At 39.8% G+C, this 69,537-nt stretch overlaps 7 protein-coding genes and 1 long non-coding RNA gene across 14 annotated transcripts in view; 5 read left to right on the top strand and 3 right to left on the bottom strand.

Moving 5' to 3' along the window:
* Positions 1–1,051: 1,051 nt before the first annotated feature.
* Positions 1,052–7,262, bottom strand: LOC115755641 (diacylglycerol kinase 5-like). Of its 5 annotated transcripts, none has more exons than XM_048274322.1 (13): positions 6,851–7,262; positions 5,732–5,947; positions 5,491–5,613; positions 5,211–5,339; positions 4,866–4,951; positions 4,531–4,654; positions 3,695–3,743; positions 3,129–3,211; positions 2,573–2,640; positions 2,352–2,426; positions 2,108–2,195; positions 1,866–1,982; positions 1,052–1,642 (listed from the first exon to the last, which is right to left on the bottom strand). In XM_048274322.1, the coding sequence occupies exons 2-13, from the start codon at positions 5,933–5,935 to the stop codon at positions 1,316–1,318; spliced, it is 1,473 nt and encodes a 490-aa protein (XP_048130279.1). In that variant the 5' UTR covers positions 5,936–5,947; positions 6,851–7,262; the 3' UTR covers positions 1,052–1,315. The 5 variants fall into 5 exon arrangements, with proteins under 5 accessions (XP_048130279.1, XP_030550974.2, XP_030550971.2 ...); XM_030695114.2 differs by having other exon boundaries at positions 5,732–5,936; positions 6,851–7,261; XM_030695111.2 differs by lacking the exon at positions 6,851–7,262 and adding an exon at positions 6,515–6,832 and having other exon boundaries at positions 5,732–5,936.
* An 18,036-nt stretch (positions 7,263–25,298) lies between these two features.
* Positions 25,299–53,452, top strand: LOC125313821. The gene is made up of 5 exons (XR_007197484.1): positions 25,299–25,311; positions 39,773–39,775; positions 44,188–44,210; positions 46,677–46,685; positions 53,336–53,452. It is a non-coding gene; the product is annotated as an uncharacterized LOC125313821 (long non-coding RNA).
* LOC115755647 (transcription factor MYB74) lies at positions 26,510–28,249 on the top strand. Its single transcript, XM_030695120.2, has 3 exons — positions 26,510–26,736; positions 26,833–26,962; positions 27,243–28,249. The coding sequence occupies exons 1-3, from the start codon at positions 26,604–26,606 to the stop codon at positions 28,087–28,089; spliced, it is 1,110 nt and encodes a 369-aa protein (XP_030550980.1). The 5' UTR covers positions 26,510–26,603; the 3' UTR covers positions 28,090–28,249.
* LOC115755662 (probable serine/threonine-protein kinase abkC) lies at positions 33,192–37,994 on the top strand. Of its 3 annotated transcripts, XR_007197446.1 has the most exons (6): positions 33,192–33,500; positions 34,091–35,390; positions 36,430–36,699; positions 36,957–37,112; positions 37,338–37,780; positions 37,862–37,994. XR_007197446.1 is itself a non-coding variant. In XM_030695141.2 (5 exons), exons 1-5 carry the CDS (start codon positions 33,493–33,495, stop codon positions 37,455–37,457), a joined length of 1,854 nt encoding a protein of 617 aa, XP_030551001.2. In that variant the 5' UTR covers positions 33,192–33,492; the 3' UTR covers positions 37,458–37,815. The 3 variants fall into 3 exon arrangements, 2 of the variants coding, with proteins under 2 accessions (XP_030551001.2, XP_048130265.1); XM_030695141.2 differs by lacking the exon at positions 37,862–37,994 and having other exon boundaries at positions 37,338–37,815; XM_048274308.1 differs by lacking the exon at positions 37,862–37,994 and having other exon boundaries at positions 33,192–33,885; positions 37,338–37,815.
* Positions 41,570–43,719, bottom strand: LOC115755666 (cytochrome b6-f complex iron-sulfur subunit, chloroplastic-like). The gene is made up of 5 exons (XM_030695149.2): positions 43,569–43,719; positions 43,154–43,401; positions 42,462–42,579; positions 41,868–42,050; positions 41,570–41,761 (listed from the first exon to the last, which is right to left on the bottom strand). The coding sequence occupies exons 1-5, from the start codon at positions 43,605–43,607 to the stop codon at positions 41,660–41,662; spliced, it is 690 nt and encodes a 229-aa protein (XP_030551009.2). The 5' UTR covers positions 43,608–43,719; the 3' UTR covers positions 41,570–41,659.
* On the bottom strand, positions 44,223–53,339 carry LOC115755661 (ubiquitin carboxyl-terminal hydrolase 14). Its single transcript, XM_030695140.2, has 20 exons — positions 53,124–53,339; positions 52,608–52,779; positions 51,593–51,705; positions 51,131–51,467; positions 50,183–50,277; positions 49,079–49,212; positions 48,913–48,969; positions 48,747–48,824; positions 48,335–48,389; positions 48,216–48,248; positions 47,795–47,875; positions 47,394–47,589; positions 47,257–47,314; positions 47,053–47,175; positions 46,470–46,558; positions 46,303–46,389; positions 45,847–46,017; positions 45,605–45,738; positions 45,309–45,441; positions 44,223–44,737 (listed from the first exon to the last, which is right to left on the bottom strand). Exons 1-20 carry the CDS (start codon positions 53,250–53,252, stop codon positions 44,559–44,561), a joined length of 2,454 nt encoding a protein of 817 aa, XP_030551000.2. The 5' UTR covers positions 53,253–53,339; the 3' UTR covers positions 44,223–44,558.
* Positions 53,453–60,595: 7,143 nt separating the features above from the next.
* Positions 60,596–62,336, top strand: LOC115755663 (uncharacterized protein At5g23160-like). The gene is made up of 2 exons (XM_030695142.2): positions 60,596–61,202; positions 61,732–62,336. Exons 1-2 carry the CDS (start codon positions 60,876–60,878, stop codon positions 62,323–62,325), a joined length of 921 nt encoding a protein of 306 aa, XP_030551002.2. The 5' UTR covers positions 60,596–60,875; the 3' UTR covers positions 62,326–62,336.
* Positions 62,337–69,212: 6,876 nt separating this feature from the next.
* LOC115755669 overlaps positions 69,213–69,537 on the top strand; it is a 1,832-nt gene continuing 1,507 nt past the window's right edge. The window contains exon 1 of the mRNA XM_048274357.1: positions 69,213–69,537. This exon is cut by the window's right edge and continues 396 nt beyond it. Coding sequence (XP_048130314.1) covers positions 69,280–69,537 — 258 coding nt within the window. The 5' untranslated portion in view covers positions 69,213–69,279.

Here is a 69,537-nt window from a genome sequence, read left to right as displayed (position 1 = left end):
AATGGTGCAAAACACCTCACAAGCTAATGGTCACTTAAAGTAAATTTCGTGCTGGCAACATCAATCAAACTGTAAGATGGTAACTCTGGATCGGCCGTCTTGCAATACAGGCATTGAGCGCATCAACTGATACCAAGTACCAAGTGAACTAGAAAATATAACCCACAGATTTGCTCACTTCTGCTAAATGTACAGGGTCCTGAATTGTATCCCTAGATTTCAAAGGTTAGCACGGGTTCGATGATTGATTTTGCACGGTGCGATGGTTGCAACAATACTGAGACCCCGCGTTGGATTTACGTCAACAATTCGTAAGCATCCGGATTGCAACTGGCGAGGCTGATACCTTGGCCTAGTTTTAGTAGAAATCTAGCAACCTAGAGTGTTACTAATATCCTGCATGTAACACAGTCAGAGATTTCTGGGGCTAATTTCAATTTGATTGCCTTACGCAAGTACGGCTGGTTGTTTTGGGAGCTGCGAACTCTGACTCGACCACTACTGTGAGTGTTTCCCACTCCTCCTGACTCGACCACTTCTCTGATTGCTTCCCACTCCTCCTCCGTAATTGGATTCGGTCAGGCAGTTACTTCTTTTGAATGAGTAAATTAAACTCCACTCGACATTTCTACAGGTTTATGCTCGTCGATGATGAAAAGAAGTTAGAACCAATTTTCGAACCGTTTAAACAAATCAGGGTCCAAGAAGTGTCGGAGACAGTTTGATAAGCAATAAAGAATTTCGAATTCCACTATACTTGTACTCCAAAATAACAAAACTGCATGCAGTCAGCCCCAAAGAAGAACACAGTCTGCATGCAATTACCAAAGTGAACTCACATATGAGGTTTGCCGGTAAGAATTAGATCATCAAATTGCCAAAATAGGCTGAATTGAAAGAATAACCGAGATTTTCCTTTCCCTTGTTCCAAGTGAAATCATGAGAGAATCTGCAGGGACTGGCGTTTGAGACGGCAGAAAGAACTCACCAAACTGAATAATTCAAGCAAGCACATCTGAACCCAGAAGCCACACACTCGTACTCGAAAGAGTGAAGTGAACAAGTGAGAACTAATCGGTCAAGTTGGCCAGAATCTAATTTCTAGCTGTGAGCTGTACACGAAGATATGGCCTTTACTCTAGAAACTACAGGTTAGCAAATTATCACGGTTTATCAACAATGAATCTCTCCCACTTGGGAATACCTACTAAGTGAAACCTCATAACTATAGAGAATCCTAAGACCAGTCAAATCATTGACAAGGGGAATTGATACTTGCAAATGGAGATCCCACCAAAGAACTTGAATTCCGTGCTTAACTGAGATGGGAGATTTCGATGCCATCTGGAATTTTGAAAGTGTCTGCAGCACCAAACTTCCTTCGCTCTTCCGAGTCTTCTTCACATTCTTCTTGACTGCTGTCGTCATCATTGTCCTGATATATCCTGGGGGAAGAGGGATCATGTATACTTTTGGACTGGCAAAGAGGCGTGGCTAGCATCATTACTTGGCTGGATGGGGAGATTTCAACGACGACAGTGTCGTCATCAACTGGTAGGGGTTGTTTCCAAGGTTCCCCATCCATTCTCATGAATGTGTGGTCTGCCGCACCCTTATGGAACTCGAAGCGAACTCTGTTTGTCTACAGCGAATTTAGAGAGCAATTGTATGAATATACATACAAGAACATGCAAACATATACAAGTGAGATGTAATGAGGCACACTTGAGAGCAGGCACCATTCTAAATTATCTTCATATCTATATTCCAATGCCATTTCAAAACGATGATGATCAATTTATGCATAACAAACTCCTCTGCGTACATGCAACATCAGTTTGAGAAAGATTTCATTGTAATTCTACCTGTGCAAGACGAGTACCGTGCCCTTTTGAAGAAAGCAATACAAGGCCATGCCAAGCATTTCTAAAACCGACAATCTCAAGAAGGCCGTCATCAACATATGGAGGAGTCAAGTCTCTCTGTAAGGCTCAAACAAACAAAAAGAGGTTCAATATATATTTGCGAAAGAAGGTTGGCAGACTGGCAAAACTGTTGGAACATAGCACATGAACAAGATGCTTTAGTAAGTAGGAATTGAACTTACATAAGCCGATTTTCTTGGGTTTGGATTTCCCCAGGGGTTGAGCCCGCCTGAAAAACTAGGCAAGTTGAGGCAAACGATAGACCTGATGCTGTACAGTAGACATCAGGAGTCAATTCGAGAAATCAGAAAAATGAGGTAGCATTCAGCAATACCCCGAAAAATGCAAGAACACTTACAAGCAACACAGACAACATGAACGACCACAGCTATTTTATGATAATTATACATGGTACTTGTAAATAACCTGCGAGGTACGTTGAGGTCCTCCCACTGGCCGTTTTTTCGCATTATTTTCACCTTTGTCAACTGTGCCATATTCCTGCATTGACATAAGTTTAGTAAAAAGACTTCCATTTATATGGGATGACTAAAAGGAAAGCAGAAAACTAACAGCCTGTAGGCAAGTAGATCGTAAAAGCATATCATTCTTTCCATGAGATCAGAGTGTGCTTCCAAGAGACTCACCGTGAAGAAGGATGACAAAGAGAAGGACAAAACCATCCTTGAGTACATCCAAGCTTCAAGTAAGTACTCTGAAACACAAGAAAAGGAAAGTCTGACAAAGTCTTACATATGCATTATGACCTTATAAGCTGAACTGAAAGAAGAGTTAAAACACTACTCAGGAACACTAAATAAAAACCGAAAAGTTTCTTAAGAACAATATTTAGAGGGAGTTTGATTTGGTCTTAGAACAAGTAGAGAAAGCAATCAGCAATATGTTTGCGTTGGTCTGAGTTGACGGATAGACCCAACTAGAACAATCTTCTAACGCATAATCAGTGAGACAACTCAACCTCACTTGCTGTCTATCAATGACTAATCAAGCAATACCTTTTTTTTTACCAAAATAAAAAGAAAAAAAGCTTGCCCACTATTCTCTCTATAAGGGACCATAGAATCGCCTGGCTGGGATGGTCAGTGTGATATCTCTCATTGCTTGACAAGACTATTGTGCATAATTGATAACTCTAGCAAGTTATCACACACATAAATAACTAAAATGAAGATATCAAATTACCTGATTAACAAGTTGGTTCTTAAACTTCTCAGGATGTAACTTCCTCTCTGAGTGAAATGCATATGATACTTGAGCATCCATTCCTGTACAGCACGAGAGCAATGCCAAATTAGTCCTGTGCGCTTGCAGGAACCCAAAGACTAAATTTGTTAGGCGACGGCATTTATCGATTCATCTCTCGAAATCTCTAAATAACAGATACATGAGATTTGAACCCATTACACCGGTGAATATTTACTATTCCATCTGTTTTTAATGATAGTTTTGGACATACAAACATATCTATTATTGTCTGCACAAGAGCATTGAATAAGCAGGTCAGATATGGTCATTGAATTAGTGATGTATGTGCTTCTAATGATAGTTCCGGATACATAAACAGATCAACTGAGTCTGGGCAAAAGCAATGAAAAGCAGGTCAAGGACGGTCATTGGATTTTTAAATTCTCAACACCATGATTAACTGGACTTCCACGAAACACTTTCGAGGTCTATGTTACTGCTAGCCTTCTGGTTCATCTGTTTCAGGGTAGATTGTTATTCAACGAGCTAATGGATTTCCTTACCCATGCCAAAGTAATTCCAAAAGCCCCCACGAAATGTGTGGCACCCCTCCTGCGATTTTACAGAAACAGACATGCAACAGTAGAAACGTTAACAAAATAGCTGACACATGCATATGGGCACAGACAGAAAAGGAACTGAAAAAGGAGAAACGGTAATTAGAAATGCATTGGACACCGAAAAACTGGAGGAGACAGAAAAGGAGCCAAGAATGGAGGAATGGTGATAAGAAGTGCCCTGGTTATTGAACCACAGAAGAGGAGACAGAAAAGGAACCAAGAAAGGATAAATTTTGATTTGAAGTGCGCCGAATATTGACCCACAGAAGAGGAGAAATGGTGATTAGAAGACGAGGATTTGTTGTTACAAACCCACCCTAGGGCTGATCAATCTCATATACCTTTTTTCTGTCGGACGGGATAATTTGCATGCCACTATAGAGTTTGAAGCCAAATTCAAAAATCAATATACTAGCAATTGCACAATCCCTTAACTGTTTCGCTCAAACAAACACCGTACGTGATAAAAAGCTCCTATCTTGGACAATACACAAACAACACTTGAGTGCCAACTCATCTCTAACACTACACTAACCATTTCAGTAAATAAATTATATAGAGGAAATCCCAGGAAGGTTATAGAAAGAAATGCCCGATCTGCATTCAAGTACTTGAGTACCAATTAAAGTAATTCGGGAGTTTTAAGCAAGCAACTGCGAAAGTTTGACTAAGAACTTATCATAGAATAAAGATGGCTAATTTGAGTCTCTACATAAAACAGAGATAAGACGACAAAAAATTGAGGAGAAATTTAATGTGCAAGGTATGGATAAACTTACCACGTTCAGTTTATCTGTATTCAAGACACGGTGAAATGGGTGCAAGGAATGCGGTAGTTCGAGAGGAGCAATAGGGTCACATGCACCTTCTTTTGGAGTTCTCATTCTCATGATTATGTGCCAGCTGACAAAGAATCAACATTATCTCTTAGCCATAAACTCCATCATGGGCATATTTTGACATTCAGAATAGCTGTTTAATCGAGTTGAGCAAGCCTTTAAAGTCAATGTCAATGTCAACGGAACTTTAAATTTAGTCCACATCCCCCCAGGCATGGAAACCTTTACACCTAATGACCTAATGAACAGAATTATCTCATAGAGGGAGTACTGACCTATCCATCTTCATTTCTTTTGCGGTCTTCACTTGATTCAAGAACAACAGGACAGATTGCCTATCTATCCCAGGATTTTTCTTTCCCTGTGAGATAAAAAGTACCTTACTCTTATGTCATATAAATTGATTTCCTTTCTTATTGCCAAATCATTTCATCTCCCAAGCATTTAAACATGAAAGACAGAGATAAAAAAGAATGTCCTCTGTATACTAAGTCAAATAGCCATTCATAGCCTTCACCACAAGGCAAGACTAATCATTGGCGCGACAACTAAAACAAATAACTGTTCTTATTTTTTTATTTTTAATGATTTATCTGTGAAAGAAGACTTAAAAGGCATACCCAGCCAAATGAAAATGGAAGATTATTCCCCGTTCCCAGCGGTACAGTGGCAACAGGCGGTGGTTTCTGTAGTTTGAGATCAGAGATAACCCCCAGAAGCCAGCTGGCTGTGCCATCTCCACCTGCAACCTGATGACATCATTTAACTGGGTAAGAAAAAGAGATAAAAAATTGTCCAAGGGCACGTGCAGATCATAGAGTAGCACAAGCTACATGCTCCTGCCTGTAACAACAACAAAATGAACTTCCGGCCTAATTCAAATCTAAGAACTGATCTTACAATTATTCTCAATTTTTTCTGAACTTCTCCGGCTAAAATATCTCCTTTACAGTTCAGCACTTCAAGAGTCGCATAAAGCTGATGCAACACCTTATCAGGAGCATTCTCTCCAAGGTCAAAAACCTGATAATTCAGATACACCAATGAAAGACAAAATATACCGTTAAGGGGTCAAGAATATTGTTCAAAGACTCAAGTGCCTTTTCTAGAACACTTTAGCAAAGGCCAGAAAGGAAATTGCCTGATTCTTATTAAGAAGAGAGCGGTATGTGATGAGAAGTTGTCCCCCCAGCTGACCACCACTCTTAGAGTTTATGAACGCAATCACTGGACATGAGGGTATATGGGAAGTGGTTTCGACCTTAGATCCAGGTACAAGTATGTAATCAGGTATATGGAAATCCTTCAAGACTTCCTCAGATTTATCATCCATGACAGCCTCCATGCTGCAAAAGAGCAATTCATAAGAAACACTGCATACAATGAATAACTAACCTAAGATATCAAATAGAACTCTGTCATTAATAAAGAAAATCTGAATGGGAAACGGCTCTTCCATCCCTGGGGTAAGGATCAACCGAAAGAAATAAAGAGAAGCAGTAAAAGAGGATAATGTTGGAAATCAAAACCAAAATAACAAATTACGTGGTAGTCGATGAATATCTCATTTCAAAAAACTTCTTTTTTTCTGGGAAAAGAATCACGTGCAATTTGCTCAATGAGTTGGCTTATCTTTCCGCTGAAATCAATTGTCCCCAGAATGAAGAGAATTATGATATTAGCAGCATGCATAAGGAAAAAAACTGTGTCTCGAATGAGCAACGAAGCACTCTCTTCTGAAGCATCAATCAATGCGCGTCAACTATGGGACGACTCTGGAAAGAGTCAGATTATAAGTTTTCCAGACAAAACAACGGCAACATCTGGCGAACTTGTCAGGGACAGAAATGAATTTCGAGTAACCTCGGGCTACCGATAGCACAGTGCAGACACATGCAGACTCATGACATCCATCCGTGCTTACACGGACGCGCTTGGAGATTCAGACAACCTCTTACGGATGAAATTCCGCACAGAACTCCTAATGTCACTCCCAGCACGACGTGATCCCGCCGGTGATTCACGCGGACGACTGGGCAAAGGAAGCGAAGCTCTGTCCCGATACTCCCCTTTCATCTCGCGCCGCATTTTAACCGCCAAAGAGGGAAAAAAAATAAAATTCAACAGCTCGAAACAAGCTGGAAACTATCAAATCGCTCGACCTAGCTCTCTCCAAATTTTTAACCACAGGAAGCAGCTTGATCAACCGAATGCGTCATCAGGTACGTTAAAGTCGCGTGGAAGAGGCGCGTTGCTTTACCTGAAAGCGAGACGAAAAAGGCAAAGGCAGATAGGTCGAGATAGAGCGATTCGAACGCCGGCAAGATTCCAAAAGCGAGCGAAGCGATATTGGAGAAGTGCGAAGCGATCCTTATATTCCCCGTCTGGAAAAGCACTCTCGTCTCGTCGAATCACGAGTTCACGCGGTTCTCTGACACAAAATGAGAAGAACAGAGAGACGGGACAAAGGGATGCAGCTTCCTTGCTTCCGCCTTTCACAACTCGTAATCAATGGCGGGGCTAGAGAGAGAGAGAGACATAGAGATAGAAATAGAACTGTAATTGGGATTCAACGGAATCAATCGCACGAAGTTTCGATGACGATGATTCGGTTACTTCTTGACACGACGTCGAGGGGGATGAAGGTCCCAGTACGGGGAGGAGCGTCGCAAGCTTTTCACGCGCCCAACCAAATTTCTCATTTCCCTCCCTAAGCAATGTGGGCAAGGATCAGGCGCGGTCAAGCCCACGGCAAAAAATGATTTGAATGACGAATGGGCTTGCCCCACGTGGGCGTCGCCGCGTTTTTGACCGTCGCCTTTCAGCGTGGAGTGGGCGGAATTTGATTCGGGGCTGCAAAAGGACGAACCGAAAGCATTTGTCGATTTTCTCGTGGGAAGGTTCGCCACAGGAGTCGGGCCCAAATGAATAATGATATAACATATTCCTTCAAAGTTAAGTCTGATGACGCCCCCACAAGAGAAAATATTACGTTTTTTGCAATCGGCTTTTGTTATATAAAAATATTGGGTATCGAGACACTTGTAAAGCAATAGAAAAAATGACACAAATTGTCTCTAAACTTTAGTCTAATATGCAATGTGATTCATAAACTTTTAATTTGAGCAATATGATTCGTCAATTTTAGTCCAATGTGCAATATAATCCCTTAACTTTCAATTTGTTCAATGTGATCTATGAACATTTGGAATATGTTCGACCTAATCTCCGAACTATAAGAAAATATCCAATGTAGTCCCTAAACTATCGTCCATGAACTTGAATTAATGAAATTACTACATTAAATGTTTTCCTATAATTCAGAGACTAAGTTGAACATGTTTGAAAAGTTTATGGACCATGGTCAAATTACAAATTCAGGAACCATATTGTACATTTAGCTAAAGTTCAAGAATCATATTGATCACATTAAAAGTTCAAGAATCACATTGCATATTGAATCAAAATTTATGGACCATTTATGTCATATCCGTAATATAATTAAATGAAGGAATATAACAATTTCCAATACAACGATAGCCTTGATGATACGTACCAACGTTTTGAAATTCGAATATTTATCCGGTCACAAATCGTAAAAGCTTTCCTAATTTATTGAGGAATTTCTTGTTCTCATGGGACCCCACTTAGAGGTAATCAAAACGATCTTTTTAAAGTGGACGGATAAGTATTATCAAGTGCACTTTTTTAATAGAAAGTGTGCAGTTAATTTCTTATTTTATCTTTTTGTCAATTTTTTTAGCGTCAATTTTACCTTTTCTCGTATGTGCTTAACAACTAAGGATGAGCATGAATCGGGTGGGTAGGGTCTAGACTTAAACCCTAAAATAGACCCCGTTATAACCGGTTTTCAATTTTTGGATCCGAGAACTAACCATGTTTATCCTAGAGGCTATTTTGGAACAGACTCTGTTTTTCGATCCGGTTCCACGGTCTACCCGAGAACCTATTTTCCTTTTGTTTCTTTTTCCGATTTCATTTTTTTTTCATCAAAATAATCCGAGTATCGATAAAATGATCCAAAGTAAAAGGTGAATAATAAAACTTATTATCAGTCAAAAGCAACAATTCCCGATATGAGCAATAAAAATGACAATCTATCAAAAGCAACAATCCAAAATATAATAATAAAAATTACAATCCATCAAAAACAACAATCCAAAATACAATAATAAAAATTACAATCCACAAAAAGCAATAATGATCCTACAAAACACTGAATAAATAAGTGCAATTCTTCTTATCACACTATCACAAAAATCCGCTAATAATCTCTCATTTTTCTCTTGCAAGTTAAAAAGACTCGAAGCCCACTGTGAAACTTGTAAGGTTAGCAAGGTTAGCAAAAGAAGCGAGATAGTTTTTTTTATTTTAAACAATAGCTAAAACATATCGTAAAGGCTTTCCTAGTTTATTGAGGAATTTCTTGTTCTCATGGGAGCCCACTCAAAGGTAATCAAAACGATCTTTTTAAAGTGGACGGATAAGTATTATCAAGTGCACTTTTTTAAAAGAAAGTGTGCAGTTAATTTCTTATTTTATCTTTTTGCCAATTTTTTTAGCGTCAATTTTACCTTTTCTCGTATGTGCTTAACAACTAAGGATGAGCATGGATCGGGTGGGTAGGATCTAGACCTATACCCTAAAATCGACCATGTTATAACCGGTTTTCAATTTTTGGAACCGAGAACTAACCATGTTTATCCTAGAGCCTATTTTGGAACCGACCCTGTATTTCGATCCAATTCCACGGTCTACCCAACAACCTATTTTCCTTTCGTTTCTTTTTCTGATTTCAGTTTTTTTTTCATCAAAATAATCCGAGTATCGATGAAATGATCCAAAGTAAAAGGTGAATAATAAAACTCATTATCAATCAAAAGAAACAATTCCTAATATGAGCAATAAAAATGACAATCCATCAAAAGCAACAATCCAAAATATAATAATAAAAATTACAATCCACAAAAAGCAATAATGATCCTATAAAACACTGAATTAATAAGTACAATTCTTCCTATCACACTATCACCAAAATCCGCTAATAATCTCTCATTTTTGTCTTGCAAGTTAAAAAGACTCGAAGCCCATTGTGAAACTTGCAAGGTTAGCAAGGTTAGCAAAAGAAGTGAGATAGTTTTTTTTTTTTTAAACAATAGCTAAAATTGGTTCTAAAATCGGTCTAGGTGAGTCTTCACCTAGAACCGGACCGGTTTCAACCGGTTCCCAAAAATTGGAAATGGCTCTCGGACCGGTTTGAGCGAGAACTGTTTTCCGACCCTGTTTTTCGGGTGGTCCGATCCGGGTTCTGGATAAACCCGGTTCGGTTGCACACCCCTAGAAAAGGCATGTTTATAAAGACTCTAATAAGAAAGGGATAAGTACACTGTGAGTGCCATAACTTATGTACAACATTCACTTGAGTGCCATAATATATTTTTTTTGCTCACTTGAGTGCCACAAATTTGAAAAAACGATCACTTATGTGTCAAAAATATGACGTGGCATCGTCGGAGTAATTTTTTTGAATTTTTTAATATAAACGTGGATTTTATTTTATTCTTTTAGTTATTTTGATTTTTTTTTTTCGTTTCCCTCCTCTTGGCTAGTGAGGGCCCTCACCGACCATGGCCATCTAGCCCTAGGGGAAAGGGCCACCTCACCTTCACCCGAGGGAGCGGCGACGGCCATAGGCGACGGTCGTCGCGGCCTTGGCGGCCGCAAGCGAGGGCACAAAAGCCCTTGTAGATATGAGTGAGGCCCCTTACGACCTCGCCGGCCATAGGTGAGGCGGCCCTAGCCGGCGGGGCTTCAAGAACCCTTAGCCCGTGGCCGTCGGGGGTGGCGACGGCTGTCGCAACCCTTGCCCCCGGGATAGCCAGCCATGGGAAATTCAAGTTTTTTTTTTTTCAGAAAATATTAAATAATTAAAAAAAATTATCAAAATAAATAAAAAATAAAATACAAAAATTCCATAAAATATTAAAAACATTTTAAAAAAAGCCACATGTCACTACAAAATAAATAAAATAATAATAATAAGTCCATGTGAGACTGTTTGCCGGAAATACCACTCAAGTAAACGATTTTGCTATGATATGGCACTCAAGTGAAGGGAAAAAAAAAATTATAGTGCTCAAGCGAACGCCATACAAAAGTTATAGCACTTACAATGTTATTATCTCAATGAGAAATACAAAAGTGAGACAAGTAACGGTTTTTCTTGCATATGTAGATAGTGTGAAGGATAGAATTGGAGAAGCTATTTTGCACCACGAAGTTTATGTTTCACATCACAATTTGAAAACATCTTATCTAATGAACAAATATATGTCATCATGAATTTTAGATATGTTCAAACAATGGTCAAAGAGATGTCGTCACGAGTTTAAAGTAAATTTGGATATATCCTTAAATGATTTACAAAGTAGCTACTCTTCCACATGAAAAACCGATATGAACTTTTCATTTAGATGATATATTTTATCTAATTTCAATTATGACGTTTTCGAAAATAAATTAATCCAATTTACTAGACTCTCTAAATGAAGAAATATTTAAACAAGAAAAAATTAACTACATATTCGATTCAATCAACGAAAAACAATTTGAAATGCAAAAAAAAAAAAAATTTGAAATTTGTGTATTTTATAAATAAAATGATAATAAACTGTTTGAAATGCAAGAACTCTCTTTCTTTATTATCAGTCGAATCACTGTTCCCGATCATACTTTTCAAGCACACTTATTCTAAGTATAATTTTCACAATTCACAAAATAAAAATTAACATATGGAAGAGTAATTCACATAATTTTTTATGATACTAAATCAACTTAACCGCAAAATGCTTCAAAGATACTGTAAACAGAGGAGAAGATCATGGGCCTGTCAAGCCATGGGCTCTAGCTTCTGGCCTCCTGGACCCGGCAAAGCTTGAGAATAGCCTTGGACGGCGGACCGATTCGACCTAAGAGCTGACAATTCATGCTCACGTATCTTCAACTGTAATTTTGTTTTCGGTTTTTCGCGTTAGTCAGCATCAAAATCTCATCAAAGTTTTGGCGCGAAACCTCTAAGATTTACCAACTTTAGATCAGGTCTTAATTTTGGCTCAAACCTTTTCTTTTTTGGTCTCATAAAAAAAACCAAACTTTAGATCGGGACACAATCATGACCAAAGCTTTCTCTCATCCCATTAGGTCGGATTCCACCCATGGCTCACACTTTTTGTTGTCTCATAAAAAAAAATAGCTACTTTTAGTCGGTACCCAAATATGGCCCCCCAAAAGTTTTCGTTCAATGATGTTGTTAAACATTCGACATGTCACTCCACACGTGCTTAGTGAAAACTTGACGAAAACTCGAAAGGGACCAGATTTGGATACCAATTGAAAGTTTGTGCATTTTCATGAGAAGGGAAAAAAAAACTCGGGACTATAATTGGGACACGGATCTAAAATTAGTGTTTTTTTTTTTAATGAGAGAAACAAAAGTTTGGGCTAGAACTAAGACCGAGATAAAGTTTGTGCCTTTTTATGAGATAAAAAAATTGGGTTAGAGTTAGAACTTGAGTTAAAGTTGATTTTTTTTTTAAAGGAATTGGATATAACTTTTATTCAAAGCATATTTTTTTTTTTTGGGGGGGGTCAAACATTCAAGGTATTCAGCGGGACAAATTAGCTCTTATACACTAACACATGTTGCATAACTTTGGGTCTATTTTCAAATTCAACCTCATCTTTTAATTCTTATCCCCAAAATAGCTCACCTTTTCAAAGTTGTTTCTCAATTTTGTCCCCTCGTTTAAGTTGTCAATTGCATGAGATTTGCCGTCATTGTACCCCCGTGAATGTTAATAAGTTACCTAGAAATCCAACGTCTTAGAATGATAATAGCTCGTGATTTAACCTCAGAAGCGAACAGCTACCTACCAATAGGCTAAGAATTAAACAAAATTAAGGAGGTGCTTTGGCCGTAAAATTTTTTAAAGGCGAGGTTCCTTTCGGAACCAAAGGTCACTCTTTTCCCGTATAAGAGCCCAACTCATAATTGGAATTCGTGGGTCCGACTCCAACAAATGCACCCGAACCGGACTTTATAATGTGTCTATTCGAGTTGACTCCTGAACAATAGAATCCTTATCATCCATACATAACAAATTCATTCAATACATCCATCCATCGCATAAGCATTGATTCTGACCAACCCCCAAATCTTAATGACCTTATAAAGTCACAAATTGTTCGAATACTTAATTATTTGCCTTTTTTACTTGTGAAACCCTAATTCCCTAGGAAAATTGTCAAAAAAATCCTAAACATTTTGCAATTTTTATCAATTCAGTCCTAAACCTTTTAAGTACGCCGATTCAGTCTTAAACATTTTCACCTTTTGCCAATTTAGTCCCATTGATCAGAAATCACTAATTTTTAATAATATTTTGGAAAATTTTCCCTTTTTTTTTTCCTTTTCCTTTTCCCTTTTTTCGTTTTTTTCCTTTTCTTTTTCCCCTCCGACCATCACCATCAACCTCTGCGGGCGTGGGCGGCCCTAGCCTGATCTAGTGAGGCGGGTGGCCCTCACTAGATTTGGCGAGGGTGGCACTTGCCTGACGAGGACGAAGACGGCCCTCGATGCTCGGCCGAGGTTGAGGGTGATGGCCGGAGGGAAAAAGAAAAGAAAAGAAACTAAAAAAAGAAAGAAAAAGGAAAACAGAAAAAAGATAAAAAGATAAAATAAAATAAGAAATAAAGAAACTCAAAAAATTGTTAAAATATTATATCAAATTGTCCACGTGACACCGCCGGTATCCATGTTAGTGATTTCTTGTTAATAGAAGTAAATTGGCAATTGGTAAAATGATTTAGGGCTGAATCGACAAAGTTAAAAGGTTTAAGACTGAATTGACAAAAGTGCAAAAGATTTATGACTTTCTTGACAAATTTTCCCTAATTCCCCATAGTGGAAGCAATCGACTCCATATGATAGGCCAGTGATCAGCTTAAAGAACGGATTAAGAACTAATCAATTCTCCATGGAAGCTGGGGTTACTGTTTCCATTAGAGCAAACATGGAGACACGACGGCACATTTGACCTCACGACAAATTTACGTACCTCGTGCATAACATATATATTCCTGAGATAACTAATATTAATCTATTTATGTGGAAACCAGGAATTAACCTCAACCACAACATGCGACCCCCAGAACGTCGTCCGACGACGACGTAATTAAACGAAATCTTAGCGTTAATAGAATGTTGAAGTAAGCGCACACATCACGAAAACGAGTTGATAATGGCATGGTTAGGTTGGCTACCGACGGTCCTTACATGTTTGGTGAGTGAAAGGAACTTTCTTGCATACTGTATGCTGCAATCTAGAGCCAATCGTCTGGAAGAGAACTTCCCGATAGTATTAATTAAGCACACATACAAAAAACAACAAAAAAAGAAATAAAACCGATTCAAAACCCAAAAACACGGGAACATTAAAAGACAACCAACAAACCAAACAAAAACAAGTTTAAAAAACAATAGCATCAAATATTTTTACCCCCCTAAAAACTCAAAAAAAAAGCCAAAAAACCTATCACTAATTGAAACAAAAATATAACGTACAAGAACAACGCAAATTCTACTTGCCCACCAAACTTAAATCATGAAATTCATGCTGAGGTCAGGATGATCTCATCACATAAATTACTGTAGGCGATTACATCTACCACCTACGTGAAGAAATAAAGTTGCACATTTGCATTGCATTCCAAATGTTTTTGGGTGAACTTTTTTTTTATTTTTTGGGTGAACTTTGGGTAAGGAAAAATTCTTAAAGGCGCCGCAGAAGGCGAGCTTCACGTGGATGGCGTTTGTTTCGGGGAAAAATCAATAATTCGAATAATATTTTTCTGAAAAAATAATAATAATCGTTTGTAACGCTTATAAAAATGAATTAACAAAAGAAATGTTTTAATCATCAATGAAAATAATCGGGAACAAATTGTTGCTGAGACTGATATTTCTAGGCAAGACAGACATTTGATTTTCGGAGAACGTTTTCTAAATCATGGATACATGTATGGTAAGTCAATCTCAGTATGCTGCATTATTTGTCTATTTAAGTGAAAATGCTAAACTACGAGGTGGCTTTGTCCTAGTCACATGATATTGAAAAACACAACTAATCCACCTAACAAATTCTTCTTTTTAGATCATAGTAACTTGCTGTCGATATCCTCACCCTTCTCTAATGGTGGAAGAAGCAATAATGCTCTTCCGATTAGTAAAATAGTAGGATGCGTGTGCTTCCAAATACGACCCCGTTTTCGCGTTGCATTATCTAATGCGACTTCGCGCACATATCTCTAACTAACTAAGCATTAAGTAACTGTTCAGTTACCTAAACCAAAGCTATAGTGGGCACTGTATCATTAGTACGTAATAATAATAAAGAAGCTTTTGACTAAAAACACTTGTCCCTGGGGTTGACTTTAGTCGCTTAAGCAACGTTACTGGAAAGTCAAATCTCATGTCTTCATCTCAATTGTAGGAGTTAACCTCAACCGAGAGATGCGCGGAGAGGACATGTCATGCGTGCACCGTGCATGGCCACGTTGATCATAGGAATAATCAATGTTGAGATCACTTTCTCTAATGATGTTCTTTTAAAGGATTAAGTGGATCGTGTTCTATGATTCGCATAATCCTTTGTAGCTCATGGAGATTACGGTCGTAGACCTAGATGTGTGTTTTTGCTGGTCGCCTGCCATAGGCGAAGGACGAGCTCTCCCAAAGCCGGCGAGGTGGAGCTTGCCCATGGCTGGCGAGCTTGAGCCTTGCCAACCACGAGCGAAGCCGAGCCTTGCTAGCCTTGAGCGAGCTCGACATCACCCGTGGCTGGCGCTCGACGGAGGAAGAAAGAAAGAAAAAATAAAAACATTAGAAAGTATTAAAAATCAAAAAAGAAAAAAACTTAAAATATGACAAGAAGAAGAGAAGAAAAAAAGGAATGTAAAGGAGACTGGCGAGGAAAGAGAATGGAAAATAATTTTCTCTTTTAGAAAAGAAAAAATCATTTTACACACTTTTGAAAGTGTTTATATTTTCGTTGACTAGATTATTTTATGTGAATCAAATGCTAAAAAATTAAAAAAAAAATTCTACAAATCATTTTTCATGAAATGTTTCACTAAAAATGCAACGATTTCGAAAAATGTTTTTTGGAAAGTTATTTTTAAGGAAAATGACAATATTTTTCGGAGTTTGGCTAAACTACGAAAAAGACCCGGAAAATATTTTCCATCATTTGGTATGAAAAATCAGATTTGATTTTCCTCCATGGACTCCTTTTAATGATATTTTGTTTTTCTATTTTTTATTTTCATTTTTTTATTAATTTAAATTTTTTTTATCTTTATCTTTTTATCTTTTCTTTTTTATTTTTTTCCTTTTGATTTCGACCGATCGCCGGCCAAGGCAACTGGCTGCAAGCGAGCGCGAGGCTCAGCCGGTAGCTGCGATCTTGGGCTCGCCAGATCGGATTGTATTAAATATCGATCTGAAAAATTTAACGAGTGTTGGTTTCCACTTCGCTTTATCCTATACCATGCAGCGAAACGTTCCTCGATGCACTTCTCAAACTATTTGGCAACTCGCCATGGACAACTCTCCCAATTTTAAAATTGTCGTGCGACTGAGTTTTTTTCTTCTGTTTTTTTCCCCAGAATTATCTGAAGTTTATCCTAAGCATCGCGAGCTTATTTGACAAACATCAATTGGACGAAAGCTCTCATCACTGTAAGATAGACGAACATAAGGGACATTCAATTATTTGGATGCCCATTGTTTTGGCTTCATAGTAAGGGAGGCGGAAACAAACACATAGCTTATCCCCAATTTAGGCACCACAAAGAAAGAAGAAGCTAGCCGCGAGGTCGAAGCCGAATGGGAAGTCCTTTAACCGGTATAGGCATGGGGTCACAGATTTTGTTCTCATTGGGATTGATCAGACTCCAGCGAAATCCATTTACCAGATTGTGCAGGAACACGAGCAACTTCGCCCTCACAAACTCGAGCCCCAAATACGTCCTTGGCCCGCCTTCGAATGGGGACGTACGAACATGGAGCCAGTCCCGATCCTCAAACTTCGATTTGTCGAAGGTCAACATTCTTGGGTATTAACTCGGGCTGTAAAAACAATAAACTAACAAGAAGAGATTGGGTGACAATTGCCGATAAGTACTTTGTGTTTCATTGATAGGATTTTTGTACATACATTGGCTATGCAGTGTGGTGGCTTTATATAATACAAGCTAAAGTTACAGAATTAACAAAGGATACAATCATGATCTCTTCTCTTTGGAAATAATTGATCTTGATTGATAAGCAATTGGTGGAGAGATTGCAGCTAGTTGAGATTATGCTTGATACAAAATCAAGGGAGAAATTGTAGCAGGCTGAGATTGTGATTGATGAGCAAGCGACGAAGAAATTATAGTCGAATCGGGACACATCATCGTTTCTTTTGACACCCCTCCCCCCCGCGCAAGCTGATGTGGGGGAACAAACAATAAGCTTGGATTGTAGAAGTCGAAAGTGAGCCGTGGAGAGCCCTTTGGTGAAGATATCAGCAGGTTGATCGGTAGTGGAGATGTACTGAACATGCAGTTGATTTTTGGCGACCTGTTCTCGCACAAAGTGGTAACCAATTTCCACGTGTTTTGTCCGAGCATGAAAGATGGGATTCCCTGTCAAAAAGATGGCTGAGATGCTGTCACACCAAAGAACCGTAGGTCCTTTCCAAGAGACACCGAGATCGTAGAGGAGAGCTTCAATCCAAATGAGTTCAGCGGTTGTGTCGGCTAAGCTTTTGAATTCGGCCTCTATGCTAGATCGGGCGACAATCCGTTGCTTACGTGAACTCCATGAGATGAGATTTGAGCCAAGGAATATGCCAAAGCCGCCAACCGACCGTGTGGTGTCATGGTTCCAGCCCAACCCGCATCAGAAAAAGCATGAAGATCAAAATTGTGCCAACGGGTAAAGAGTATGCCCATGGTGCTGCGTGTCGTGAACGAAGCGCAATATGCGTTTGACAAACTGCTAATGGACCATCGTGGGTGCATGCATGAACCGACAGGCGGTGTTGACACCGAAGGCAATATCGGGCCGAATGAGAGTAAGATATTGCAATGCACCCACGGTACTATGATAAAGTGTTGGATTCAAGAACAACTCGCCATAATGGGTAGATGGAATATCCAAGCCTGCTATACATGGGGTGGTAATAGGCTTTGCATCCTGCATTTTTGCTCATGCAAGAAGATCCGCTGTGTATTTTGTCCGGTGAAGAAGAATACTATCTAAAGTGTGTTGTAGTTCAATCCCAAGAAAATAATGGAGTTTACCCAAGTCTTTGATAGCAAATTCATTTTGTAGAGTCTCTAGGAAAGTAGACAATGGCATTCTAGGGGATCCCGTAAGAATGATGTTGTCGACATAGACGAGCAGGAAGATGCTGTATTGGGTTACATGCAACATAAACAGTGACGAGTTAACGGTAGAAGCTACAAAACCAATAGAGACGAGAAAATTACTGAGATATTGGTGCTAGGCACGGGGTGCTTGTTTCAAGCCATAGAAAAATCGTTTCGGGCGGTAGACATGATGAGGATGGTGGGGATCAACGAAACCCGGCGGTTGATCCATGAATATTTCTTCGGTGAGATGACCATGGAGGAAAGTAGTCTTAACATCTAGCTGTCGAAATTGCCAACCCCGTGAAAATGCAACCGCAAGAACTATGCGAACCGTGACATATTTCACCACTAGACTCAAGGTTTCATGATAGTCAAGTCCTCGCTGTTGATGAAAGCCCTTTACGATTAATATGGCCTTGTATCGTTCAAAAGAGCCATATGCACGAAGCTTGACTTGAAAGACCCATTTGCAGCCAATTGGCTTACAGTGATGAGGAGATGGTACAAGCTCCCATGTCTGATTTTTCAGCAATACGGTGTACTCTTCGACCATAGCTGCTCGCCAATTCAGGTATTTTACCACCTCACTATAATAAGATGGTGGAGATGAGACCGCCACTAAAGTGGTGAGTGCATAGGTGTGATCCTTTTGCACATGTCCGTGGGGAACGGTACCATCTCGAAGTTTGGCCACTACGGGGTGGGAGGTGGCACCATTGTGGTGGTAGATCGCTAGCCTGCTGGATTGTGATCCGTGGAATAGTTTCAGTGGTAGGAGAGGTCACTTCTGGTTACAGTTGGAGAGATACTGAGCGAGAGGTGGTGGGATTGTTGTGTACAGGTGTCGACATGTAGGATGCATCGGTCCTCGACTCCTGCATATGTGAATTATTAGTTTGCAGATGCGTTAATGGGGGAACATAAATAGGTAATTCCAATGATGCTTGTGGGGACACATTTGATGGTACATCGATGATAGGAGCAGCAAATGGAAAAATAGTCTCATCAAGAATAGCATCCGCAACTATATAGAATCATCGTTGTTGTAGAGAATAACGGTGATAGCCCTTCACACCTGATAAATATCCCAAGAAAAAACAATGATGTGACCCGGGCTCCAATTTGTGCTTGGCATAGGGTCGTAGGTTGGGGTACACAGCACGACCAAAAACTCGAAGGTGCTCAATAGGTGGTGCGGTAGAAAAGAGTATTTTCTAGGGTAAGCGCTGCTGCAGAACGGGAGTAGGCGGTCGATTGATAATGAGAACTGCACTTTGAAAAGTAAAATCTAAAAAATAAGAGGGAACATACGCATGGTGCATCATAGCCAAACCCATTTCAACCACATGCCTATGTTTGAGTTTAGCCGAACCATTTTGAAGGGCCAAGCGATGACATGATGTCCGTTTATAAATGCCACGCTCCCGCAGCAATTTATTAAAAGATGCATAAAGAAATTCTTCAATGCAGTTACCTTGGATAGCATGAACACGCATATTGAGCTGGTTTTCAACAAAGTTTATATAGACTACGAAGATATGTAAAAATTGATCACGAGAGTTGAACACATAAAGCCAGGAAAATTTGGAGTAATCATAAAAAAAAACATAATATTTATTGTTTTGATGACATGTTACAAGAGCCGGCCCCCAAATGTCAAATGAACTAATTCTAGGGGGGCCGTGGACCTATGAAGAGTGGGAAGATGAGGATGACGATGACTCTCGCTAGATGCACAAGCCGAGCAAGTTGGTTGAACAAATAACGATTTATTGAACATGCAAGAAATAGTGGAATATGTAGCATGGCTTAAACGATGATGCCAAAGGACAAGAGAGCTAGATTGAGACAGGTAACAAGCTAAAGGAGAAAACTCGAATCGTCCCGACAGCTTGATGGAGTCTCGATTAAAGTTCCCTTGGAAGAGAATCTTGCCCGTACGATGGCACTTCACGTAAAACAATTAAAGTGAGAAATGAAATCACAATTGTTTTCCTATGAAAATTAACAAACGGAAAGTAAGTTTTTCTTTATAGAGGGAACAACTAGGACATTAGACAAACGAAAATATTGGGAAACAAGAGTACTTGTATGGGTTATCGGGAGGCTAGACCCATTACTTATGGTAACATGTTGATTGCCGTTGTCGGGCTGAAGAGAGGACAATTGAGGCGAATTGTTTGTGACATGGTGTGTTGCACCGGAATCTAGATACCACGGGTTCGAAAAGACCGATGGTGGCGATGGAATTTTAGCAATGTGGAGCTGTGGTGCCGAACCTAAAGATTAGGGCGGAGGCCCATGATCACGGGACACATTGACTTAGTGGCCAAAGCGATTGCATAGTTGATATTGAACACTGCCCTTTCTTTAATTTATGTAATTATCTGCATTTAGTGAGTAATTTGGGGCTGAATTTTGTGGGTCAAAGTGCTGCTCACTTCGCGAAAATTGTTGCTTAGGCCATTGTGACCTGTCCACATGAGAAGGAACCTATTGTGGTGCTTGGTGTGCTATCCGCGTTATGAACGATGCTGGAGTAGAGGTGATGGGCTAAAGCAAATCAAGCCGTGCCTCATGAGCCAAGAGCAACCCATGTAGAGACTCATGTGTAAGAGATTGGTACCGACTTTGAACGGAGATCGACACTGCTAAACTTTGATATACTGCTCCGAGCCCCCTGAACAAGTGAGTTTGATATTCTTGTGAAGAGATGTTCTCACCAATCGAGGCATGTTGATCAACAAGGAAGGTTGCTTGTTGAAGATATTCCGTGATTGTTTGATTTCCCTTGCGGAGAGTCCGAAGTTGCACTCGTAGATGTGTGGCACCGGCACTATTACATGCCGCACATGTTGAGCTAAGAAGGACCACACGGCTGCCGAACAGTCTAAATTGGAAAGCTATGCAACAATGTTGTCGGCTATGGAATTGAGAATCCATCCGAGAGAAATTTGATCTCGGGTAAACCATGTTTCATATGCTTGATTTGGTGAACTTTTGGTGGCACCATTCTCGCCGATTTCGGTGATAGTGTGTGGAGGGCATGGTTCGGTTCTATCCACAATTGACTGGCTCGAAGAAAGGGGAAGAGGCGTGCCTTCCATATGATGAAATTATCTCCGGTTAATTTTAGACCAACCGCGGGACATGTGATTGATCCCGATGAGCCTCTTATGGAAGGGATGAGAGGATACGGTGGGACAACATCCTTAATCAGGTCCGTTGGATTAGCAATACTTGGGATTGGGTTGCTTGTTGCTTGATTGCTAGCGGTAGGGTTTGAGGAAGGTGGGGTGGTGGATGAATCTGATTCGTTTGCCATCTATGCTTTTGCACGATATGGCTCTGATACCATGCAAAAATAATAAACTAACAAGAAGAGATTGGGTGGCGATTGTCGATATGTATTTTGTGTTTCATTGATAGGATTTTTATACATACATCGGCTATGTAATGTAGTGTCTTCATAGAATACAAGCTAGAGTTATAGAATCAATGAATGATACGATCATGATCTTTTCTCTTTGGAAAGAATTGATCTTAATTGATAAGCAATTGGTGGAGAGATTGCAGCTGATTGAAATTGTGCTTGATGCACAATCAAGGAAGAGATTGTAGCCGGATGAAATTGTGATTGATAAGCAAGCGATAGAGAAATCGTAGTTGAATCAAGATACGTCATTGTTTCCTTTAACACGGGTGAGCCCGCGACTGGCCGAGCCTCGAGCTCTCTAGCTTGCGTTAAGGCTAATCGCCCGGCAGCTGGACGTCGTCGAGGTCGCTATCGGTAGAGGAAGCAGGAAGGAGGAAGAAGGAGAAAAGAAAAAAAGAAAAGAAAAAGGGAAAAGAAGAAAAGAAAAAGCAAATTTAACAAAAAAAAAAGAAGATGAGGAAAATGTTTTCCTCTTCTCTATTTTTTAAGGGGCTTCTTCCATGGGTGGAATTTTTTTTTTTCTAAAATAGCTCATTTTTCGCGAACCAAACGCTGAAAAATCCGAAAAACGTTTTTCGGGAAGTTAATTTCCATGAAACAAATGAAGCTTAATAGAAGAAAAGTTAGTCATGATGTTGCAATACGAAAGGTAGGATAGACACCCTCATAGAATATGACCAAAAAATGACACATGTAGCTTTAAAAATGATTGGCTTGTTAACTACTTTGTTGATTTGTAGGTTAAAGAGAAAGGGAAATGCTCTCATAACAATACTGTTAAACTGCCATAGCAGCAGCTTTGAAAGAGAAATAACAACAGATTTCGACGTGGAACCAATGAACAAGACCAACATTAAGATATTTTGTCATGGGGCTGCATTCTCCCGCAATTCTGGTCGGAGAAAATTTTCTCCAAACAGGATGGAGGAAATTGTAGCCTTTTTTCCATTGGAGTTCATGCACTAAGGATAAATAATATCTTTTCAAATAGGAACTACACGTTTATCATGACACCATGCATGTATTCTTTTTTGACACATACATGACATACATAACTAAGCATGTATAATTGAGCTCAATATATCTTGCTCATCTCATAAGGGTTTTAATGTTTGACTATGGAAAACAAACATCTTGTGCCTTGTTTAGCACTGTGAAGACGTTTTTTCAACATAATTAGACATGTCTACTCATTAATTATTGCCCCTTCTATGCTAACCCATTAACAAAAGGAAGCGGCTAATGTGACAATCCGGCGATCTTGTCGATTAATTCTGACTACACAATCCCCAGATCAATGACCGTTTTATGCAAAATACGCGGTGATGATATGTGGATCTACGATTGAGATTGTACCTCCCTTACTACTACCGTCATGGAAACATTTCTCTTAACAGAAAGGCAAGGTAGTTGGGTAAGCCTAGAGGCATTTCTCTTAACAGAAAGGCAAAATAGTTGGGTAAGCCTAGAGGCAACTGAGGAGCAATATGTGGTATATATTTGCATGTGATTAGTCAAAGAGGTGTATTAAATACGTGCAGCATATATTTTCAATTACATACAGAGAAAACTGAGGAGCAATTTAATGTGTTGATACATGAATCGGCACTTGAAGATTGACTGAGGGGATCATATGACAGCAATTAAAAGAGCACATGCGCAACAGTGATCACCGGTCATAATGCCGTGAGCATCTTGAGTCTTTAGTCAAAATGTTCATCTCTTGCCTCGAGACTGTAATGATTCGAAGCTGTTCAGATCCAGCTAGGGAGTTCCTATTTTCGGAGGATGAACAGAACAGTGAAAATTCCTGTAGATCAAGAAATAATCCTAGCTAAAAGCCAGCAGGTAGAGTTGAAATTTGTGTCCTAGATCACGCGTGACAACACATGGCAAGCTTATCTTTATGGTACAAACAAGCGCACCGGCTCATCATTCTCGGTTATGAATCCCACGTGATGCTATGGAAAATTCCATACAATATGTTGGTTCGGACCGTTTGAGCTGCTAGCAAGCATTCAGTGATCCTCTAATACATTTACTAAACTGAATGTGATCGTTCGGATCTTGTTAAATTCATGTTCAATTCAGTTCATATACTAAATTCAAGTTATAATTTCTCCCCACTTACATGTACCTGGGCCATACCCCTAATCATCCGATAAGAATTGGATGTGAGGAATAGACTTTCGAATTCAACTTTGACCGAGCAACCAAAAAACCATGCAATAAAACAGTACAGTCTGAGACAAAAGATGAAAAAATCATGCATCACAGATGGATGTGATGGTCAATGGTCATATGGATTGGATGCTCTTTTCCTGTACTCTCTTTTTTTTTTTTTTCCCTTGTCATGTTCTTCCATCCCAATCATGAAAAATTAGGTGGGGATTGATATTGAATGGCCAGGGGCACTCTATTTATCCTTATCAATCCCACCTGGCAGCCAAAAAATGAATCTTAGTACAATGCTCTTAATGTGGACAACCATAGACCTGAGCATCGGCCTGTCATATGACCGGACAGTTTGGCATCTTCCCATTTCAACTTCACTTTGAAAGATGAGCATCTCCATCTTGATTCGAACTTAGGAGTTGGACCAACATCAAGTTTTCCTAGGGCTGAAAGCTGTGGTGATGATTTGATTGGGAGGGCTTAAAAGTTGCAGCACGTGTTGCTATTTACAACCCTAGTATGAGACTCTCGTCGACGCTTTGACGAGATAAACGCGTGCCAGTAAATCTAGCTGTCGAATGCATGAACTAGATTTGTCGAGGATATGAAACGTGCATCTTCCTCAAAGAGTTTTAACCCGAAATAGCAAAAAGCAAATGAGGTTCTTTTGAATGATGATGTCTTCATCATGTGATGGGAGCGAGCTTGGACCGGAATCAAAGTCCTGACGGATTCATTCCAAGTGTTGGGAAAAAGAAAGAGAAAAGAAGGGACTGAAAACGAAACCTCCCTACCTTTTGAAAAGAAATACGGCATAGTTTAATAAAATTCTCACGTGCGTATTCCTCTTAGAGAGCGGCATTACCGAGAGCCATCGACAAATACATAGTAGGCCGAGAGAAATGAAGCCGTGGACAATGAATCGACATAAACCCAAGTAGAACAACTGTTGAGCCTGCTTTTTTAGTCGTTCATTATCCTAATTTTCTAACACCTAAAAGTAGAATTCAACGAGTGCATTAAACAGGATTCGTTAGTCATGTCATCGGGGTTATGTCAAGTTAATATCCAACACAATTCTATAAGGAAATTCATGAATAACAATCACATCTAGAAAGGAAATGAACGTGAGAAAGGACTTGTGCGCTTGATCTCTTATTGACAAACCGATTAAATTATTAGTTTTGGTATCGTTGTTGAGTCTTTGCTTAATCTTCTCGTACATTCAAATAGTCGATTATCGGAGAAGTAGCACATCGAAAGAGAATTCCAATTATGTAAGTAATGAATATTGCTTATTGTTAGGGTATGGTTCATATTTTCCATCTATAAGAAAGCATATGAGTCCCTCTTATGAGCCGTTAAAGGGCTTTTATAATTTAGACTTTCATTTTATTTGTAATTTAAGTTTGGACCTATGAATAGCTACTAAGTATTATATTTTTTTCATTTGTAATTGAAAGTTGTAATAGGGATGTATTGTTGGATGTGACCCTAGTTTAAAGGTGGATTAAGATAAATTTTGTGTTTCGATTTTTCTTTCTCGCATTTATATTCTTATTTCATTATAGTTGTACACCTAATCATAATACTTACTAGTGATTTTTATAGTAACACATTTTTTAGGGATTGCGTGAACGAATCTGAAATTATCATGAGCGACTGTATGGATGTTATCGTTGCCCGTGACGATCCAGACAAGTCAGATCGACGAGGTCCGGGGTGCTTAGTTTTAGGTCCCCAGATCTCCTGGTCAATCGACCAGAAAAGGAGCCGTGACTCGCGAGATGGCCTGATCCAAAGTTCATGCAACTTGGCTCATCGGCTCCGAGCCATGCACTGCTTATGATTTGAACGCACGTCGTGTGATTTTGCGTTACACTGTCTATCCACGTGGCACCCTAACGTTAATTACGATACGTGCCTCGAGAATGCAAATTACTTGCGTCATTCGACTGTGCGTGTGCGTGTGCGTGTGCGTCAATCGCTTCTTGAATCGAAACCGGTGGTCTAATCAAACTACACGACAAGAAGCCAGTCTTGTTGAGGGCGCAAAGTGCAAACTCCACCATTCGCCACTCGACACAGCACAATATCGCAACTCTTTCTTTCTCTCTCTCTTTGTTATAAAGAAATTTTCAAATTTGATGGGAGCGACTTTAAATTCTTGATTTTGACGAATTACACGCGTGGCTCATATTTACATGATCTAAGAACTTAGATGCACTGAAAACGCGCAAGAGTAAAGCAATATATAATGACTCGATAAAGATCTTGTCTGAAGTGATTGTACCTTAATTATTAACTTTTTCTACTAAGACCCGTAGTCTCGGATTTTAGTAAAGTAATCAAACTATGATAATGTTTGAGGAGACGTAGTTTGGTAAAAGAAAACATTCGATTAAGCTTCTAATTAGATGCATTTGCTTTTTTAGTGAACTGAGATTGATTGCCATGAAATCGAAATTGTATATGCCATAAAATTTATAAATCGAGACTATTGGAAAAGGATCGGTGAATTCTTAAAAAAAAAAAAAAGATGTGTCCTAGGAGGAAGAATACTTAGTATATACATGTTGGGCACATCATTCGCGTCGTGATTATTTTACACGGTAATTTCCTGGGAGAGATGTATTTAAAGCCCGGAGCCTTGTTCCTGGAGAGAAGACACGTTTCTCTAGTGGTGAACAAAGGGCGGTTCTGATTACCGAATCCGATTGACTTTAACCCCGTTCCTTATCCTCCCTTCCTATTTATATACACATCTCTTCCCTTCAATTAATCATCACTGACTTTAATCACTCCTGTTTCAAGAACCCCGAGACTCTCTCTCTCTCTCTCTCTCCCTCTCTCTCTCTAATTGCAGCATTCGTCGAGAAAGAGCGAGTTATTCTCACACAACATGGGAAAGTCTCCGTGTTGCGACAAGAACGGATTGAAGAAGGGCCCGTGGACGGCGGAGGAAGATAAGAAACTGGTCGAGTACATTCAGAAACACGGCCACGGAAAATGGCGGACCCTTCCGAGAAATGCAGGTAAGTTATGGACTCATGTTGGGACGCCAAAGTGACGCTGTGTACATGATTGTTCATAGTTGACGCATCAAGCTTCGCTTCTTATGTGATTAACAGGGCTCAAGAGATGTGGAAAGAGTTGCCGCCTGCGGTGGACGAACTACCTGCGGCCCGATATCAAGCGTGGGAGGTTCACGTTCGAGGAGGAAGAGGCCATCATACAGTTGCATGGTGTTTTGGGCAACAAGTAAGAACACATATAAGGATTTCTGTTTTTTTGCAATTTCCATGGGTGCTTCCATGGATTACCTAACTTGTGGACTCCTTGAGCTTCTGAATGACTTTGGAAAGAGTTTGCGATTTCTGTTCTCATGCAAATTATTGGACTGCGATCATAAATATAATCCCACCTCTCTTTCTTCTTTCTTGGTTTTTATATTCCCTTTTCAATGAATAATATACCATAATCCCATGTGTGGATCTTAAGATATGTTTGGTCAACACTAAGGTTTCATTTTCTTGGACAGGTGGTCGGCTATCGCGGCTCAATTGCCCGGGAGGACCGACAACGAGATCAAGAACTACTGGAACACCCACATCAAGAAACGGCTGCTTAAGATGGGAATCGACCCTGTGACTCACGCCCCGCGCCTCGATCTTCTCGATCTATCCTCCTTCCTCACCTCATCTCTCCACGCTCATTACTGTTCCCAATTCATGAACGCACCGAACGCTCTCAACATGAATGGCTATGCCGTGAGTCCGGACCTCCTAGACTTGGCGACCACTCTCTGCTCTTCAAGTTTCAAAAGCCCAGAAGCGCCGCAAAACGTCCTAGAAATCACCCCACAAGTTCTAGAGCAGTTCCAATATTCATTGCTAGCAAACCAGCTCCATAACCCACTAAACAATGCTCATTTCCCAAATGAAAACCGGCCCATGCACTCGAATAATGCTAGGGAAATACCCCCATCAAACCCTAGTAATTTCGTTAGTTGCCACCAGAACTCTATTCCAAGCTATTGGCAAGCTGATGGCGATATTCAACCTCAGCACATTAACATTGATGAAACTTCAGTTTCTCTGCCAAACCATGGATTCGACGTTTCCTGTCGTTTCAACATTGACCATTTCTCGTCAGGACACCTTGTTTTTCAATCAAACGACGCCAACAAAGTCCAAAATTTCGGTCTCGGCTCGTCATCTCTTTCGTCGCCTATGTCTAGCTCCCTCACTTTGAATTCATCATCCACGACATCGGCGGCGTACCTCAGTGGCTGCAACAAAGAAGATAGAGACGGTCACGGTTGTCACATTATGCCGTCTCTGTATGATGCTGCTCCGAACAGCTTCTATGTCAACGGAATTATGTAAGCACGCAAATTCGCCTTGTGGCACCCATAGATGTCAAGTCTCTGAATTAATCAAACCCTTGACAGTAACTTCTCAGTTTTCATACAATCTTTACTTTTGCTTACTGGGACCTGTCTTTCACGCAATGTTTTCTATATTATTGAACTTTTAGTATGGTGACAAATTAATCAACATGACGAGCTTTTTGATGGACGTATGGGGCGCCACCGCTATTTCATGGGAGAAAAAAGATAAGCTATTCTAATGATATACGTCAAAATTGCTCAAGCAATGGAGTTGGAGAAGATCTTCATCAAGATATGGAGTCAATTCGTTTACGCTATATATTAGATTTGTCACGCTGAGCAGGAATGAGCCGTTAATAGATCAAACCAAACCCTACACGAACAAGATCTTGAAATGTTCTATTAATATAACAAGCGTTTTGCTGTTAAATAATTATTTCAACGTCGAAATATACGTTTGTTATGCATCCATGTAGATGGTTGTCTAGAAAGAAAATTATTTGCCATTCTATATTTGGGTGGTTGCATTTGTATATCGGCTAAGTTCTGAATAAGATGTATATCGGTTAATTTTCTCTATTGTAACAGGGACTCTAAGTTTCATGATTTTGCATTACATGCTTGTCAACCTAGTGAATACGCACTCCACCTAACGAGTATACTTCGTAGAGTGATTTTGTGTTCTTTACAAACCATACGTGATACGTGTGACTCAATTTTTAGTCGCTTCGAAGGATTCAAGGCAATTTCAAAATGGTGATGCTTATCGGACCTACTTCAACAATAAGTTGTCAGCATGTTCGCGAAAGGCCAATTAGAATATGTTCCGTCACTACAGCCGAAATTTAGTTTCTTGATTTGAATAATATTAAGTCTTGGAGAAACAATCCATTTATCAACTTGGACTGTACTTGCCAGTCTCCCAAGAACAGTGATCATGGAATTAGGGCACGTGGTCTAACTGTTGGCAATCCCAAAGTCAACTTTTCTTCATTTTTCAATAAAGTGTGAGAGAGAGATATATGCAAATGTCGCAAGTAATCCGAAATCGGGCAGAGACGAAACAGTGAAAGTTCCGGCTGCAAATGGGATTAAAGAACGTGGCAAAGTGATTAAAGTCTACGTAAAATTCTTCGTAAGGTCGTACGTGATTGGACAGAAGGAAGTGGGGGGGAAAATAATGTGGGATAAAATAATTGCAAAAAAAAAAAGAAAAGAAAGAGGACAAAGCCACGAATTAAATCGGTGTCTGAAGTTGCGTCTACGTTTCGATCTCTTTGCCTTTTGTTAACGTTGACTCGTCTCGTGGATCCCGACAATCCTCTACGCTTGCCCTGACTCGCTGAGCCCGTGTTTTCCCGACACGTGCCCAATTCCAATTTTGACCAGCGATTTTGACTGTGATTTTCTTGTCTCTTCTTACGATTTCAAAAGATTGATCGAAGTACTTTATTGTACGCTTGAGATGCTTATTTTCACTCAAGCCGCTGGAGAAGACCCCGAAATCAACTTAATGCCATCCAACTTGGATCACAACTTCACAAGCTCTCATTATTGAGTCAACAATTAAATATACTACTTCTTAAGCTTCTAGTTAATTTCGAATAATCATTAATTTGAAGGGATAATGACACAAACGGTCCATGAACTTTGGTGCAATATATAAAGCGGTTTTTAAACTTCATTTCGATGTGTAATATGGTCCATCAACTTTTAGTTTGTTCAATATGGTTCTTGAACTCTTGATACATACTCAATGTAATCTTTGAATTATATGATAATTTTTAATATTATCCTTCCATTAGTTTAAGGTCAAGCATAACATTAAACATTTTTATATAATCTAAGGATTAAATTGAATATGTGCCAAAAGTCTAGGGACTATATTAAACAAACTAAAAGTTCCATGGACGACATTGCACATTAGGCTAAAGTTCAAATGCTACAATGAACAAATTAAAAATTTAGGGATTACATTGTACGTTGAGCCAAAGTTCATAAATCATTTGTTACGTTTTTCCTAATTTGAATAAATTAAAAGTTTAGGGACGATATTGCATATTAGGCTAAAGTTCAAATATTACAAAAAACAAAGTAAAATTTACGGATTACATTACACATTAGGCCAAAGTTCATAAATCATTTATATGATTTTCCTTAATTTGTAACATCACTTCGTATAGCTACCGGAACTATTTAGACTTTCAATATATCTTGTAAGGAGAATTTTCCCAATGTCTCGGAGATAAAAACATGTGCAAAGATGAGAGTGTCGCTAACAATATTGCCTAGTGGCACTTTTCAATAATGCATATCAAGCGCCTTGTATGTTTACCATGGACTGTCATTGGTTCTATAGACTAGGATTAACACTTAATGACAGCATAATTAATTGGTGCATGTGAGAGGAGGCCTTTTCTCAAAAGTTCAGCAAAATAACTGAGCTCCCATCTTAGGCCGGTCCAAATTCTTGCTGGATCATGGCCCAAATGGCTTGAGGCCCATCAAGGTTCATTACCCAAAAACAGATGTGGCCGATGCCAAAACTGTGTTACATGTAGGACTGTTCGTAACTGGGCCGTGCTGGCCCACGTACCAGGCCCTTTTTGTCAATCAATTTTTTTTTTTAAAAGGGGAAAAATACAGAAAAGAAGCAAACTTTTGAATTAATTAATTTCGAATAAGAAAAATGACACGAGCGTGATAATTGTTTCCAATATCCAAGATTGTACATAGTACGTTCAATATATATTGTCATAGTATACTAGTATTATTTGAATTATAATATTATTTGGGTAAATTTGGCTAGCCGATTCGGGACTAGGCACACGCCCTCATTAACGGTAATTGTTCCTTTTGTACTGCCACAAATGTAGGTAGAAGCTATCTAACACTGTTTATACACCACTACAATAGGTCCGGGATTTGTTTAATCTCAAAAAATTCAGATATGACAGTGCCTCTTCTTCTCGGTCGATAACCGAACTGGGGTGCATTGACATTTTACTCATATGTTGTCTCGTTGGACCACGTAATCCAGAAAGTGTAAGAGTCTGTCGACTTTTGAATGGCGGCTCAAGAGATGGTTATCATTTCTAAATATCTCATTTGGCAATCAAAGAGCCTGTCGACTCGTGAATGTCGACTTAGGAGATGGTTGTAATTCTTAAATATCCATTTTGGAAATCAGTTGATCAAACTATTGTTGTTGTCTATTGCGATATCTAGAGTGCGATAACAACGAACGAAAAAAGAGAAAATGATATTGATAAATGGTTTTAGAAAGTAAATACAATATTTTCCTTTATATTCGTGCTTTTGTCATATACGCACATAAATACAATATAAGTACATCAAGACCCGGTCTGTCTCGCGTCAGATTGAACAGTTTCACCGTTAAATTCTCAATCGACAAATTATTCCCACAATTCACATTACTTGTAAAATTCAGTGAAAAAAATGTCACTTCTTTAATTTGAGCTCTTGAAACTATTATAGAATGCAATTAACAAGCGATTTTTTTAATTTAACCACCGATATCATACATGCCTAACTATGGCGAGAAAAAAGTCCGGAAAGGCCACTCCTAATTACCACTGCATTAGATTTATGACTTTTTTGACACTTTCTCCTATCAAAATGAAGTCATGTGGTAGAAAGACAAAAAAGAAAATAGACCGGGAGAATAACAAGGAATAAGAAGTTCTCCATTGGGCTTAAATCTCTTCAATTTGGGGACAATTCCATCCATCGTGTTTACTCAATACTTCCCTGTCATTTTGTTTCCAAAGAAGAGGAAAAAAAAAGCATAAATTCCTCTGATTTCTTCTTTCAGTTTTTTATGTTCAAACCTTCTCGACAAGATAAAAAGAAACAACTTTCTTTTTGCTCCTATTCAATCTCTCGACTCTCAATCTCTCCCTTTTTTTTTTTTTATCCTCCTAAGTTTTCATGCACATAGAGATTATTTTTGTTCATCTTTCGTTATAGATCGATTCCCTTTTTAGCGTTTCGCGTGAGAAATGTAAATTTGAATAATTGGATAAGAATTTATTAAATTAAATATGTCTTGCAAAAGTGCACATTTTACACGTCAACTAAACATTTCTCGATTTTGATCTTGAGCTTTTGCACATTTACCTTTTTCTTTTCGCTTCTCGTATACCTCAACCATATCAATTTGATGTAATTTTTTTTTTTGAAAAATTTCAAATAAGGACTCGAGTGCCTTCGTTTTCTCAAATAAAAGTTTGAAATAAACTTTGTTCCAAATAAGGGCCTAAAGTGTCATCATTTTCTCAAAAAAAAATTTGAAATGAACCTTATTTCAAATGAAGGCTTGAAGTGGCCATAAAATCTCAAAAAATGATTGATCTCAAAGGCATTTTCATCATTTTCCTTTGTTTGATTTTTTCTTTTTTATTTGTATTTTTCCTTTTTAAAAAAAATTAAAAAAATAAAACTACACACCAAGAGGTGAGAGGGATAGGGCCGTCGTTGCACCATCGGGGAGGGGGCGACGAAGGCCAACAAGGCCTCTCTCGAATATGGACGGGCTTCATTGGCCCCCACCCTAACCAAGGGAGGACAGGCTACCTCCTCCCTGGACCGGCCACCTCCGCCCTGGATTGGTTGGGGGTTGCCACCCTTTGCCTCTAGTCGGTGGGGTCCCGGACCCAAGTCGAGGTTCCTTTGACCCGGCTGGCTTTCGCCGACCCCCACCGACAATGGGGCAACGGCCATAGGAAGGAGGGGCACCCTCTCACCCTTGCGTCAAAATTTTTTTAATTTAAAAAATAAAAAAAGAAAAACTTAAAAGGAAAAATGACGAAAAAGCCCTTTAGGTCAAGCTTTTTTTGAGACACCATGGCCAATTTAGGCTCTTATTTGAAACATGTTATGCCACTTTATGCTCTAATTTGAAACAAGATTCACCTTGAGTCCTTATTTGAAAATTTTTCTTTTTATTTATAGAGAATTTGACACAATTTTACTTAATTCGATTTGGCGACCAAAAAAAAAAAATTTTTCAATTCCATTACATTGGGCCCCAAACCTCTACAGAGTAGACACGTGTTACATGGTACGACCGCCGCTGCACTACAAAGGCCAACCATCAAAATCCATGCTTCATTCCCGTTTCCTTTCCCCGGATCCGTCAGCACCCCCATCCACCAGGCGACGAGTTCCCACCTCCGCTCGCCTCCGAAACCGATTCCAGCGGCGTTTATTCCGCCGGGATGAGCCGCCGGAGCACCACCGATGGCTGCGGCGAGTACTGAGACGCGCCTCAGTTGATGGTGTGCAGAGGACCGCCTTCCTTGTGGAAAAATGCTAGCAAGTGGTGTGGTTCATCTGCCCGCTTCAGATAGTATCGATCGCGAGTTTCCCAATCGCTATGTCAAGGTGACTCTCTCGATAAGGTTCACTTCTCGAGGTCCTTTGCTAGTAGAGATGAATCAAAAAGGAAAAGTAAATCGGGATTGCAATGCTGGATAGGATGGCTACTGTGAAATCTGAAATACGACTCATGGGTAAAGGAACACGACACATCGGAGAAGAACAAATGTTCTTTTATTTGTTTTCCTCCTATATAGATTACCTCTGCAACAATCACTTATCTGTTAGGACGTGCTGAATTTGTTCCCCCATGATGAACGATATTGAATAAGGTGTCCTCATAATTCAGTGCCTGCATCACTTTCTGTGCGATAATCTGTTGGGGTAAATGATGTTTCTGGATCATGTTCTCGACATTTTAGTCTACTTCCAGGGCGAATGCATTCTTGAGGTTTGTGAGCCAATCACGTAACTAATATAGCATATCTAGTTGGACCATTCTTTGTCTCACTCATGATTTGTCTAAAGCTAATAAAAAGAAGAAGGAATTATTGCTACGATCGGAGTGAATTTCCTTTGTCTGTTTCAATCTTGGTGACTTGTACCAGTCTTTTCTGCTGGAGTTAACTATGTAATTTTGAACTCGGGGAATGCAGATTTTTGGTTTTCGACAATATAAAGAGGGTGGCTCGTCCCCTGCTTCCATACCTGAAGACCAGTTATTCAGGACAGATGAAGCTCGCAACCTACTGTAAGGTTGGTCATCAACCATACTCCCACCGCTTTAACTATGATTATAACCTTCCGTTGAGAGGATATTACCCTTCGACAGTCTTTAAAGCAAAAGGAGTAAGTTGCTGCTTTACCATTTCAAACCATGCTCTTGTTGCTTGGAAGAGGCTCTCTCTGTTATATCATAACAATGGGCCTGCTTTGCCACTAATCAGTAAAATTGCTGGTGCTGTGAGCCTCGCTCTGACACGATCAAACCTAATTTCTCCTGGAGTCATCGCCTTCATAATTGGGGAGCTTGTGTGGGCAGAGCGAGCATGGGCAGAAGCAGAGCGCATTCTGCCGAGCAGAACTATGTATATGAATGCACAAGATGGGCGTGTTTATTTGACTTCATTTCTGTTTTCAATCCTAGAATTTTTTGTTATGATTGTCAGAGCTATCTATCTAGCTATGCTGTTCTGGCCTTGCATATCCATAGCGCCTGTGGCAGATACTCTAGGTGTGCAGTTCAGGAGAAGATGGATTCAGCTAGTTCATTCTACATTAGAGAAGGCTGGCCCTGCATTTATTAAATGGGGTCAGTGGGCTGCAACAAGACCAGATCTTTTTGCAAGAGATCTTTGCAATGAGCTGGCAGAACTCCATACAAAAGCACCATCTCACAGTTTCCCCTACACAAAGAAAACAATTGAAAAGGCATTCGGCCGCAAGCTGGATGAGATTTTTGAATTGTTTGAGGAAGAACCTCTAGCATCTGGAAGTGTAGCACAAGTTCATAGAGCAGTTCTAAAGCACAGATACCCTGGCCAACAGATGAAGCCAATGGTGGTGGCTGTGAAGGTTCGGCATCCCGGTGTTGGTGAGGCAATAAGAAGGGACTTTGCGATAATTAATTTTGTCGCTAAATTGTCAAAGTTCATTCCTGCTTTGAAATGGATGAGATTGGATGAGAGCCTACAGCAATTTGCTGCCTTCATGGTGTCCCAAGTCGATCTTGCCAGGGAAGCAGCTCATTTGAGCCGGTTTATCTACAACTTCCGCAAATGGAAGGATGTCTCGTTCCCCAAGCCTCTCTATCCCCTTGTGCACCCTGCTGTTCTAGTGGAAACTTTTGAACCAGGTGAAAGTGTTCTTCACTATGTTGAGGAGCTTGAAGGGCATGAAGCAATTAAAAGTGCCCTTGCGCATATAGGAACACATGCTCTTCTAAAGATGCTTTTGGTAAATTTCCGTACATGTGTCATCTCCTTTTTAGAGGAGATTCCTTGACTCAGATATGATCTTATTGCTCATGTATGTTAGGATCTTTTGACTGGTGTGGTTTTTCTTTATAAATTTCACACATGGCCATTGTACTTTCGGATATTCTTCGTCTGGGAATCTGAACCTTAATTGCTGTTGTGCACTAAACTTTGATTTACTTGTGATTGATGCAATTTGGCTCTTCTGCTGAAATTCTACATTGATTGCCTGTTGGCATGTAATCTGTAATTTTAGACGGTAGATTTAGGCAGCCTCATTGGATTTCTGATAGAAAATTGATCTACCAATAGCCAAAGTACAAGTAAAATCAAAATTCAGTGCATTAAGTAACAACAATTAAAAGTCAGTAATGCAAGTGCAGGTTATCCTAAAGTCTAGTGGACCACACCAGATATAAAATTAACCCAATTTTTATGTTCTGTTCCTAGTTGATCATGTTTCTAGCATCATGGAGCATGAGATTCATAATTCGTGCAGAGAACTAAGTTGAAATCCCAATTGCTGACTTGAAGAGATTTGAAATTACTGTTGCATATTATCCGAATCATGCAGCATGACGGCATGATACTTTCTGTGTTTATCCATCTGTGTGCCCAGTGGTAAAAGCAGACCACTTATACTGGTTTGAGCAGTTTGTGAGAGTTAGGGGTGCATGGTTGCTTTCATGTATCTGCTTTTGTGGTGAAAGAGGCAAAAGAAGTGACAAAACTCATAACACTTAAGGCAACTAGCTGATGAAGTGTCTTGTGACAATGGGTGTTACCTTGGCCATTAAAATATCCTTTCCCCAAGTTTGAGCTCATATATTTTTTACTGTCCTTCCTCATTCTCTTGGATGTGATATTCATCAACTTTTTGAATCATCGTAGGGAAGCTCTCTACTTGTTCACATTCTTTTTCCTCTTCCTGTGTTTTAAGCTCTTCTGCTAAACCGGAACTTATTACCTGCAGCCACGATCTTTAAATCATTTCTGAGGTTCTTTTTACCCTTTTCCAGGTCGACAATTTTGTCCATGCGGACATGCATCCAGGGAACATTCTAGTTCGGGTAACTGGTGATAAGTTGTCACACAGGCAACCCTTCAGATCAAGGCCTCATGTCATCTTCCTTGATGTGGGAATGACTGCTGAACTATCCAAAAGAGACCGGATAAATTTGCTAGAATTTTTTAAGGCTGTAGCCCTTCGGGACGGTCGGAGTGCTGCTGAATACACACTGAGATTGTCCAGAAAGCAAAGTTGCCCTGATCCAAGAGCTTTTATAAAGGTAACGTATTCATTATGTAGCCATTGCTTGCCAGTAAGTTTTTAGTTCCTCATGATTTTAATTTGCTGGGTTTCTCAGAAGCAAAGAGTCGCTGAATTTTTTTATTTTTTCGGTTTTGTCTTTTGAGGGTTAAACTATGGAGCATATGATCATGTGGCTATGTGCTGTTGGTTTATTTAAATAGCAGATAGATTGATGGTAGATTTTATTCTCATTCATATTGACATCTTTCAAAACACGTGATGTTGGTTTATCAGGATGTAGAAATGTCTTTCACTTATTGGGGCTCCCAGAAAGCTAATGATGTTCATCCAGCTGATTGCATGCATCAACTACTTGAGCATGTCAGGCATCATAGAGTCAATATTGATGGCAATGTTTGTACTGTGATGGTAACAACATTGGTTCTGGAGGTAAATTTTGGCATTTTCTTGCAATCATTAGTCTCTCTTCCAAAATTAAAGTGCATCCTTCTCACCTGTGACACTGCCAGCCATATCTCTGGTTGATAGCATGATTATGGAACAAATATGAAGATGTCATTAATATATTCTTGGTCAGTAGCATGCTTGCTTGGCGAGATATTTTGAGTTGGCTTATAAGAAATATGCCTCAGAAGGTTTTGTTTTCCCCCCCAGGGATGGCAGCGCAAATTGGATCCAGAATATGATGTTATGAACACTTTGCAAACATTGTTATTCAAAGCTGATTGGGCAGAGTCTCTCTTTTACACCATCGAAGGTCTTATGGCTCCATAGAAGGCAGCAATCTCCTCATACATTCTCCAGTGAATAAAAGTGAATGGCCGGTTTGGTAGTCTCCTCAAGGGGTTCATTGTTTTCCTCTTCTTCTTCTTTTTTTTTTTTTTCCTATTTTCTCCTATTTTTCTTTTTTTCTCTACAGGATTTTCTTTTTTGATAGGACGTACTTTCGTTTATCTATAGGAAAGATTATACTAATTTCTCATCTAATGAGCGGACTTCCCATTTCTTTTCATTTTATTTGTCAGGACTTTTGCTGTTGTATTGATAGAACAGTGCCTCTCGGTGTGAGAGCATTTTTGGTTGCAACTGTTGAGAAGGTAATCTACCAGACATATTCCAATTGATTGTTTCACTGCTCTTTGTAATTGAATCCTGGAACTGGAAAACTTCATTTGCAGTATGAAGGATGGTTGAATGGTTTCCTGCGTCATCAAAATAGTCAATGGTCAATTGAACATTGATGATGTGAGAGCCTACCTTGTTTCCCTCAACAAAGTTGTTCATTTCCAATAAAAGAAGGTTTTTTTTTTCCCTGATGTTGAATTATCCGAGTTTTTTCCATAGATCGACTAATCTCCATCAAGTGTAATTGATGTGTTATTAAATTCACCAGATGATTATTGGAGCATCCCAGCATAATTGATTCGGGGCATTCCACCTTGGGTGGGCGGAGGGTTCTGCATCCCAGCATTGCGGATATTCTTCCACAAGACCCACGTGACTACACTTTCTTCTCTTTATGTAAAAGATCTTTCGAGTTGCCGTTGAATCCATGTATATCACAAAGAGCTGAATAGCCAAAAAACCATCACTAACAAAAGTAAAAGAAGTGCATAGGGTCGAGTTGCAGAAAAAGCTGTTTAGTCCCATGAACAGACTCGCTCACTATCAGAAATAAAGGCTCAAAGAGCAGACTCATATCAGCAACAAAAGTAAAAGCTCAGGGCAGGTTTTCATTCTCTTTGCACACAACTCTTCGAGCTGGTGCATTTTTTCTGGGGATATAACTTGTCCGTGCTTGAGAGTAGAAAACTCTTGGCTAAACCTTTGCCGTTTAGAGTCAATTTTCAAATAGCGTTCTCAATCCTTTTTTTTTTTCCAAATAGAATCTGTATCTTTGGGTCTTGAATTTGAGGCATAAAGATTAGTGTTTCACTAAAACAATCTCAGTGTTTTATATATAGCTTTAACAAGAACATACCCACAAGTTTAACAAAATCACATTACGTGTCTGCTGACCTTTCTGGAGATGGGATATTTTTTTTAAACCGAGCCGCACTTTTGAAACTATTGAGTCATGACCTTTCCGTTGGTACGAAAATCGAATGAACGGAAGGTCAAACGGAAATATCTTCTTTGTGACTTCTTCTTCTCTATAAAACGGAAGAGGGTAGGTTACATTAGGTGATACTTCTAGAGTTTTTCCTATAATGAAAGAACAAGAACACGTTACCTTTCTAATAGTAATACCGAGGCTAACATCTTCACGAACCGATCTATATTCCTTCAATGTTACTCCCGTCTCCCATGCCTTACCTACTTACCTTGGGCTATATTCAAATTTAGAAAGGCTTGCGCCTTTGTTCTCTTTATATGAATCAGCCACACTGGGACTGAGACAACGGCCCGAACTCCCATGGGGGGCAGCAGCGGGGTTCATCTTTCTCTTTAAATGTTCTCATCTTCCAGTTGCCTTTGATCCGAAGAGCAGACTCTACTGATCACTAACAAAAGTAAAAGAACATTTGAGTTGCTGTTGAATCTATGTATATCTCAAAGAGCTGAATAGCTAAAAAACCGTCACTAAAAGTAGAAGAACTGCATAGGTTCGAGTTGCAGAAAAAACCTGTTTAGGCCGATGATCAGACTCGATCACTAAGAAAAGTAAAGGGAGCAAACTCTGATCACTAACGCTCAAGGCAGGTTTTCAATCTCTTTGCACAACTCTTCGAGCTGGTGCCTTTTTCAATATAGCGCTTTCAATCTTTTTCTTTTTCTTTTCTAAAATAGAATCTGTATCTCTGGATCTTGAATCTGAGGCATAACAAAATAGCGTTTCACTAAAACAATCTCAGTGTTTTATAGTGTTTTATATATAGCTTTAACAAGAACATACCCATGAGTTCAACAAAATCATATTCCTTGTCCGATGACCATTCTGGAAGTAGAATGCTTTTTTCTTTAAATTGAACCACATTTTTTTGAAAAATTGGGTCATGATCTTTCGGTTGGTACAAAAATCGAATGAACGGAAGGTCAAATGGGAATAACTTCTTTTTACTTCTTCTTCGCTATAAAACGGAAGATAGTGGGTTAAATTAGGTGATACTTCTAGGGCTTTCCCTAGAATGAAAGAACAAGACCACGTTACCTTTCTAATACCGAGGCTAACGTCTTCACGAACCGATCTATTTGCCTCATATTCCTTCATTGTTACTCCCCTCCCCCATGCCTTACCTACTCACCTTGGGCTATAGTCAAATTTAGAAAGGCATAGGAGAGGAGGCAACAGCGCCCTTCTTCTCTTTATATGTTCCGTCTTCCAGTTTCCTTCCATCCTAAGAAGAGCAGGCTCTACTGAAAAATCCCTTCTTCTCTTTATATGTTCTCCCATCTTTCTGTTTCCTTCGATCCTAAAAGCAGACTCTACTGATCACTAACAAAAGTAAAAGAACGTTCAAGTTGTTGTTGAATCCATGTAAACTGTAAAGAGCTGAATAGCTAATAAAAAATCAATCACTAACAAAAGTAAAAAGAACTGCATAGGTTCGAGTTGCCAAAAAAAAGGCTTTTTAGTCCGATAAGCAGACTCAATCACTAACATTAGTAAAGGCTCAAAGAGCAGACACTGATCACTAACAAAAGTAAAAGCTCAAGGCAATTCTTCAATCTCTTTGCACAACTCTTCGAGCTGGTGCATTTTTTTCTGGGGTTATAACTTGTCCCTGCTTGAGAGTCGAAAGCTCTTCGCTAAACCTCTGCCGTTTAGAGTCAATTTTCAACGTAGCGTTCTCAATCCTCTTTTTCAAAATAGAATCTGTATATCTGGGTTTTGAATCTGAGGCATAAAAATCAATGCTTCATTAAAACAATCTATGTTTTAAATATGGCTTTAACAAGAACATAGCCATGAGTTCAACAAGATCACGATTGGTGTGTGATGACCATTCCGGAAGTGGAATTTCCTCCATCATGTAACCTGAAGAGCCTGCTCCATCTCCAGAGGCCAAGAGAAGTAAGGGTGGAGCTCTAAGCTGTGTTCCACCCCGATGAATAGAATGGAGGAACCATTTACACTCCATCAGAGAATGGAACCAAAATTTCCTCTCCGGATGGAAGCTGTGTTGAAGAGCCTGCTCCATCACTGGAGGCCAAGCGAAGTAAGAGTGGAGCTCCAAGCTGTCTTCCCGCAGACAGACCCAATGAATAGAATGTAGTCTCCGCAGGCCACTGAGACAGTGGAGTGTGAGGATGCGATGATGGAGGAGGAGGACGCGATGGAGGAGGAGGACGCAATGACAATGACAAAGGCAGACGCAACGAAGGCGGTGGACGCGATGAGGGAGGACGCAATGAAGGTGGATGCCATGAAGGAGGAGGAGGTAATGACAAGGGACGCGGTGAAGGCAAACTTGATGAAGGAGGAGGAGACAATGACAATGACGAAGGCGGACTAGACAGTCTACCTTGTTTCCCTCAACAAAGCTGTTCATTTCCAATAAAAAGGTTTGCTTTTTTCCTTGAAGATTTCATTATCCGAGGTTTTTCATAGATCGACTAATCTTATATCAGGTGTAATAGTCGGGTTATTGAATTCACCATATGATTATTGCTGCAAAAAGATCTTATCTCTTGAGGTGGCTCGAGAAGAAGCGTAAGTGCAATGATTTGAAAGTCGTTAGCCCAGTTGAGCGTAGAGGGCGCATATGAAGCAATCCACTTGTTGAAGACGGCCAATCATATTTTTGGCATCAGGATAGAAAATTAACGTTGGAGATAATAATTGCAGCCCAGAGAATCGCAGTTTGTGAAAACAATGACATTTTACAATTGAATAAGAAATGAAACATGACTGCTTGCAAGTTTTGTTTTGGGCATGCATCAACAATCGATTCATCCAATGATCTTCTTGCTGAATGAAGCGAAAATGCCTGAAAGACAAAGTATAAACTGGAACTGCTATAGCTGAAGTGGCTCTATGCCCACCATGGTGCTTCACCAGTTCTGAAGTCAGTCTCAACCCATGGGACAAAAACTACCTTTCCCTCATCAAGATCTGCATGAGCCAAGGCCAGTGACTGTTCCAAAAGCAGGATCAAAAACATCAATTTTGTCATATACAGTGATTAAGAATGTGACAGAGGAGCTAAATATTGGGATTAGCAAGTTTTTGAGGGGTTTTACCAGAGGGGCCGGTCCTCGAACAACCCTCCCTTGGTTGTTATACTGAGAACCGTGGCAAGGACAGATGAACTTTTTCTCAGCCGCATTCCACGGCACAACACAACCGAGATGCGTGCACACTGCATTGATGCCGTATGTCGCCAGTGTTCTGTCACTTTCCACGACGAGGTAGGTCGGGTCCCCCTGTAATAGGAGGAGCATCAAGTCTGGATGAAACAGGCAGTGTGTAGAAGGTGGCATATGGAAATGAAACCAAACTGGATTGCAACTTGAGACTATATGACTAGTCGCAAAAAGGGATCAGTTTGTGCAGCACAACATAATGTACTTTCATGAACAACCTATGTAACTCAAAGATGCTTTTCGATTTTAGTGGAAAACCCTGCTGATCCGGGACACATGATACACATCCGACAGAAAAAATCTTCACCAATGCCAATGCATGATGAAAGTCCTGCAGAACAAGTGCCTTTTTTTCGGCAGAATGTATTTTTTCTCTTTCAGAATATGTTAACCAGGTATTGCCAAAGAGCAAAGCCCTAGTAACTAAACATTGTGATTGTATTTTCCAAAGTATTCAAAGATTGGAAGCACCTTCAATCCTTGAGTTAGTGTTCTGTCACCAGGACCGTGGATTTTGAGCCATTCGGCAGCAATGACATCATTTCCAATCGCGTCCTTTGCCACAGTACCACCACCAGCACCTTTCCTTCTGCTCGGTTTGCAGAAGAGACAATTGTCAGAATCTGAGAGTTAAGGGACCATCATATTTCCCAGGCACAAAACAGCAACTAATCCAGAAGACTAACTTATCAACTGCATATATGTACAATGATCACATCACACAGTGCGTTAAAATTCTACAGGCATTACTGTCGAGACTGCTAGATAGTCCAGCAAATCAATGAGCGGACATATCTTATAGGGAAGTTAATTAAGACAGAGAATCCACCATACTGGCCATCAAGCACAGACTATCCCATTGATTAACTCGTTTAAATTTACGTCAATCCAACACGACAGAATCCATCGCGGAATCTATGTGCAATTTCTACTCACTTGACACGCGTGAAGGTCGAAATAGTAGGAGCAATTACATGAAGCGTCCTCAAGGCGAAATCTATAGAGAAATTTCTAAAACTCACTACAAACTGAGCATTCGGACCGGCAAGAAGGGAGAATCTATACGCGCATTCTCTTCAAACTAATCGGAACACAATCCCAGTTAAAGAATCGTGTTGCAGAGCAATTACAAAACCAGTGAAAAGAGCACGATAACAACATACCCAGGTGGAGCCAAGAAGGTGGCATAAGGGACCAACATGCCAGCAGTGGGGAGAGAGAGAGCACCCAACAAGAGCAAATTCATCAGCTCCCTCTTTCCCATGTCCGGCACCCGGTCCGCCGGTATGCTAGTGGCTTGGCATGTAATCTTCCCTCCCTTGTCCTTCCCCACCATGAATGTCTTTGTTGGCTTCACCATCAGTGCTTGTGATGGTGATGCACAGAACATACCATTCTTACTCGAAAACAGCTGAAAAGCACACCCCAAAGCACACATTCGCCTATCTCAATTATCCATGAGATCTTAAGGCTAAAGAAAACGTTACTTCTTTGTTCATTTTTCCTTACAATTCACATTGAAGAGCTTAGCTTTGCCCTTGACGTGCCGACAAATAACACGGTGAAGAACAGAAGTACCTGAGAAGGAGCTGGGGAAGAGAGAGTTGAAGCAGCCATGGCTGAGTTTCTCAGACAGAATCAGAGACGGTTGGTTGTGCTGGCGTTGGTCGGATTGGAGGGCTAGTGCTAAGAGTTATGTCAAAGAACAGAAACGAAAGGCAGTTGCTAGGAGAGATAAGGAAAGGAGAGTGTCTGGTTGACAGTGTTGTAGAGCCACGTATTTGAGATAAGATCTATGTACCATATGTCTTTTCCGCGTGCCAGAGAATTAAAACCAAAGAGGGGAAAAGAGAAACCGCAATTTGAAATTTGGCATTTGACGTTATGCTTTATGTTCGGTTTACGCAAGACTAAAGTCAGAACTATCAACTTAAATCATATGGACAAACTAGACGATCTCTGTGTTCCGTTTTGGCAAAATGCGTTTTAAGCATATACATTACGCATAAATTAAGCATTTACAACTGGGTTTGATGGTTTGCAACCCAGCATGATCCGCGTTTCAATCTCCACCAGCACCATATTACGTGTTTCGATCTCCACCAGCACCATATCACGCGACTCGATTGATTAACTCGCATGCTACTCAACATTCAACAGTCTTCGTCAGCCAGCCAAGTCATATCACACATCCGAGAGAGAGAGAGAGAGAGAGAGAGAGTGTTCCCAGTCTTCTGCATAAAAGATAAATCCCCATTTTAAGACACATGATCCAAAAAATTCATCATGCCTCAAATTTCCGCCGATGATACATCCTAATCCATGTAATGAATATGATTTTGTCCCCAAGAGAAGGGAAGCACCAGCCACCAAATGATAAATATGTCGCTGCAGGTTCTCGCTGAAGTAGTCCGTACGAACTATGAACCAAATGAGGATGCGGAGTTTACCCCTCAAACCCAGAAAGGAAGCAGAGTTTAGAGCCGCTCCACATACTGCTTTGTTCCCAAATCCACATTAAGGCATCCTTAAACATCTTATCCCTCATGCTAAGTCACTGAAATGTCTTCAGCTATTCAATCTCTCGAAGAAGTACAAGTAACCCATATCCTTGGGCGGGCTCACAGACGCTCCAACCTTATCATCATTGAAGATTACCCATCTACCATCTTTCAATATGTGAGCAACGTAGTGACCGCAATGTGTGGATGTTCCAATGTGACTCACCAATCCGATAAGCTTGTATCCTGCATATTAATGGCCCAATCAAATTGAAGTGCTGTGCTTGAGAAATTAAAATCTAGACTGTCCAGTTCCATTTCAATGGCAATTGAAGAGAGAGAACAACATGAATGCCTCATCAGAGAGAAAAGGCGATCTACTTAAATTGAAAGGGTCAACTTATCCACTAAGATAGTAAGCATCTGTTAAAACAATAAAAAACCTAAGTTGATATCCAAAGTCACACAAACATTAAATCTTTTTCATATGATGTGTGATCTTTGGAGGAGAAAATCCTTGACAGTTGGGAGAGTAGGGTAATAAGAGCTATACAGTAACGAAGAATCAATTACAATGTCATCTAAAATCAGTAAAAACAAACCACAAAGTAGGGAACCAGCAAAAGAAGTTGATTCAAAAGCCCTTAGAAATTAGATGTATAATTTCGTCTAGAACACATGATTGGCAGCTAGTAATTGAACAAAACAGACACACAACAAGCTAGACATCTTTTACCAGAATTAAGGACTTCAGCCATGTGAAACATACTGAAGATTCTGAAACCATAAGAATTAATCAAAGTGATGAGGCACTTACTCCCTCCTCCATCAGGTAATCCTGCATCACTTGGACTCGATGTAGAGTTTGATGTGGTGGCATTAACATCAGATGAGGCAGAGGCATCAGGATTGCTGAAAATCCAATCTGTTGCTTTTTCAATATCACCACCCTAAAAAAGAAGAAATTACACCCATCACAATCAATATAATTTAGATCATCTTTAGATTATCTTCAGCAATGTCCATGTAAAATATGCTGCTGTACATCTTCCAAAAAAAGATGAGGAAGCAGAATGAGAGAACCCAAACAACAAAGGGCCACGAAATCCATACTGATGCTTTGAGTGCCTTCCTTGCTATTTCTTCTGGGAAACCAAATGAAACCAAAGTATCAACTTTTGATTGGTCTACTGTAAATGATGCAGTCGGAGGAGTCACATCTGCTTCAGAAATTGGGATGTCTATATCTGCAATCATTACATTTACAACTTATTGAGATCATGGTCCTTGTCACTTTAATTGCAAATAGGAGGGGTTCTAAAGCAACAAAATCCACCAAGGTAGCAGCTACATACCGGCATCATCCATATGCGTCAATAACCAGTTCATAGCCTCCTCTACTCCAGCATTTAAAGTACGGATTGCAGCTTTCTGACAGTGCAGATAGTTGAATCCCATTGATACAAGTTGAGTAACAATATCCTCATTGGCCACAAGCTTTTTTGATCCCACCTCATCTTCAGCAACTGTAAAGAACAAAATAATACAGCTTTAAACACAATACACAAGCATTGGTCAGGTGATAGTCCGTTATGGAGAAGGCAGCCACCAGAAATGGGCCAAAAGAAATGTAGGAATTCTTTGGCCAACTCATATATCTTTCTTGTAAAAAATTTCTCAATAAATACAAGTTCCTAAATGGAATGAGAGAAGAAATATGAAATGACGTGAATATGAAACTTCATAAAAAAACCGCATTTGCACACTTTAAGTTTGGATAATATAACATTTTTAATTATGTCACCAGTCACCTTCTGGAAGCAGCTCTTCTCCAGGCTGAAGACCGTTGCTCCGCATGTGACTAATGTTTATAACATCTGGGACATCTATGTACACATCTGAGTGAAAGACAGAAAGAAAAACAATCAACCAGATTCTCACATAGACAAACTTGTAAACACAAATGAATGCACAATACCAAGCTTCTTCGGTACCCATCCCTCCTCCATCACAAATTTCCGCATGTGAAGCACCAGGTAGTCAGGAAATGATGTTAGACCAGCTGTCCTGTAATTTTATAATTGATTTATTAATAAAGTGGTGCTGTGAGCAATTCTGTATCTGGTGTCCCTTAAAAAGATAATTTTTTCTCAGAATCGTTGAGCAGTGATGGGTGCATCAAAAGGAGAAGAGAGTGGATGAACTCCAGACTTTATGACTTTAAAGGAGCTTTGAAATTTAAAATCCTATTGAATCAACAGTCTTCAGCAGCAAAATGGGAGAGTATACAGCTTCAAGCCTGCAACTTTCAATGTGAATTACCTTGCCAACTGGATCCTAAAAATTGATGGAGAAGAAACTTGTGGCTTCAAATTCACAAAGATCACAAGAAACAGCAAGCAAGAAAAACTCCATGCCTTCTTTCTAATGTTCAATACATCTAAGTGAATGTTTATCACGACTTATACGTATTACATCAATGCCATACAAAAGATATTGATATTACAGCTAATTAAACGACAGCTAAAAAGATCCACAGATTGAAAGGTCATAAAGCTCACTTAATAGCTGTGGTCTTTGATTTCAAAGCAGAGCTGTAGAAATCCTGGACCTCCTCTGGAGCTGAAAAGTTTGCTAAGCATGCTTCTAGAGGAACCCTTGGACGTACAATTTCATCACTAGATCTGCCAGCATATCATTCTCAGCAAACATGTTCTATCATGAATCAAAGATGAGCCCTGACAAATAAGACATATTGAACTTACACTTCCTTTCCCTCAGAAACTTTCTCAGCTTTTAGCTTGTAGAATGCTTCTAATTCCGCTGGATAAGCAAACAATAGGGCCATCTTAAGAACACGAACACTTACAAAAATTGAAAGCGAAAAAGAAAGAATATTCACCTTTATTTGTGGCCTCATGCAGTGGAATATTTAGAGAGAGAATGTTGTCAAGCCTTCTACTGAAAGTGACCTTCCCGGATGGGCACAATATCCGATCTTCAATACCAAACTTGAAACTTCTTGAGGGATCCTCAGGATTCCCGGCATGAGCTCGCTCAACTTGATCAAGAAAATGTTGGAAAAATTCCAAAGCATCCTATGGAATGAAAAAGAAAAAGTACTGAAAAAACCATTGACCAAAGTACATGAGAAGATATCGTTATACTGTCAGATCTCAAGAAAACTAATATCCAACCAAATGAAAAGCTAAGATACAACAGATTTTTTACTACGATACAACACACGTCACCTACAGCTTCACATACAGCATGGTTTGCATCTAGCTTATAAAGCAGGCATACCTGCTGTCTCATTGTTGAAAATTCAGGGTGGCTGGCAGCAATAACAGCCTTGAACATACGAGGCCGTATCCCTTCCTGCTTCTACAAATTTGCGAGCAAGAAAAATCCCAATTATAAAATGATAAGGAAACTGTCCATTATATGGAATACAAGAAGAAAAAGAATTAAGAATACAAGTGTAAGACACGTAGGGACTTGGCAATGATCTTAAGAAGAAAATACATAATCAATTCAAGGCATAGGAAAAAAGACGTGTGCACGAAAAATCCATAATAGAAAAGACACCACTGCAATTTTACAGCCAGGTGAAGTCAGATCTAGAAGTTTCAAATGCACAAAATTAACACACCGGTGCGAGCTTAGGACTTTCACCAATAAATCACTGAATGGTCAACAAATAAATCTTGGCAAGAAAGCTTACAGAGCCTTTTGAGACATTTGCATCATCATCCTTCTGGAAAAACGAAAATAGGAAAATTTATTAATGCAGGACAAGGAGATATGATACATAAAGGGGAAAAATGCAAACATATCTTTTACCTCGGGTACTGGAACAGAGTATTTACCAGACAGCAAACCATGAGCAAGCTTTGTCCTGACACACCATCAAACATCAGAATAACTCACCAGGACCAAATGTCCATACATATAACTTCTCTAAACTCAACTGCATGTGTCACCATTTCATTAGAGAGGAACACATTCATCTGTGTGCTTTCAAAAGAGAAGAAGCTAAGGCTGGTACTCAGCATGACAGAAGGAGACTCATGAGTGCTTCTTTTATAGTAAAAAGCACAGAGCACTAAGAAGAACAAATCGCAGAATGCCAAAGCAAGTCATACAACTCCATCCTCATATTTTTATTTTTATTTTTATTGGGCGGCAAGAAAACAAACATTTTATATTTTGCGTGAAGAATTACAAAAGCATCACTATGCCATTAACCACTTACAACTGCATGTTCAAGTCAACAGTTGGATCAGCAGGAGCCCTCTCAAAAGCCAATTTTAGGCTTTGATGCATGTAGTACCTGATGATGATATCATCAAGCAATAAATTCAATGAGTAGTGAAAACATATGTAATCAATATCATTCTAAAGATGAAGAGCCAACTGACCGTGTACAAAAGAAATGGGTTGAGAATACAACTTGCATGGTCGCAGCCATGTAGCAACTGCATATAAACTCAATAAGGAAGTGAGTAATCGGCAAACCAAAAAAAGAAAAAATTGAGCAAACAAAGTAAAGGAGAAACACAAATGCATCATCCCAATTATAATTACCTGTTACCAAGGTTGACAAGTCCTGTGTAGCCCGGACCAAATAAGGGTTCAACCTCCTGTCCACTTTCTTGAATTCGGTTCCAATCAAAGTTAGTGTTTTGGTCAAGTTCCCTTTCGGCAGTAGTCATTTCAGTCTACATAATGAGAACATCATCTTGTCATATAGCAGAAAATCACAAAAGCAAGCAAGAAATCAATAGACTGAAAGCTTATACAACAAGTTATCAGGTATCATATTGATCAAGAAGAGGGACAGAAAGCCTCTATGCTGCATAAAGTTGATTCTCTCAAGGGTATGAAATGTAAGCTTCCAAGAAAACGAAGACAACACCTCATGACCCTCCATCATGAAATGGATAAGCCAAATATCCGTAAGTACAACGGAGAACTCAACTAAGTATGTTATTTAAAATTTTCAAACACAACCGAATTACCATTTTTAAGATAGTTGAGAATAACAAGATTGTCAGCTAAGATATCAGTCAAAACGTGTTCGAAATTAGGACATGCATGTAATTCCATAGCCATGGAACTTTCCACAAGATTAGATTTTTCGAAAAATTCATGCTTTCAAACTACCTCAAGCATCTTATTGCTGAAGCATCAAGTGGTTAAGCACCTAGACTAATTTTTTTTTTTTTTTTTTTGGTATCCGAGGATCCGCACGGCTTACGCCCGCGACTATAAAGCAATGGCATAGGTAGAAATTAAGGAATTATACGCAAGGAAGCAATTCATTTCTTTAATGTTCTTATGCTTGCTATAAGTAAAATATATGATAGCTTTCTTGATCAGCTCTCAGAGTTAGGTTTCTTTATTTGAACGATTTTCATGCTTTTATGTATTCAAACAGTGCCCTCAACTTTCAACATACATTGTGACTTCAGTACAAGTAACCAAGTAACCATACCATTTTAAACTCCATTAGAATAAGCAGAAATATGGAAAATATCAAATAACAAGGATAACCCATTTTTATACAACATCATAACAGCATAAAATCCACAAACACTCTATCAAATACACTCTATCAAATATCTCAAATTGCATCCAACAAATTGACCAGAAAGGCCAAATCACTATCAGCTCTAACAAACACCGTACCTTTTGTAATGATGAAAAATCAATGCCAAAAAATGCCAGATGTTGCGCTAAATGTGGGTCCAAAACACTTTCATCCTCTGGATATGAGAAAACGTCTGAGCTGCCACAATGCGATAGATTAGATTTCATCGAATGCAGAATTCTCGGCTAACCTCTTGACATGGTATGCCCAACTCTAGAAGCACTTCACAAATTTTAAGAGCCAATGCTAAGTAAAACTCCAGGATTCACCCAAACTGAGCTTTTCGTTATGAGTAAAAATCAAAACATACACAAAAACTAAGACGTCTCTTAACTCTTGCAAGCGGAATGATAAAAACTTCACTGTAGGTATGACCAACTCTAGAAGCACTTCACAAATTTTAATAGCCAATGCTAAGTAAAACTCCAGGATTCACCAAAACTGAGCTTTTCGTCATGAGTAAAAATCAAAACATACACAAGACTAAGACTTCTCTTAACTCTTGCAAGCGGAATGATAAAAACTTTAAAGGACAACTAAAAACCAACAAATTGCCCATTTGCCACTCCAAAGAATACATCATCTATCTCATGCAATCCCCATACCATCTTCCACTTATGAGTCACATCTATCCAACACTCTATCTGAGTATTCTACCACCCAAAAGTCTTTGCTAAGTAATCTCTTCTAGCTTTAAACTTCATCTTATGCCATTTAGGACTAAGGCGGGTTTTAACGAGTCTATTAAGCAAAAATTTATAGGTATAGCACGGGATTCAAATCCCTTGTTGTAGGATACTAAGTCTTTCTGTCTTTTAGTCGGTTTGGGAAGAGCAAAATGAAAGAGCTTTCGAAGGGAATTTTCTTCTCAAATGCTTGTCAAAAAACTATAAATAAATCTCTATTGTACAACTAACTCTGATTTAGGCAGTACCGGATGCCTCATCCATTTGTGTCTAAGCATGTTTATCACATGGCTGCATTACCTGCTCCTTCCAGATCAACAGTTATAGTGCCAAGTTTCACCGCTAGAGGGTAGCCAGTCTCCTTGTAATGTTCAACAGCATGATTGTTGCCACCAGTTCCATCCCAATTTCTCCGTCCACACAGAATCATTCCATCAGTCAAATTGAGCCATAGATTCTCTGTCTTGTCACACTTGGCACATTTCCAACCAGAAGGAGGAACAACAACACCATTGTCAATCTGTAGCAAGTCTGCGGCATATGGACTAACTTTCTTCTTATCTGCTACCCAAGCAGCAACTTGCTCTTTCCTCTCAGCACCTTCAGACAACAAAATGGCATCGACAGCCAACCTTACCTACAAAAAAAGGCCAAAAGATGACTCATTCTGCACCTGCCATTTTACCGGAGAAACTTTCTTGAAAGAGTACTAGTAAAATCACTACAAGAAAAAACACTGAAGGAGGGAGAATCAAGGATCACCTTCTCTGGCAATTCCACTGAAGGAAATGGCAGTGATATATATTCAGGTAATATTACTATGCTATAGGCTTCTTCATATTCAGGTTCACCATTGTCAAAGCCCCCATCAATGCCTACAAGTCGGACAAAATAGATAAATATCCACACCATCAACATCAACATACACATTTCTTGTCATATTGCAAAAAAGAAGCAAATAAGGATAGGCACATCGCAAGCAGAGCTTCCAGCCTCAAACTACTATGTTAATGAGTCTACTTTAAAAGCATCACATAACAAACATGAACAAAACAAATAACAGGAAGTATTTCCCATTGTTTGGGGCCTACTTTACGTCACAAGGAGGAGAATCAGCCTCGCTCTAAAACAATATTTTCAGAAGAACGGTGTTTCCTTCTCTACTAGTGTCAGTTCCTCTCAGCTAAATCCTCTTATTCAGATGTCCCGAGGATCTGCAAGAAATGTGACTGAAACTAGGGCATGTAGTGGCAGACTACTTTTGACCGTTACTGTTTACAGAGATAGGTTATGAATGAGAAACCTGCTTGAAAGAGAAACACCAAGTAGGAAAGCAAATTGAAAAAACGGGAACCTGCTGACTAGGACCTGTTCACTCATTCAAGGACAAAAAAACATATCTTCCAAAATTATCTTATACAAGAATTTCTCCATATACACCCTAACACACAAGGTTCTCTTAGTTCAAAGCTTTAGAGCAGCTCCTTCAAAGCTCTAGAAAGCATTAGCGATCAAGAAGGAGTGCCAAGGGCAAAAAAATCATTTATATTGATAAAGCAGCTTCATACTTAAAAAAAGTTCTGCAGGAGTAAGGTTAACCACGATCCTTGGGGTTTCCAATTGTTAACAAAATGATGATGGAAATTGAAAAAACCAATAACAAGTAATAAGCAAACAGTCAACCAAAGATAAACAGAAAGAAGGAAATGGCGCAAATCATGCGAAAGATATCCAAAGAAAAACGACAAACCACATATATAGTGTAATCAAAGAGTACCTATTGCCAATAGAGTCGGTTTCTTCAACGGCCTATCTTCAGAAACCAATTTTTTAGTTTGCTTAATATGCAAGTATACAGGATTTCCTGTCTTCTCAAAGTTCCAGCCCACGAATTCCTTCCCAAAAGCAAGGAAGGTATTCATGTCAATGAACAATCCACCTTCAGACTTCTGCGACCAGTGAACAAGAATCATCAATCAATCAATCAACCAGAGTAAGAACGTATAATCATGGCTACTCTTGACAACTCCTGTATAAACTAAAAGGGCACACCATTGTTGCCCGCAACTGTAAATTGATGTCGAGAATCAGGGCCTCAATGAACTAAACCCTAAGCACCTCCGCAAGATAAACGCGAGAAACACCGGCTAAAGCAGTAAGGAACCATCACACGGTAATGCCAAAGCCAGAGCCCACCCAAAACTCACAATTATCCGCAACCCAGTGGGGGTTTAACAAAGCCAAGCACGAGTTCAAAGGGAAATTCAAGCTGGCGGGAGAGCAGGGAGATTACCGGGGTGTCGAAGGAGACGCAGCATTCTTGTTTATAGATGCGATTGGTGGGCTCGGGTATCCGGACCCGGGAAAGTTTGGATCGGAGGAGGTCCATCGTGGATCGGAGGAGGTCCATCGGCGATGCCATCGCTTCTTCTCCGCGAACGATGTCAGCGAGCCCTTTGCAGTAGACGGTAAAAGAGTGATCTTTATATGGAGAGAGAGAGAGAGAGAGAAGGTTCTTTGCCCTAAGCTTGTCCAAAGTTTGGGTTTCTTCTTCAAGAAAGTAGAGTGGGACGCTTTCGACTTCCACACGCTACTCCCTCCTCAGGCAACCTCTCTCTTCTGCTTCGCTCCCAGTAGGGCCAGTACTCCTTCTCTCCTCGTGACACGGCGGATGACCCAAATAGTCCTGTTCGGTCGAATGTACATGTCCCGAATCTTTAAACTTATTTAATACGATTCTTAATCTATAGGTCGGTGCAACAACGCTTCTGAGTTTTTAATCTATTTAATGATGTCCATTAATTTTTGATATATGTTCAATTTAATTTTTAGACTTTATAAAAATATTTAATATTGTCATTGAACTTGAATTAAGAATAGTGAACATACTTATACGGGCCATATATCAAATTGAATATTTACCAAAAGTTTAGAAATAATATTGAATGAATTAAAAGTTCATGGGCGATATTGCACGTTTGATTAAAACTCAAGGATCACATTTGAAAATATCTGAATTAAATCAAAGATTATGACATTAAAGCTGCATATTAATAGAGTTGGTGAATGGATGGGCTGAAATAGAATTGAGCCCTTAGGTCGGGCTTACTGACCCGATTGAGACCGTGATGGCTCGGTCAAAGCCGTCCAGAAGTGCCCTTCGAGTCTTTGTGATCCCGTTGAGCACGTGAAGGATCAGATGCATGATCAAATCTAGACGGTAGGCGTTGATTGGCATTCGATTAATTCCCCGGTTATATGCAACTATTTTTAATCCTCGTGAGATCAAATAATCATTGAGTCGTACAAATCATGACTCTTCAAACTAAGTCCGCACCGAATTTATTTTGTCTAAAAAACCCTAATTTTATCTGCAATATCAAAGCTTTCCCCGAACTATTTTTTATGATCAATTTTAACTTTAATCCCAAATTTATCTCAAACTTCTTTTGTCTAAAGAAAACACCGACTTTCCATATAGTCTTAAATCAGCCCTCGTCCGCCTTGTCCAAAATTCTTTGTTAGTCACCCATAATTTTATTGTTTTGAAGATAATTTTTCACATTTCCTTGCTAATGTGATTTTGTTAACGACATAAACAACTAATAATAATTTTTGGACACACGGTTAACAGAAGCGGATTTAAGATTACATCAAAAGTTGATGATTTTTAAGATAAAAAAAAGTTAGGTGCAGATTTAGGACTAAATCTAAAGTCCGTGAATTTTGTTGTAACTAATATCGAGGCGGATATGGGATTACACTTAAAATAGAGTTCTCAGTAGAATTGAGACTAGACCTGGGTTTTTTTTTTTTTTTTAAGATTGAAAAAAGTTTTGGACAAAATTAAAACTAAACCTAAATTTAGAAATTTTTAGAGAATTAGAACATAATTCTTAATAGCGTTCCAAAGGGGTTGCCAATTCCGAAAAATAAAAGGGGTTGCCAACTATTTCTCCGCGAAAGGCCAAGTGACTTAGGACAGGAAAATTGTCAAAAATGTCATAAGCCTATTACAATTGTGCCAATTTGGTGCTAAACTTATTTTTTTTTAATTTAGTTCTAAATCTTTTACAATTACGCCAATTCCGTCCATCATTGAATTTTGGTTGACCGGCTCTAACTTGGATGTTGGCCGGTCGGCGACCTAATATTTTAATAAATTATTTTATTTTTTTTTTTTTTTTCTTTCATTTCCCCTTCCCTCCCCTTTCTAACTACGATGATCTGGGAGGGCCCCGCTGAGGTTCTCATCGGCCTCACCCGCTTAGATCCGGTGAGGTGAGCCTCACCCCACCATGGCGTGACTTGACCTCTCCGTCGCTAGGCAAGACTTAGCCGTCCTCGCCGAGCGACACGGGAAGCCTCGCCGGTCGTCCTCCGGCTAGTCGCCAAGGTTAGGCGATCGGCTAGAGGTAGAATAGGGAAGAGGAAGGGGGGAGGGAAGAAAAAAAAAGGAAAATTCAAAAATTTTAAAAATAATATTAAAATTTTAGGTCGCTAGCCCACCAAAATTTGCTGGATGGACTGAATTGATACATTTGTAAAAAATTTATAACTGAATCGATAAAAAAAAAAGGTTTAAGACTAAAGTGCACAATTACAAAAGATTTATGACTTTTTTGGTAATTTTCCCGACTTAGGACTATTCCAACTCCTCATTGCTAGCAAACCTATTCCTCATACGATTGACATGTGTTTCAAGTCGTGGGTGGGGCGTGCTATGAACTAAAGGTGATAGGTTTCAGGGTGGGTGCTTCCCACCCTAAAATCGAAAATCGTCCACTAAGGATTGGGTACGAAATAGTGGAGCCACAAACCGCCCGTCGATTTCATGGACCCACTTGAAAATCGAACCAAACCGACGGTTCGACTCTAGGATGGGTCCACAAAACTAATCCCATCAAGCTTCACACAATCAGTAGCTTGTTTTCTAGTAAGTCATGAACTAGTCCCTCTTTTTTTTCCAGAAAAAAAAAAAAAAAGACTCCCTGTTTTGGGCTGCACATAAATTCTTCTAAATGATGATATCATACAATGCAAGAGATGCATGCAAAAATACCAGCATTTCATGAGGCAAGTTATATATTGGCCGCCAATTTTTGAGGATCGTTGCAAATTGCCCACCTAGTGTTTGAACATTTCCCATTTGCCCCTTTGAATTTCATATATATATAGACAAACACACACAAACAAACTCAAACACTGGAATGATACTAAACCTGAAGAAGAAGAATTAGTACGTCTTAAAAGATTCATCTTATATAAATAAGGTTTTCCAATTACTTGATTAGTTCCACAAAATACTCCTGACTAACGGACTTACCCACCTTTTTGGGGCCCAAAACGATATACTAGAGGTATCCCTTTTTAAGTAATGGTTCCACCAAAGTTATATAGAATTTCACTCAAAACACTTACTAATTACTCTTCTCCCATGGCTCTGATACCAGGAAGGAACGGATCGATAAACCAAAGCATAAAATTGAAATTATAATTGAAGATTACTCAAAAGAATGGAAGTGAATATCATAAAGAATGTCAACTGGAATAGCTAAATTAAAAAACTCACCAAACTCACAAATAAAAGAAATTAAAGAGTGTATATAGAATATCAAAAGGAGAATGATGAAAGTATGTAAACAAATAGTATATCAAAAATTTTTATTAAGAATTGATTGTAAATATGCAAAAGATATTTTGCAAAAAGACATTTTGAAAATTGCTTTCAAACAGATTTTTGCACGATGGCAAGCCATTGTTTTTTATTTTGACATTGAATTTATTCATGGTGATTTGAATTCTCTTCTAGATTTTCTCACAAGAGAATTTTTACAGGGAAAAAAAATCCTCCAACACCATGCCCCCAAAAAAGGAAAAAGGCAAGGGCAAAGCATCCGCCCAGCCTGAAACCCAAATAGTCATGGGAAAGCTTACCCCAATATGTAGTTGGCTTGAGGCAACCCAGTCTACACCAAAACCTCAAAAACCTCAAATTTCTACCGGCCAATCCTCATCATTCTCAATACCATTAACACAATTGGCCAAAATTTTGCCACCAAATATTTTGAAGGAAGTCCAAGATAATGCCCAACTGTCAGCTTTTGACGAGGTACGGTCACCTTCACCTCTAAAAAATATTTTTAGCGAGGTGGTTCTTCGGTCAAAACCAACCCCTCCAACATCGAAGGAAAAATCAAAATTTTTCCTGAAACATTTTGGCAAAGTTTTTACGGTAGAACGGGGATGCTACCATCAAAACCCTTACATATTCGCGAAGAATATGTTCGGAGAAAAAAGATTTTACACTCCCCTTGATTGGGAAAACCAATAGAATTTTATGAGAGAATTTTGACACGCACTTCGTTTGTCAATTTTAAACATTTCCCGGATAAAAATCATCCAGGAATTATAAATTATTCCACTGCAAAATTACTAAGGGTCATTCACCCTTGTGAGTGGGATATTCCTCCAACCTCTCCCATCAAATTCGAAAGTTGGTTAATAGAGATAATATCTCACATAGCGTCTTTTACATATTTTGACTATAAGCAAGCAGAGTGGAATGTATTATTTCGTCAAAATCCTAATACAACCCATACATGGCTTTTCTACTTTCAAGACAATTTTGAATTCTCTACGATCCCATTTTGGTTTGTGAGATGGTGGGAAACATTCGGTGTCGGCCAAGAAATACTACCACAAAGTATTATGGATTCCTACCATCTTTTCTACCACAATTATACTCCAACCGCAGAAGAAAAAAATTTCCCATCTCTTTTGTTATTTTCAGCCTTTTTTAAGCTGTCTTGGGTTTTCGGTTGGAATTTTGAGTACCAGAGAAAATCGGAGAAATCCGATATTTTGATTTTAACCGGAAGATATAAAGTTAAATGGTGGGACGACTTTAATTTCCGGACGAATGTTACTCGAGCTGCAATTGAAGCATGGCTTCAAATGAAAAAACCTCTCAAATCATCAGCAGTTAGCACCTCGTTTTTGTCCAAAAGAGCTATTGCCATCTCTAATTTGGCAGGATCCACATCTCAAGAGGATTTCTACCAAAAAAATGAAGAAAACAATGGGGGATTATGAAGAGTCGCAAAATTCAAAAGCCTCTCAAGCAGAATCACACCATAGCGGAAATTCAAATGAGGATGATCACTACGGAATACCGCCTAAAATAAAATGGGCGGATGTCGCCGACGAAGAAGATGCTCAAGACTTAGCATCAGATTGATATTTTGATGTATTTTGATACCGTATACACTGTACACGGTAACAACTTCATTGTAACACCCTAGCGGCTTTTAATTTTTAACTATACACTGTAGCGCTATACTGTAACCACCGTAAAATTTTGTCTTTAAAAACCAAAGCTCTAAACGTTATTTGGCAAAGCACATTTTGCAGAGAGAAAACAAAGAGAGAGCTTAGACCCTCTCACCCTCGCTCTCATTTTGAAAACACCTCAAGATCTTTCTATCCTCGGGAAGGAAGATCTCTTTCGAACCTTCTATCCTCTTTCATATCTTTTGAAACCCAGATCCCATTTTGACAGACCCTTTCCGAATTTCCTAGAAGAACTCCAAAAAGTACCTATTTCTACCCGGATCTTCCCCGATCTTTTTCGATTTTCTTACTTCTACTCAGATCTGCTCCGCATCTTTTGTTTTGGGAGTTTTTATACACAGATCTACGTATCTATTATTGTAAACTTTCAATTTTATGAATAACATTGTGAAGTTTATCTATTTCTAGCTTAATACCCAGCATTTAGGGAAGGCTCTGCCTCCTACTTGTGGCATTATAAGCTGTGGCCTTTACATTCTGCAATTTATATTCCGTAATTTAAATTTCCGCAAGAAACCCTAGAATCGGAAGGCCGTGCCTCCCGCTGGTGGTCATACATACTTCTAATTTTAATTGATCTGGATATTAAGTGAATAAAGTGTGGAACCCTTCCCCCACTTTGATTAATTTCAGTGAGATTTGTTCTTAATATCCCGACCAAGCATTAGTCAGATCTTGCATTGCATATGCATTATCTCTTATTCATTTTTATATATACTATCTGTTTACATACTTTCATCATTTTCCTTTTGATATTCTGTATACACTCTTTAGTTTCTTTTATTTGTGAGTTTGGTGAGTGGTTTAACTTAGATATTCCAGTTGACATTCTTTATGATATTTACTTCCATCCTTTTGAGTAATCCTTTTGGTTTATCGATAAACCAAAGCATAAAATCATATATATTATCAGTCCGATTTGGGGGGCCGATGCCACGCCTAAAATCGGGAACTGGGCCGGTACCTATTGGTTCCAGTTTATTAGAACACCGGTTCCCTGAGGACTCACCAGTTTGAGCCGGTTTGGACTAGACATTCTCGATTTCTTTGCAGACACCTACTATGAACGTGTCGCCTATTTTCCTTGCCTAATCTGAACAGGACGCGTTTACACCCTGCATGGAAAATGAAACAAAAGAGGAGCCGGTCAACCTCAAAACCTTGACGGTCGAAAGCAAAAGAGATTTTAATTTTTTTTTTTTTTGTGGAAGTAAATGGAGGAAAAGTTTCATATTTTTCCACTAATTTTCCTTTCGTACCCTTCAATTTCCCGTTCCACCCAATTTCCCAGCCAGAGAGTATTCATTCATGCGACTATGCGAGTCAATCAACTCGCAAAACATAGAAAGCCTCGTGACTTTAGAAGTCGTTTCTCGTATCCCTTCGGGTTGCCCTTAGCTGTTACTGCTTCTCTGGCACAATACCCCTATCAATTTTGACTTTGAGGTCAATGGACTAATTATCCATAATGTCGAAGTCTCTATGAATCTCGGGCTATCGGCTAATAAGCCTTTCGAGATTGGAAATGCATGCTTAAGTGTTCCCAGAAAAAAAAACGCGCGCAATCGTACATAAAGAAAAGATCCCGAATCTTCGCGATTGAAGATATTTGGATACTAACATTAGACCCGCTCTTAATTTCTAACAAGTTAGCCTTATTCTAATCGACAATGACGATGCTCGATGCTTCGAAAATCAATGCGACCGAATCGAAAGACTTCGTCGAACTCCGGCGCTCCTACGAGGACAAGGTCACAGAGGTACCGGAACCTGCTGTCTTAAGCATAACGAAGAGAAATGACGTGAAAATTCTTCCTCGACTTTGGCACGAACAAAAACTTCGGTCGCATTGACCGCAAGAGTATCCTGCACGGTTGGATCTTCTCTGGGCCAATCTAGTCTTAGCGATGACCGGGTCAAAGTAAGCCGGTCAATGAAAAACTGCCTTTCTTTATCAAAATATATACTAAAAACTGCATAGATTAAAAAAAAAAAACAGTACGGAGAAAATAATGCAAGAACTCTTCCGTCGGGAATTTCAAGGTAGTGCTCGCGCGGCTTAAAGAAATTATGCTCGGCCGCGCATCCTCAATAATCCCCTTTAACATGTCACATGATTCGAGGTTTTAACGAGCGTATTTCTAATTTTAGTTTTTGAAAGGCCGTGTATACGTGTCTTCGACGTCATGTATGCACGTATAGAAATGCAAATTATATAGGAACACGTCGTTGATTTTCGTTATTAGAAAAAGAAACGCTTATTTCTAGGAGATAGAACTACTCTCGATCTTTCATCTTTTATCTACTCCTAAATCTCCGAGTGTTATTACCTAATCTATTTGGCAAAAACAAAAAAACTGGATAAACTGTTTGAAATAACCGACGACTCGATAGTCCTATCCAATTAAAAAAAAACAAAAAGAAAGAAAGAGAAATGCGAATTTAGTTAAAATAATATTAGCAATAATTGGGACACGATAAATAAAGCCCGAAGCTCTTCATTTGATCTTCGCCACATTGTTTTGAACGGGATTACGCGAAAGACGAAGCGGCAACGCCGGCATGAAATGACAATAGCCCCCCTCCCACGATTCAACGCACGAGCCGACGGAAGAACCCACCGAAAAACCGTCCCTTTGATCTCCATCTTCTTAATCTAGAACTACAGCCTCGCATTCGCCACGCGAACGCGATGATGGTGGACTCTCCTCCGAAGGCGAAGAAGAGGCCGAGCCCCGCGATGAGCCGCAGCAACAGCGCCAGCACCAAGTTCTTCCGATGCTTTAAGCCTGCCGTCGTCGACGACGGCGACGGCGGGGACGAGGGGAAGCGGGTTTCAGACGAGCCGTTGCTCTCGCAAGTGGCGGCGGAGGAAAACGATGGCCGTGCTCTGCAGAAGATTCGGCCGGCGGATAAAGGGGACGATGGGTCGGATGATCGCGCGAAGAAGAAGAAGAAGAAGAAGGGTTTGAAATTGTTCTCGCGTGCTTCCATGGCCGTGTTCTTCGAGGCATCTCTGGTTAGTTTTCTCTCTGCTATGATGATTCTCTCTGCTCCTTAAAACGGACATCGAAACGCGCGGGATCGTTTGTCCGAAGTTCCAATGACGATCGCGTGTTTCTCTACTTTGATCTCACGAATGGATGTTGGTGTGTTTTTCACGCGAATTTGGTTGACCCGACTCGATCATGCGCGGAGCATTGTTCGCTCGATCCTCTGTTTTGCTGCATCGAGTTTTGCTCGTTTAATCGCGTCGCCTTCTTTCTTTTTTGGGGCTCCAACGAAGTTGGAAGTTATTTCATTTCGTCCTGTAATTTCGATCAACCAAAGATTGTGGAATGATGGGATTATTTAGTTGAATCTGCGTTCTGGCATTGCTCGACTGTTGACCGATATCTATTTCTATTCTGCATCATCATCAGATCTTAATTACTATCTATGATAATGATTTGGTGGAACTTCTGGAGCAATTTGATTAGCACAGTCGCAAATGATTCTCTAGACTTACCTTTTCCGACTTTGAATTTTTTTCTTTTTGCGATCAACAGGCAAAGAAGATGCAAAAGAGAAAAAGCACGAAGAACTCACACGAATCGATCAACAGTCTGTCCACGGAAGCAGATAGAATTCTGAAGCTAATGCATCAGAATTCCGGCAGCGGAGTTTCAGACAATGACAACGTCCAAACAACCGAGTCCGACGCCTCTACGTCTTCGCGTTCCTCAGTCGCCACAACCTTTTCGCCTTCCCTGGGCTCTTCCCGATCTTCGAGCACGAATTCTTCGCTGAGGGGGACGACCAAGTCATCAATTCCGTCTGGTTCTTTCAACTCAAAGCAGATTCAATCGAGCGCCTTAGAGGACAGCAAAGAGCGGCGGCCCTCGTCCTCCGACAACTCTGCTGTCTGCCTGCTTCTGCTGACCCTTTTGGTACTGGTCTTGTGGGGCAAGGTCTGCGCCATTATCTGCACTTCGACCTGGCTGTTGTTCGTGCCTCGGTGGAGCACAACCAAGTGCACAAAGCCCTCGTCAGAGGAGAACGGCGGCGATTATTCGAACATGGATTCTGCAGAGTACAAGAAGAAGATCATCTTGGAAGGTCTGTTACAGAGGAAAAGGTCACTGGGCACAGCACGCTCGTGAGTCGCGACACATCGAAACATGTACATCGTTGCTGCTCTTTTCGAGCTTCATGAGATTTTTTGTCCGGGGTTCGGAAACAAACGCTTAGAGGAAAGGAAGTGGGATTATTTTCGCCGGCTTCTCACTTAATTCGGGAGAATGTCGGGGAAATTCCGGGTTTAGAAGGTTGGATCGTTGAAATCGGCGAACTCTAGGTTATTTTTTGAATCATGTTGATCATTTTTGTGTCTACTTGTGATCCGGGTGGCTTGAACTGCACTTGGATTGGAAGATACTGTTGTGTCCTGAGTATGTAACATCGGAATCTGCTCATGTCCTGATACCATACAAAATGTAAATACGAGAAAGAAAACGAACTTTTCTCGTAATAATCAAATTATTCATATTGTTCTCTGTGGAAGCTTACTGAAGTGAAGTGCATTGGTTTCCCTCTTTGCGTGCTTTCTCATTCTCGTTCTTCCTCATGAGTTCTGTCTTGCTTTGAAGTAGTCTTCTTCTTCTACAGGATTTATCTGCGTAATCCCTTTGTGTCATAGTTCTTAATTTACAGATCCAAGTACCAGTTTGATTTGATTTCGTTGTCAAACTAATGCTTCGTATCGTTTGGGAAATCAAATTGTCACAGCAATTTTACCGGGAAAATTACCAATTCAGTCCTAAACTTATTGTTCGCATGCCAAATTCAATCCTAAATTTTCGATTTTGCCAACGTACTTCTAAACATTTTCGCGAAAATTCAATATAATCTTTCCGGCCAATTGCTTCCGGAAATAGTCGACGTGGCGATCCACAAGTTGTCTACGTCGCCTTGCCGCGAAGAACGGGCAGCGATGACTTTTGCCGGTAATTAGTCAGAAAGGATGACATTAGAATTTAACGCAGCAGTTTAGGACTATATTGGAACTTAACACAGAAGTTTAGTACTGGGTTGGTAAAATCGAAAAGTGAATAGTTGAATTGATATACGTACAATAGCTATACGACTGATTGGATAATTATTCCCAATTTAACATGCCTTTTTATCTAGCGCCCAAGAATGTCAATGATAGATGTGTGTCGCCTGAAGTAACATATCTAAATTTTGAACATTTGTTCCATGATGTACTCCTTGACTTCTTTCAGACGACGAGAAAGACTATTTTGCTCGCTGGTACTTGCTTTTCGAAAAAGAGAGTCATGACCAAGAAAAATTGCAATTACAGCCTGCAACACACTGCCTATTTCAGCTTCTTTTATCTATCTATTTACTGTTCAGATACATTTTACGAGTGCAGTCCTCGAAAGCGCCAACAAGGCTCGGAGCTGATGAGACCGCATTGGGTTTCTGGGCTCGGGCCATGGTCATGCAAAAAGGTTGACGAGACTCGAAATTTGATGGCTTGGGCTCCATCTTTTTCTTGCCTGAGAAATGAGTACATGCACAACGTCGTCGAAATAATACTTAAACCCTAAAGAAAAGCAAATCTAATCTAAATCGACTTTCCATAACAGATGACCGAGAGTTAATTGGTCTCGCGGCATCCATTTCAGACACACCCTTTTGCTCGATCCATTAAATGCTTTTTAGTTCGAGCGAAAATGCAAAGTGTATGGCTCAAATTTTATAACGAACCATTTCTAGATTCAATTCAGATACCGTTTAAAAAAAAGACATCAAATTTAACAAGAATCGTCCTCACGAAAAACGCTCAGTCCCCGAAAAGAAAAGGAAAAAATGAATATTAGCGGGGCCTGTACATCGAAGGCTTTGATCACATCTCTCCATGTCAAAAGCATCGGAGTCGGATCGGGGTGGGGGAAGCGAGGGCTGCTCGGGTTCCATCCTAAATCTAGGGACAGGGGGTCGGGCCTAAAGAAGCAGACATGTTCACAGACAAACGCTGCTTTTTTTTTCCCCATGTCTGAGAGTCCCTCCCTCTCAGTCTCTCTGGGTCTTTTGTACCGCTTTGTTAGTACTACTCCTACTACTGGTACAGTACCCACACAACTAACGGGTGATGGCGACGCTATTCACATGCATCAATCCATGGCACCAAAAACCAAAACGCACACCATCATCGCCATCGCCACTCCGGAAAACGCCATCCCAATCCAATCTTTCCTCCCCTCGCACAGATCCGTCCTGTCATCTCTTGGACGGTCTAGATCGCAAACCCTCCTCCAAAATTTTTTCTTTTCCTGAAACTCGCGTGCTGCCGAAGATGCCCGATTCGCCCCCCTCCATCCTAGGCCCGAAGCTGGGGTCGATGGCGGGGGGCAGAATTGGTAAAGAGGGGTGGCGAATCTCAGTTGGGGGGGGATTCAGGTAAGGAGAAATGATGGCTTTCGGTGGTCCAGGTGGGCGAGCCAAAATGGTTACAGAAATGTAGAAGGCCGAGTCTAGTTTTGCCTTCTCTATCCCAAAACGGCAATTCACTTTCCCAGGTCGCATAAAGCCACGACTATCAGTTGCTCTTGCTCCCACAACCTCCCCCCCCCTCGCAGCAGCAATCTGTCAGAAAATGCCAAAGATCTCACCTTTGTTCCCAGTTTTTTCATGGACGACCCTGAATTTTCTTTTCCTATGTCGGTTTTCACTTTTTGGATGTTTCAGGGGAAGTGGGTTTTCGTCTAATTTGGTGTCGCAATCCATATGAGTGCTTCAGAGCAGTCCCTAATTGTTTCAATCCCCCCATTTTTGCTTTAAAGAGACCAACCCCCCCCCCCCTTTTTTTTTTTTAGATTAATTGGGCGCATTTTAACGAGAAAATGGGCAAAATCTTGGCATCTCCTTGCTTCATTGAAGAGCAAGCAATCGCTGACCAACTTGCCCTTAGCATGAAAATTGCCAGATCAAGCTCATCGCAAAGGTCCGTGACATCCATTTGTGAGATTTTATCCCATTGAAGAACCAAAACGCTATTTTTACAGAAAAAAAAATTTCGGTAGAGGTCACCAAGCACCTAGTTGCAATAAAGAGGGAGCGTTTTTGCTTAAAAGAGACCCCCTTTTTTTTTATAGATTAATTGGGCATTTTAATGAGAAAATGGGCAAAATCTTGGCATCTGCTCACTTCATTGAAGAGCAAGCAATCGCCGACCAACTTGCCTTTAGCATGAAAATTGCCAAATCAAGCTCATCCTAAAGGTACGGGACATCCATTCGTGAGATTTTATCCTATTGAAGAACCAAAATGCGATTTTTACGGAAAAAAATTCTCGGTAGAGGCCACCAAGCATCATCGGTTACAATAAAGAGGGAGCGAGAAATTGATCCGGGAAACTCGAAGATTCAATACTAATGTGATTATTTCTAATCTGTGTTCTCTAGTGCACTGCTAGCTAACTAATGTCTTTGGTTTAAAAAAAAAAAAAACAAATTGGCGATGGGGGGCTAATATGCATCTTCATTTGATGGGGATGGAGTAGCTGATGTTCCGGGGTGGTCCCTAGTCCTAAGGGGACACATCACATCGGTGAACCTCCCCTCCTCGTCCTGAGAGGGATCTATGTTGTACGACCATAAGCTTTTCCTCTAGGACATTTTCTATCTAGTAAAAAAAAAAAAAAAGAGGAAGAATCAAATTCCTGTCCGAAAAAAATAATAATAATAAAGCAAATAAAAGAGAACATCTCTATTTTTTTTTTTTTTGGTGGGGGGTATCAGAGAACATCTCTAACTTTTGATACGACACAGATCCTAATAATTCTAAGCCGGACCTTGTGGGCAGCACCGTGTCTGGCTAAGCCTGGCGACGACGACAACCATGTTCACGTGTCGCCCTCTCGTTCCCCCCCGGCCCGGAGCAATTTGCCGAGAAAAAAAAAAATGCACGACGGTCCACCATTCTTCCGATAATCAAACACAAGGTCTTGAACTCTCTCATGAAAATCACAGCTTTTATGCACGTATCTACGTACCTACCCAATCAGAAACTAGATGCTTCTCATAAAGTCAAGCAAATTAGTTCAATCTTCTGTGCCAAAATCTGAGAGAATCTGGACTAGTATTGGCATACATGAACTTTGGGCACTCAAAGATCTCATTCCTCCCCCACATCTCTATCCCCAAAATTGCAAACGCCACACATGCCGGTCTGGTCACGCGGTTTCAATTCCTGAACAAGGGCCCCTAAGTATATTTGGCCTTTTTGTTTTTTTTTTAATTTCCCCCAAAGGTTAAACAAGTTAAATGGTCCCCGGACCAACCCTAAAACGAGAAGTCCTCCGTTCGAAATTCCACACTTCTCCTTACGTGCATGAAAATGGTTGTTCGGAGAAAATGAGCATTCGTTTCGTTTTATGGTAATATGACATCTCGAGCCCCCCCCCTTTTTTTTTTTTTTCCTATTAACGATAAATTTTGTTTCTCGACATCGATCAAAGACAGGCCAGGCCATCTGTACGTAGTGGATTTAATTTGGAGGGTTAATGCTGGAGTTTCCTTTTCATAACCCCATCTTAAGAGATTAAACTGGGCAGTGGTGAAGTACTTTGGCTTATGACATGTAAAACTCATTGGAGAAGTGGACAATCAACATGGCTCTGTGGTACACACTGCTCTTTGCTCAACCCTTGCACATAGGCAAAATTATTGATTTTTCCTCCAAGAAGGAGAAATATATTTGGACCCAAAATAAAAATAAAAATACTATTCCCTTTTTATCGACTAGTTTCCGAAATACCCTCAATTGATCTTGTGGATCCTGGTGAGAGACGCAGTTGAAACTTGGAAGCAAGCATGCTTTTAGGAAAACAGATAACTTGGCTATCAATCTCTTAACAAGATCTTCATATGCTCACTAACCATATAAAGCACGTAACGAAATGAGCTGCTAAGATAGAATTCTATATAGCCTCGATCAAACGCGAAGCAATTAATAAACGCTAAGCATCATAACAGGCATTGATTAGCTCTGTGGAGAAAGGGTTTTAACCTCAAGGGCATGTGGAGGCATCATTAGGGAGCTATTCAAAGGCAAGATTCATACATTCATGAACAAATCTTACTCTAAATGATTGCCCGGTCGGTCACTGTCCAAAGATTAGGAATTTTTTTTTATAAATTACAGGATCTTTGGATCAGAGGATCTTAACTGCATTAGTGCATACATATATAAATAATTTATTTGAAGTTAATTGTCCAAAAGGGCCTTTTGGTTTTGGGGTGAAAAGGGAAATGATTACTTTTGCTGGAATTTGCCAAGGCCTAGCTGGGCGGCTGTGGTGCGCCCACCTTCTTCTTATAGTAAATTCCAAAGGAATGATTCGCCCTCTCAGTCTATTCCCTCCCTCCGTAGGCCAGGCTCCATGAGTAGGGTCTTTTGAGTCAAACCCTTCACAAATTCACAACAACAAACTCATATCGTATTAATCTCAACTCAAAGTATTCAAATGTTCCGGCTCTATTAGTGCGATTTTCTCTTAAATTTACATGCTAATCCGACTTAAAAAAGTGAAACTCTAGGTGCTCATAAGAGAGTACGCTTACGGGTGTGGGAAAAAAATCATGGATGGTCGAGAGTGATTAGGAAAAGAGTAATACAACTTTTGATTAATGGAGTAATTTCAGGAAAAAAAAAACAGTGGCGAAGAGTTTCTACTTCCTACGATTACTGTTAAGTAAATCAAGATCAAGATCGAATTACTCATGATGGGTAGTGAACAGACGAACATTATTATCGATTTGATTAAATAATGTGCTGATAAATTGAATGATTTAACTTTTTTGGTGTCTGGTTGGTTAGACCCATACAAAGGATTTCACTGAAACATAAAAAGCCGGGTTGTGGAGATTAAGGGGGTTCGCAGGCCTGTTATGCTTTTGGTTTCTCGTGAGATTTGGAGAAAATTTTCCTTGTATAGAGAATACTCGATGTCAACTTATAGGCTTGTAGGTCTCATAATAGAAAATCCCACTACCATATGAATTCTCCCAGGGACCACCTATTGCGTAGATGGACTCGCCCTCGGTTATTTACCACATGTAAAGTCTGATTTACAGGGTTTGTGGTCGATCAAAGATGTAATTTTTATGTTAACCGACACAAAAACGAGATTTATCGACTTAACGATGGACAAAGCGGATACGAGAAGCAAAACTTTCACTCTTATTAACTCGAAGAATCAAAGAAGCCACGCAATGATCACGAGAGCGAGCGACGATTTCTTCAGCATAGCCTTTCCCGAAGACAATTGGGTAGTTCATATTGAGAGTTAAAACGTGTTTCAAAAAAAAGGAACGAGCATCATTATATACGGAAAAAAAATTAAAGAAATAATCCCAATGGGCGGTTTCCATATGTCAACCTAGCATGCATGTACATGCACATACATAAGACACATGAAAATTGGGAAGTGCTCCATATAGCATACCTAGGATTAGGAAATGAAATTACCATAATGGTAGGCACATATACAATGAAATTACCATAATGGTAATGGGAAGATAAATTTTACCAAGTAATCTTCTGAATCAGCATATCTTATCCCCCAACATAATTATTTGCCCAAAACTAGATGAGTTTCTCCATATGGAGTTCCCTTTTTATTATTATTATTTTTTTAATTTCCAAATTTAGAAAAGAAAAAAACAAACTGGATTGGTGTATTTGGACTACAAAAATAAAAATAAAAAATTACAGTACAGAGATTTTACCACAACATGGAAAAACCTAAAAGGCATGATGAACATAGGATAGAGCTGGACACATACTACCTTACTCACGATTAAGACATGCAAAATCTGAACTTGTTCTGGCATAATCCCTATGTTTACCTCCTCCCATGTCCACCTCTCTCTCTCTCTCTCTCTCTCAACCTGCACTCATCCAACAACAGCAACCCTGTTCTTTAAATCAGGCCCACCACAAACACCCTCCATTTCTAAAATCTAGCTCTGCCCTCTGAGATCTTGTTTCCCACAAAAAACTCTCTCTCTCTCTCTCTCTCTCTAGAGATTTTTCCAGTCTCTCCAATGGCTACTTCTGCTGCAACTCATCCACTCCTCATGGCCGCAGCCGAGCCCGCAAGGCTCGAAATGACTGCCAACCCCAGCAACAACATCGCTTCGGGGACTGACCAAGACAGGCAAGAGCCATCTAGGCCGAGGGCGAGAAAGATGGGGAGGCAGCACCCGCCGAAGAAGCAGCCGCAGAGAGGCATGGGGGTGGCTCAGCTGGAGCGCCTGCGGCTCCAAGACCAAGAGCGCTGGACCAAGCTGTCCGAAATCCCC

Source organism: Rhodamnia argentea, chromosome 2, assembly GCF_020921035.1.
Source record: "Rhodamnia argentea isolate NSW1041297 chromosome 2, ASM2092103v1, whole genome shotgun sequence".
NCBI lineage: Eukaryota > Viridiplantae > Streptophyta > Magnoliopsida > Myrtales > Myrtaceae > Rhodamnia > Rhodamnia argentea.
Note: the sequence above shows the minus strand (reverse complement) of the source record. Positions and strands in the feature narration are given on the sequence as shown.

Excerpts from the sequence above, each read along its gene's own strand:
- LOC115755641 (XM_030695111.2), bottom strand. The coding sequence starts at position 6,678 with ATGCGGCGCGAGATGAAAGGGGAGTATCGGGACAGAGCTTCGCTTCCT. Across the intron at positions 5,340-5,490 it reads AGAAAAAATTGAGAATAATT|GTTGCAGGTGGAGATGGCAC; the intron begins GTAAGATCAGTT and ends TGATGTCATCAG. Across the intron at positions 2,196-2,351 it reads GACCTCAACGTACCTCGCAG|CATCAGGTCTATCGTTTGCC; the intron begins GTTATTTACAAG and ends TCTACTGTACAG.
- LOC115755647 (XM_030695120.2), top strand. The coding sequence starts at position 26,604 with ATGGGAAAGTCTCCGTGTTGCGACAAGAACGGATTGAAGAAGGGCCCG. Across the intron at positions 26,737-26,832 it reads GACCCTTCCGAGAAATGCAG|GGCTCAAGAGATGTGGAAAG; the intron begins GTAAGTTATGGA and ends TGTGATTAACAG. Across the intron at positions 26,963-27,242 it reads CATGGTGTTTTGGGCAACAA|GTGGTCGGCTATCGCGGCTC; the intron begins GTAAGAACACAT and ends TTTCTTGGACAG.
- LOC115755662 (XM_030695141.2), top strand. Across the intron at positions 35,391-36,429 it reads CTCTTCTAAAGATGCTTTTG|GTCGACAATTTTGTCCATGC; the intron begins GTAAATTTCCGT and ends ACCCTTTTCCAG. Across the intron at positions 37,113-37,337 it reads TAACAACATTGGTTCTGGAG|GGATGGCAGCGCAAATTGGA; the intron begins GTAAATTTTGGC and ends TTTCCCCCCCAG.
- LOC115755666 (XM_030695149.2), bottom strand. The coding sequence starts at position 43,607 with ATGGCTGCTTCAACTCTCTCTTCCCCAGCTCCTTCTCAG. Across the intron at positions 43,402-43,568 it reads CTTCCCCAGCTCCTTCTCAG|CTGTTTTCGAGTAAGAATGG; the intron begins GTACTTCTGTTC and ends TGTGCTTTTCAG. Across the intron at positions 41,762-41,867 it reads TTCGAGGACCGGCCCCTCTG|TCACTGGCCTTGGCTCATGC; the intron begins GTAAAACCCCTC and ends CTTTTGGAACAG.
- LOC115755661 (XM_030695140.2), bottom strand. The coding sequence starts at position 53,252 with ATGGCATCGCCGATGGACCTCCTCCGATCCACGATGGACCTCCTCCGA. Across the intron at positions 51,706-52,607 it reads ACCGACTCTATTGGCAATAG|GCATTGATGGGGGCTTTGAC; the intron begins GTACTCTTTGAT and ends TCCGACTTGTAG. Across the intron at positions 47,315-47,393 it reads GCATGAGGCCACAAATAAAG|CGGAATTAGAAGCATTCTAC; the intron begins GTGAATATTCTT and ends TTGCTTATCCAG.
- LOC115755663 (XM_030695142.2), top strand. The coding sequence starts at position 60,876 with ATGATGGTGGACTCTCCTCCGAAGGCGAAGAAGAGGCCGAGCCCCGCG. Across the intron at positions 61,203-61,731 it reads TGTTCTTCGAGGCATCTCTG|GCAAAGAAGATGCAAAAGAG; the intron begins GTTAGTTTTCTC and ends TGCGATCAACAG.